General features: G+C 42.1%; 6 protein-coding genes and 1 non-coding gene across 8 annotated transcripts in view; 1 reads left to right on the top strand and 6 right to left on the bottom strand.

Annotated features, from left to right (window-relative positions):
• Positions 1-2,077, bottom strand: part of chrna11 (cholinergic receptor, nicotinic, alpha 11) — a 20,398-nt gene extending 18,321 nt beyond the window's left edge. The window contains exon 1 of the mRNA XM_085446118.1: positions 1,829-2,077. Within this exon, the coding sequence (XP_085302244.1) occupies positions 1,829-1,880 (52 nt within the window). The 5' untranslated portion in view covers positions 1,881-2,077. The remainder of the gene's footprint in view (positions 1-1,828) is intronic.
• Positions 2,078-11,603: 9,526 nt separating this feature from the next.
• Positions 11,604-20,931, top strand: LOC146682939 (small conductance calcium-activated potassium channel protein 2-like). 2 transcript variants are annotated; one of them, XM_085445618.1, is made up of 10 exons: positions 11,604-12,461; positions 12,676-12,771; positions 13,031-13,318; positions 13,545-13,580; positions 13,937-14,058; positions 15,719-15,860; positions 15,958-16,068; positions 16,587-16,708; positions 20,509-20,578; positions 20,701-20,931. In XM_085445618.1, the coding sequence occupies exons 1-10, from the start codon at positions 11,604-11,606 to the stop codon at positions 20,929-20,931; spliced, it is 2,076 nt and encodes a 691-aa protein (XP_085301744.1). The 2 variants fall into 2 exon arrangements, with proteins under 2 accessions (XP_085301744.1, XP_085301745.1); XM_085445619.1 differs by lacking the exon at positions 13,545-13,580.
• A 519-nt stretch (positions 20,932-21,450) lies between these two features.
• rps27.1 (ribosomal protein S27, isoform 1) lies at positions 21,451-23,675 on the bottom strand. Its single transcript, XM_085446483.1, has 4 exons — positions 23,591-23,675; positions 22,859-22,967; positions 22,635-22,745; positions 21,451-21,705 (listed from the first exon to the last, which is right to left on the bottom strand). Exons 1-4 carry the CDS (start codon positions 23,594-23,596, stop codon positions 21,677-21,679), a joined length of 255 nt encoding a protein of 84 aa, XP_085302609.1. The 5' UTR covers positions 23,597-23,675; the 3' UTR covers positions 21,451-21,676.
• Positions 21,911-22,040, bottom strand: LOC146682938 (small nucleolar RNA SNORA35). Its single transcript, XR_014917792.1, has one exon. It is a non-coding gene; the product is annotated as a small nucleolar RNA SNORA35 (small nucleolar RNA).
• Positions 23,676-24,668: 993 nt separating the features above from the next.
• lrrc71 (leucine rich repeat containing 71) lies at positions 24,669-33,161 on the bottom strand. Its single transcript, XM_085446482.1, has 17 exons — positions 32,843-33,161; positions 31,030-31,068; positions 30,826-30,948; positions 30,013-30,111; positions 29,701-29,776; positions 29,516-29,590; positions 29,288-29,356; positions 27,224-27,383; positions 27,048-27,131; positions 26,834-26,908; positions 26,617-26,712; positions 26,473-26,536; positions 26,313-26,383; positions 26,188-26,214; positions 26,000-26,108; positions 25,661-25,752; positions 24,669-24,909 (listed from the first exon to the last, which is right to left on the bottom strand). Exons 1-17 carry the CDS (start codon positions 32,904-32,906, stop codon positions 24,799-24,801), a joined length of 1,434 nt encoding a protein of 477 aa, XP_085302608.1. The 5' UTR covers positions 32,907-33,161; the 3' UTR covers positions 24,669-24,798.
• Positions 33,162-35,294: 2,133 nt separating this feature from the next.
• Positions 35,295-66,926, bottom strand: ash1l (ash1 (absent, small, or homeotic)-like (Drosophila)). Its single transcript, XM_085446481.1, has 27 exons — positions 66,434-66,926; positions 65,495-65,609; positions 61,466-62,281; positions 56,188-60,628; positions 52,563-53,232; positions 52,230-52,403; positions 51,999-52,093; positions 51,387-51,460; positions 51,260-51,305; positions 50,932-51,040; positions 50,015-50,221; positions 49,769-49,915; positions 46,768-46,876; positions 46,519-46,668; positions 45,902-45,969; positions 44,987-45,153; positions 44,669-44,821; positions 44,431-44,485; positions 43,889-44,021; positions 42,136-42,408; positions 41,634-41,720; positions 41,420-41,510; positions 40,785-40,923; positions 40,522-40,694; positions 40,162-40,328; positions 39,058-39,505; positions 35,295-36,354 (listed from the first exon to the last, which is right to left on the bottom strand). The coding sequence occupies exons 3-27, from the start codon at positions 62,069-62,071 to the stop codon at positions 36,263-36,265; spliced, it is 8,874 nt and encodes a 2,957-aa protein (XP_085302607.1). The 5' UTR covers positions 62,072-62,281; positions 65,495-65,609; positions 66,434-66,926; the 3' UTR covers positions 35,295-36,262.
• A 2,119-nt stretch (positions 66,927-69,045) lies between these two features.
• Positions 69,046-69,776, bottom strand: part of rnf115b (ring finger protein 115b) — an 8,427-nt gene continuing 7,696 nt past the window's right edge. Inside the window, exons 8-9 of the mRNA XM_085446341.1 lie at positions 69,749-69,776; positions 69,046-69,609 (exon numbers count right to left, since the gene is read on the bottom strand). The exon at positions 69,749-69,776 is cut by the window's right edge and continues 88 nt beyond it. Coding sequence (XP_085302467.1) covers positions 69,487-69,609; positions 69,749-69,776 — 151 coding nt within the window. The 3' untranslated portion in view covers positions 69,046-69,486. The remainder of the gene's footprint in view (positions 69,610-69,748) is intronic.

Below are 69,776 nucleotides of genomic sequence, written 5' to 3'. Positions count from 1 at the left end.
AGATAATTAACCTAACAAGCATGTTTGAAGCCCACGCTGGCACAGGAAGAACATGCAAACTCTACCAAGTAGATTTGAACCAGGCTTCTAGCTGTGAGGTGACAGTGAAATATACATACAGGAAATAATTATTACATTTTTATCAAAAGTGTCAGATTTTCAGTGTGGGAATTTCTTTTTTAAACTACAGCTCTGAAACCCGTAGATGAAATGTTAAAGCTAAAAAGAGAAATGTGTACACTCGACTTTATTGGGTACAGCTGTTAAAGCAAATCAGCCAATCGCTGGCAGAATGGATAAGCATTGTGATTTAGGTGTCTGAGTCTGAGTATCGGAGGAGCTGCTGATCTGCTGGAATTTACCCCACACGACCATCTCTAGAGGTTACAGAGACTGGTCCGAAAAAGAGAAAATATCCAGTGAGCAGCAGTTCCCCGGATCATGTTGATGTCAGAGAGGGCTTCAAGCTGATAGGAAGACAACAGTAACTCAATACAACCAAACACTACAGCATATATACACAGACAACATGCTGGACCTGGAAAGCGATGGGCCATTCACCACATCTCAGTCCAACAGAGCATCTTTGGGATGTGGTGGAATGAGAGATTCACATCATACACGTGAAGCCGACAAATCTGCAGCATCAGTGGGATGCTATCATGTCAATATGATCAAAATACTAAAAGCATGAAAAGATTTGAGAACCTGCAGAAAAATATGTGGAAGATTTGGATCTTGCAGAAAGTCTGTGCACTTCATACTGATAAAGTTTTATATTTCCGAGGTAAATTGGTAAATTTATTTGCCGGGATGCGGTATGCTGTGCGTGAAATGGAAGGAACTGTTTGTTTAGTGAAAATGTCACTCGGTGTGCTGATACCCAAATAAACTGCTGCGAAAAGCAGATGCAGCCTGTACTCTGAGCAGTATGGAGGAATTCTTTTTTATATATTACACTCTTATATAAGTTCGCTGCTGGGAATATGACAGGATTAAACCCTAGAGGTGCAGAGTACAAATTTGCATGCACTTGTGGTGGCGTTTCCTTTCAAAGCTTGCCAAGTAATGAAAATTCCCTGAATGTTTTTTTCTTTAAAAATCTGCGTGCCCAAATACTGTCAGAAACTTTCGCTTCCTCTGTCTTCTTGTCGTTCATGTTTCCCAGCTTTTAGTCTTTGAAACCAAACAAACTGAACACTCTTTCACTGCTGGTACTTCTCCCTGTTGGTAAAGTTTGCCTGCTCTCCTCTCAGGTCTCTCAATCAATTGTCAGCATTTATGTTCAGCTTTTACTTGTGCTGCTCGGAGCGCCGTCGGCTCGGCTGCAGCAACATGTCCACAACACGGAGAGGCAAGATGGAGATGGAAGAGCCAATCTATACGTCAATTCATTTGATCTCTGACAGGTTTTCCATGTGAGAGCCCCTCGTGTGCACACAGATTTGTGCAGAAAGAGCCAAGGCAAAAACTGCTTCCATTTTTCTATCTGACATCTGCCTCGCTGTGCTGACTAGATGTCAATCTGCCCATTACAACATCTCACGCAGAGGCATCCAACCCCGTCTCTCAGCTAAACTAACATCCAGAAAATATGAGCACAGTTAAGACGTAAACAAACAAAGCAAACAGGTGAGCAAGAGTCTCACTTTTCTTCTCCCGGAGTCTCTTTCCTACTTCCTGCTATTCTTATTCCACTGCATACTTTGTAAATCAAGCATCAGCAACGTGGACCCCAGCGCCCGAATTCCTCTAAAATGCTGCTGCAATCCGATTCCCTGAAAACAGAGTGAAAGACAGACAGAGAGAGACATGAAGGCAGGCTCACCGTGGATCATAGCAGAGAATCCAGAGAGGAGCAGAGCCACTGAGTGCCACATCCTGGTGGTGTGGAAGGGGTAAAAGAGAGGAGGCAGAAGAAGAGAAGCTTCAGATGTTGGAAAAAAGAGGAGGAGGAGGGAAAGGGAAAGGGGGGGATACAGAGAGGAAGGGAGGAAAGGAGCAGAGACTCAGGAAGCTGCTGGAAATCCTCCGGTCTGCATCCAGTCAGCATCAGAGGGAAGAAGTGCAAGCGTGTGCTGGAAGAAGGGGAGTCGAGAGAGGGCGAGTAAAAGGAGGAGGAGGAGATGCTGGTTGTGCTCTAGCTCCTCTCGCTCCTCTCTCTCTCTCTCTGTCTCTCTGGGAGGTGGGACTAAAATGGAGAGAAGAAGAGAGAAAATGTCAGTGATGGGGTGAAAGGTTTGACGATAAAACAGTGAAGTGTGGGGACGGATTGGAGGAAGGAGAGAGTTTAATTGCCCTATCACTGTGGGCTGACCTTTTTAAAGACAATAGAAACTGATGAGGCACACGATTTTAAGTGCTCTTAACACTAACGGAGAAGGAGTTTAAGTGTGGAAAAAGGGGCTGATCGATGCAGCAGGGTGAAAAATGTTTGACATAGGCTCAACGCGTGCATAAATTCATGTGGCAAGCACCAAAAGTAACACATAACTGCTTATACTTCTCTCAGTAAACTGATAAAATGCACATTATAGTGATTTTTTTCCACTCTGTGTCAGTTTTTTCTGCACAAATTGCTCATACAGCCCCACATATCACTAGATTGAGCTTCTCCCTCACACTATAAAAGCTGAATCCTTCATAAATCCCTGGAGTGTCATACGTCCTTCCCTTGACAGTGTCCCCACTGTGACTATGTTTGCTTTGTTCCTGCTATTCGTGTGCACCTGTCTAAACTATATTGCAGTTTGCTGCATATATGATAACACGGGCTGGTTATGGCTGTGATCACGCACTGCTGGACTGGAAACTGTCTGCTGTGTGTGAGCTTCCCACACTCGTCACTCGGTGAGCTTTGAATCCTGCGGGGCAGACAGACTGGTTTAATTGAGAAAGTGCTGGGCTCTGCAGGAGGGCAGTGGGAATGTGCATAGTTAAACCCTACTTCTCATTTGTCCTCATGAAATGCTGATGCAAGGGCAGAGGCAGCGAGAAACTGAAAGACTGAGAAAGAGGAGGGCGGGGTGGGGGCAAGAAAAGAGGAAGAAAAGAGTTGGACTGTATAATAGATTACCCTATTACTTCTACTGCCCTTCGGAATTACCCCTTTCCCAGGCAGCCTGACACACACATCCAGAGCACCTCCCGAGCTGCAGATTCATGCTCGGCTGCACACAGAGGAAGGAGAGTGGCCCTCGGAGGGGAGAAGAAGGATGGCCAAGTCACCGGCTAAAGCACGGCAAACTGCACCAAGCGTGGAGCGAGGCCACATGGTGTGCCCCAGCAATGTATCACCAGAGGAGGAGGAGGAGGAGAAGCATCCTGTTGCTCTTTCTGCATCCCTGCAAATATTACTGCTTAAATATGTGCATAATGTATTTTGCGTTAACCTGGTGAAGAAAACACACACAAACGCACACTCACCAGCACCGAGTGTGACACGGTGCCAAGAACAAAATCCATTAGCCTTCATAAAAATACAGATTGGAGGCATTGAAGCGTGGGTGACATCTGGCGGTGTGTTTTCCTACTGCACGCTGGCTTGCAGCTCGGCAGCTCTGGCTCTGAGTGTGTGCTGGGTGGAGAGAGAGGTGGTGGTAATTAACAAGGAAGAAACTGGGCTAAATGGCACGAGAAGATGATGAGAGTCGGGGCCATAAAGAGAAGGCTAATTAGGAAACAATGCCAGCGAGTGAATAGAAACACAGAGCAGGATGTGAATTAAAGCCATATTAATGATTATGGCGGCTGGAATGAAGAGAACCAGGGTTATGGCCATCATGGGGTGCTCTTGGTCTCTCTCACTCTCTGAATATTTGCCTTTTAACTGTGCGGCTCCTGATTGTAAATCTAATGACACAGCAGCAGTGGTGAGATGGCCATTTCTCCGACCTGGCATGACTACTGTTTATCCCCCCCTCTGTGCTACATGCTGAATGGTGCCTCTGACAATGCAGCCATCAGCCGTAGTGGCTGCTGTGCTGTGGTGTTTTTAATTACTCTGCTGATTGGATTAGGCCCTTTCTTGCGCTGACACGTCCCCTTCACTTAATAGTGTGTTATCGACAAGAGCAGCACATACATCCATTTTCCTGTGAGGTCTGATTTGTCAGAGTGGCTTTTTTCTGGAGTGGATGAAGTTCTCTTCTAATGGACAATTTGATCCTGTCCCGGTAAGCCCTGCAGCTGCTCGACTCTAATCCTATAAAATGTTATGAAGTGATATCTAAGAGTACTTCTTTCGGCTTAGTATTTCTATTACCTTTTATTTCTCACAATGAACCAGTTTTAAAGTATCACAGCTGATGCAGCAAAATCAAAAATGTGATTGTAGCTTCATTTATGACATCTAGACTGGTTTAGTGGTTAGTATATTTGCTTTACACAATACAAAGGAAAAGCAAGCTCAGTTAAGGATAAGGAAAAACTGGGGAACAAGGACTCGGAATATTGTGGAGGTAAGATTAAAAAAAACTAAAGAATAAATGCAAGCAGTACACACCAGTAACAAGAGACAAATACAAAGGAAGGAGGAAAAACTAAACAAACTAAGAATCAAACATATTTAATGATAAACAGAAGTTAGGATTCTAAAAAATACAAAAGACTGGGTCCAACACTAAAGATCCATGACAGGAGGAGACACAAACACAGCCTCAGGCGGTCACGAGCTCATCCAGTGCCAATCCCAAGGCTGGCACTAGACTAGCTTGGAATAGCATTCAGTGTAAAATCTGTTCCACATCTCTCTTTGGGAGTCAGGGAGCAGCCTTGATTGAATATTAAGATGGAAGTTGCCCGGGTAAAAAAAAGCGAAGTCACCGAGTGGCTTAAACCTGCATTCTTTCTACTGAGCAGCAGGGGGCGACTCGTCTGCTTTAAAAAGAAATCAGATGCACAGAAGTCTGCGAGAAAAGGAGCCAGCTGATCACTTGATTTATAGTCTCAGTGGGCACTTTCCTTATGAGTTTAGGATCTCAGTGTCTAGTTTTAATCCTTATTTAATATAGCCTGATGTTCATTTAGTAAATTACTGTCCCATTTATTGTAAAATAGACGTCTGAGACGCGTATGATTTATCGTTTAAATTAACATTTTTCCTATATATAATGTTAGTTTTTTATATTCTGCGTATAAGTATTTACTTACTTTAGGACCATTTGAAAGCACACTGGACCTATCCTTTAGCTTTACTCTTAACTTAAGTACAGTGGGGCAAAAAAGTATTTAGTCAGCCACCGATTGTGCAAGTTCCCCCACTTAAAATGATGACAGAGGTCAGTAATTTGCACCAGAGGTACACTTCAACTGTGAGAGACAGAATGTGAAAAAAAAAAATCCATGAATCCACATGGTAGGATTTGTAAAGAATTTATTCGTAAATTAGGGTGGAAAATAAGTATTTGGTCACCTCAAACAAGGAAAATCTCTGGCTCTCACAGACCTGTAACGTCTTCTGTAAGAAGCTTTTCTGTCCCCCACTCGTTACCTGTATGAATGGCACCTGTTTGAACTCATCATCTGTATAAAAGACACCTGTCCACAGCCTCAAACAGTCAGACTCCAAACTCTGCCATGGCCAAGACCAAAGAGCTTTCGAAGGACACCAGGAAAAGTATTGTAGACCTGCACCAGACTGGGAAGAGTGAATCTACAATAGGCAAGCAGCTTGGTGTGAAAAAATCAACTGTGGGAGCAATCATCAGAAAATGGAAGACATACAAGACCACTGATAATCTCCCTCGATCTGGGGCTCCACGCAAGATCTCATCCCGTGGGGTCAAAATGATCATGAGAACGGTGAGCAAAGATCCCAGAACCACACGGGGGGACCTGGTGAATGACCTGCAGAGAGCTGGGACCAAAGTAACAAAGGTCACCATCAGTAACACACTACAACGGCAGGGAATCAAATCCCGCAGTGCCAGACGTGTTCCGCTGCTGAAGCCAGTGCATGTCCAGGCCCGTCTGAAGTTTGCCAGAGAGCACATGGATGATACAGCAGAGGATTGGGAGAATGTCATGTGGTCAGATGAAACCAAAGTAGAACTTTTTGGTATAAACTCAACTCGTCGTGTTTGGAGGAAGAAGAATACTGAGTTGCATCCCAAGAACACCATACCTACTGTGAAGCATGGGGGTGGAAACATCATGCTATGGGGCTGTTTTTCTGCCAAGGGGACAGGACGACTGATCCGTGTTAAGGACAGAATGAATGGGGCCATGTATCGTGAGATTTTGAGCCAAAACCTCCTTCCATCAGTGAGAACTTTGAAGATGAAACGAGGCTGGGTCTTCCAACATGACAATGATCCAAAACACACCGCCCGGGCAACAAAGGAGTGGCTCCGTAAGAAGCATTTGAAAGTCCTGGAGTGGCCTAGCCAGTCTCCAGACCTCAACCCCATAGAAAATCTGTGGCGGGAGTTGAAAGTCCGTGTTGCTCGGCGACAGCCCCAAAACATCACTGCTCTCGAGAAGATCTGCATGGAGGAATGGGCCAAAATACCAGCTACTGTGTGTGCAAACCTGGTAAAGACCTATAGTAAACGTTTGACCTCTGTTATTGCCAACAAAGGTTATGTTACAAAGTATTGAGTTGTATTTTTGTTATTGACCAAATACTTATTTTCCACCCTGATTTACGAATAAATTCTTTACAAATCCTACCATGTGGATTCATGGATTTTTTTTTCACATTCTGTCTCTCACAGTTGAAGTGTACCTCTGGTGCAAATTACTGACCTCTGTCATCATTTTAGGTGGGGGAACTTGCACAATCGGTGGCTGACTAAATACTTTTTTGCCCCACTGTATTGCTTATTTCATAAAATAAAAATTGCCATCATCAAACATGCCATGCTAAAAATATATTTTTGTTCCAAAGAACTATGTTAGCTTTTTAAATTTGAACTAACTACCTCATTATCTTTTACACAGTATTTGGAGTTTAATCTAATATCAATGACCAATGAATAATTTTAGCCTCCCCCCTAAAAATCATAAAACATATTTCAGATGGAAAATTGTGAGGCATGCATACAAGCATGTGGGTCATACAAACTACTGAGTTTTGTAAGTAGAGTGCATTCTGAAAAACATATTTCAGATGGAATAATTGCATTTATTATATTATGACATAGCCCAGTTAGCTCAGGTGGTAGAGCATGAGACTCTTAATCTCAGAGTTGTGGGTTTAAGCCAGACGTTGGGTGATCTCTGATTACAAGGGCAGGCTTTGTACTTTCTCACTCGACAAAATGTAAAACCCCAATTGGACAATGAAGGTGTTTTAATAATGAAATGGTTATTCAAACATGTGCAGTGCTTTTCAATTAGAGATCATTTCTCTGAATTTCAGGAGCCGGACCAAACCTCATGCAGGCAGTTGCCGATTGAAATTCACAGACCTCTACAGTCCTCATGGAAAAACAATAAACTAGCATACCATACCATAAAATGCCAAAATGCACATTTCCACCACTGGCAACCTGTGTCAACAAACTTTAGTACAATTATTGATCAATCAATGATGTTTGACTTTTCCAGGGTTACCCTTTGTCACCAGCTCAGTTCTTAACTCTGGACAAAGTAGCAGAGGGCTTCCATTTCTTTGGCTAGTGTCACTACTAAAAAAAAAACCTGTTTTGTAGCAAAACCATAGCACAGTAATAGCAACTAAAGTAGTACCGGTATATGAATGAGTGAGTTGATTGGCACTTTTCAGTAAAACTAGAGGAAATATAAAAAAAATGATAACTGTGTAAGTTCTATTAATTTTAAATATCACAGCTCTATCACTCAGGGGTTTTTGGCTTGATATTTACATCATACAACATCTATCCTTTGTCAAAAACATCTTTTAAATATCTCCTTATTTTCTGGGTCATTTTTTCTGTAGATTGTGCTTCTTTTTAATACATTTTACCTTTTGCTGATCTTAGTGGGGTTAGTATTTTTCTACTCTTCAGTACTGTTATTCTGAAGTTTCTAAAATAAATAATTGCCATGTAATATAATACAGGTTTGCCCAATATCATATGTTGTCCATTTAAATATACACTAACTGGACACTTTATTAGGTGCAGCTCTGTAGTACTGGATTGGGCGTCCTTTTGCCCTTAAAACTTCTTTAATTCGTAGCACAGTTGCTGCAGATTTGTTTGCTGCACATCCAACATTTTAATCTTTTGTTCCACCACATCCTGAAGGTGCTCTATTGGACTAAGATCTTGTGACTGTGGAGGACATTTGAATACAGTGAACTCACCGACCCGTCTGGCACCAAAAACCTTTCCACAGGTGTACCTAATAGAGTAATAAAGGATAAACATATTGTGTTTTTGTTTTTACTTACTGTTAAATGAAATGATTCTTGGGCTGTGTATGGACTCGCTTAAGACCGCACTACTGGAAAGATTGTCCACCTATAAAGACATAAAGACACAGCAATGCTCATCTCAGACTGACTAACTTGCTAAAGGAAAACGATTAGATCACTTGAGAGGCTTTAAATGTCTTCATGTTTAGATTAGTCAAAAGATTATTCAGGATATATTAACCACATCTATAAGCGTTTCCTTCCTGAGCCGCCCAGCATGCTGCTGTTTCAGGTATGTTTCATTCATACCTTTTATTCATCTCTCAGGCCATTAACTGGAGGACTAAAACCTGTAATTTCTTTGTGTGTGGGTGACATTTATGCAAATTCAGTCCAAACTGCGCCGCTGATTGTAAGTGGTAAGTTCAGAGCAAAACAGTTTGGCACAGAATGACTGAGTTAAGGGGCTGAAGCTGATCTGACAGCAATTGTTTGTCTTTATATGCTGCAGTGGTTACAAAGTAAAGGAGGGCTGTTCACAACAGGGAACAAATGTGCAAACATATTCCAGTGTTTGCCGGCAGGAAACATTTCAACAGCTAAGAATACTCGGCTGAATAGTGAGTGTGATGTAATGCAACTTTTTGGATTATGGCTATTTGAGTTTCTGTTGCCTTCCTAATAGGTCGAAGCAGTCTGCCCATTCTCCTCTGACCTGATCTGCTGCTCACCAGATAGTTTCTCTTTTTTGATAATTTTCTGTAAACCCTAGAGATGATTGTGAGGGAAAATCCCAGCATATCAGCAGTTTCTAAAATACTCAGACCTTCCCGTCTGGTGCTAAAAAAACATATCACATGTACTGGAATCACCTTTCTTCCCATTCTCATACACAGATTTAACTTCTGCAGATCATTTTGATGATGTCTAGTTGCCTAAATGCATTGACTTGCTGCCATTTGATTAGCTGATATTTATTTTAAGCAGCAGTTTAACAAGTGAACCTAATAAAGTGGCTAGTATTAAAGTAAATGTCAGACTCTATAACCATAAACAAGATGTTTAACCTTGAGAATAAAACTGTATGCCCGATGTGTGCATCTTAGGTTAACTAATGTTTCCCAACAGATGAGACTTAAGTAATTAATATCCTGTCCAGAGGATGAACTCCCACTCACTAAAAGATTCAGGCCACGATGCAGATTTGCCATTTACCATCCAGAGGAATTAATGCACTCCAAATTCCCCAGCTTGGTTTCACTTTCTTAACAACCAAAGGATGATTTGCAGGAGAAGCGACTAATTGAAGATGTGCTGGCTACTGGCCACACAGGCAAGAAGAATTGACATACTTAGCTACCAGCTAGAGCGGACAGGATTTATAAGCACTTGGCAGCAAGCTTGAATTAATTTGAAGCCTTGCAGATGTGCATATATCCTTTCAGCAGCCTGTTATTAAAACGACAACATAATTTGAGAACTTTTGTATTGTCTCCCGAACCAGTTTTGCTCTGTTTAATCCAACCAAACAGTCATATTTAGGATGTTTTGGAGTCGTTTCCCCTCCGAGTGCGTCAGGTGCAGGCTGTATTCACCACAAACCATCTGCAAAGGCAGTTTAGTGCTGACAGTCATGCACCGGGGCTCAGGCAACCGGGAACTCACTGCCTGCAGAAAATCAAAACAAAGAAATCCAGACAGCAGCATCTGTCTAAGTCTCTGGCTAAGAGTTAATCAGAGTAGTTTTAGCAGCATTAATCTATTTTACATCTAGGCAGATGTATAATAAAGAAGTACATTTTCAGAATGGATGATCAGACCAGGGCTATATTGTCACTCCCCCTCCGCACCAAGAGCAACACCGTTCTTGTGTTTCAGGCCGTCTTCAAATACATGTTGTCTTCAGATTAGATAATGCCGTTCTTTATCCTGCCACTATCCGGATGCGCTCCGCCCACACTTTGCTCCTTGGGTCTTTCCATTTGGAGGGAGGTCTATTATCTGCAGACCCATCTGTCACAAGGATTTAGATGACGCCGAATGTCATTGTTATGACTTTAATACTTAATACTTCACTGTGCTCTGTGCATATTGTTCGATTCAGAAGTGACATATTTGATATTTCATAAGCTCATAAGCAGCAGATCTGTGTCTCGCTTGATTAATCTTCAAATCTAATCTTCTGTCTGATTTCAAATTGACTGTTATTCCATTTTGAAGATTAGATTTATTCTGAAAAAAAGATTGCATAACACACTCCTCCCTTCACTATAATGATACCAATTAATGAAGTCTCATTTCTTATGACTTTTAAATAATTTCAGGCTTATTTCTGACACTAGGCCACCTATATTTAAGCAGCCTTTCTCGCTCCCTCTTACACACACACACACAGACACACACACACAAATATAGGGAGGATGAAGTCTGTCAATCCCAGCTAAAAAAAAAAAAAAAAGCTCTGATGACAGATGACTCTCTCTTTGCCTTTGCTCCACACAACATCTGCAACTTAGAGACTTTGCGGTCATTAAGCCCCTCCAGCTTTGAGGAAGATGCCCTGACAGCGGACATTAACGCAGTGGGAAACGCGGTCGAACACGGGAATAAAAGCCTGAAAATGTAATGGATATCTGTGGGTATATGTCGTCATATGCAGGAGTTCATAAACTTCACTTAAATTTATGGGAGGAGCTCCGTGATGCTGAGGCTGCTGATGGATTTCTGGGAAGTTCGTAGACTGCGTGAAGAGTGCGGACGTTTGGAATATTCTGATCCGAACAAACCACGGCTCACTGGTGTTCCAGCCTGAAATTTTTAATGATCTGAATATTGGATATTCACTTTAGGATCTCTGTGATTTAAGCACATGTGACCTTCAGGACCTTGAGATGCAACTCTGAAATACCAGGAGGGAAATAAACAGATTAAACTCAGACTTAAGGCCTTTTTTCATCCTTGCAGTGGATTGGCTACAGACTGGGAACACTGACCCGAAAGGTAAGAACAAAATATGTGAAAGGAAAACATTTGGAGCTTACACAACTAGTGCATTTTGATTACTTTATGTTTTAAAAAAATTATAGTTTTGTTGCTTTTTTAGTTATTCTCTATGATGATCATGTGAATACAACAAATGTAAAAACCATAATAAAATCTCTTCACTAAGCTTCCCGTGACTGAAGCTTCTTTTCAAACCGCATTCAGTGGTTTCCCATGTTGTCTAACATCGTCATCTGTCTCTCTAACCCTCTTTCAAAGACTGTTTAGCCTTCTCATCATGGAGCATCCCCCTTCCATGACCTCCTCAATGGTAGATGGAGATGAGGTGGATGTCCAGCGCCCCATCCTGCCACCGAGGATGGTTCCTCAGCCCCAGGCGTGTGCCCCTCTATGTGGGATTCACCACACGGTCCAAACAGCAGCCGAGCACCCCGTGTGGCTGGACAGAACCCAGGCCATGGCCACCACACCTTTATACAACGGCCACCTTTATGTCACGCCATCTCCTCGCTGCAACAAAAGGGGAGACAAATCCAAAGGGAAAGAGAAGAAGGGTGAGAAAAGGTCAGGGGGGAGTAGGCCAGGTCAAAAAGACCGAAACCACCAGTGCAAAGGCAAACTCTCAGGATGCCACAGACTGCAGGAAAAAGTCACATCTTTCACTGATGTGCCGATTGCGCGCTGTGGGTCACCCTTTGAGGGCCCCTGCAGGTCACCCCGAGAAATCAGGGATGTCGACGGTCAAGGTCAACGCAAGTCTGGTAACGTTTCTGTGGAGATGCAAGACCGCCAGAGTCTTCCAGAGATAATAATAACCAGCAAGGACGACAACCCCCAGCAACACAACAAGGAGACCGAACATCGTCAGGATCCGTGTGAGGCAAAAGGCCTGCTGCCAGGAGCTGAGTGCCCCAGCACGAGCCCCACTTGCAGCCCTAAGACCAGCCCAAAGCACAAAACCGATGACGACGACGACCGGTACCGGAGGTCCCACAACATCGGCTGGCGGCTGGTTCGCAGGAGGGCACTGTTTCTGAGGAGGCAACGCCTGAACGACTGCGCCCTGGCGGTGGGGATATTCGGTGTTGTGATGATGGTGATGGAGACGGAGCTCTCCTGGAGCATCTACAGCAAGGTCAGAGAGGAAGGGAGTGTGGGGGTGGGCGGGAACTCTAGCCTGTAAAAGATTTGTAAAAGTGTTATAGAAAACATGCACAGGAAGATCAAGCATGTGGTTATGCACATACATGGATATAAGATTATGACTGTTGATATCTTTTCATAGCCTGAACTTCATAATGAAGGTCATCAGCTGACAGAGATGTCATATTTGTGTGTGTCACCCACAGAGCTCCATCTACTCCCTGGCACTCAAGTCAGTCATCAGTTTTACTACACTCATCCTGATTGGCCTCATCATAGCATATCACTGGTGTGAGGTGCAGGTAACTTGTTCTTTACATTTGGAAATTTGTCTTTGCAACCAATCAGCAGCCTTTATAGTTCGTGATGCCTAAAATAATAAAACCAAATGGTGATTTTGAGTCTCAGATTATTCATCTTAAGTATTTTTAGAAGTCTGACTCAGAGAAAAGACAGTAAATATAATTTTATAGTTCGTTCTGTGCTGTGATCCACAAACTGTGCACAGTTCTTCACAGAAATCGCTTGCACACTAATGCACTCTTCTGATCCCCCTGGCAGCTCTACGTTCATGATATTGGTGCAGAGGATTGGCGGATTGCCATGACAACGGACCGTTTGGCTCTGATAGTCCTGGAGCTGGCAGTGGTGGCCATTCATCCTTATCCAGTGGGTCTGCAGGCCTACTTCCTGCAGGTCAAGACCCGCATGACACTGTCAGAGACAGAGCTGGAGATCGTCCTGGCTCTGCCCATGTTCCTGAGGCTCTACCTGCTCGGTCGGGCAATGATGCTGCACAGCCGCCTCTTCACAGACACGGCCTCTCGCAGTATCGGGGCGCTGAACAAGGTGGGAAGTCACCTTTGGGCTCCCCCTGCAGAATCTGGCTTTGGGCTTATCTGGCTTGGATAGTACTGTGATGAGATCATAACGCATATAAATTGAAGGAAGGAGAGAAATTCTAGGCTTTGGAGCAGGATTCGTGGAATTTTAAGTCTATATTTTGGATAATGATTTGGGTCTGGGCTTCCTTTTATAAACATTTCATGCACATCTCTTTATGTCTTATGTCTAGGTGGGCCGAGAGGTCTGTAGAGGTGTGACACTTGAGGTGTGATTATCACAGTTTTGCCCCAATGAACCCCTGTGGTTTCACATGTTGGCTATGTCCCTCTCTAGCTCTCCTTTACTTGTCTGCTTTTCTTTTCCACAGTTGATAATACCCACCTGCCTAATCCCTTCCCTTACTAATGCTATTTAAGAGTGATGAAAACAACCTCTGTCCCCTGCTTCTGCAATACCAAACCTACTATCCATGTGTCAAGCCAGATTGAGAACAAGTTTTCTTATTCCTCATGTCCTCTGTATTATATAATCATAATCTGACAGGTGCTATCCTAAATAGTTTGGTTAAGTAGGCCCCTAATGTCAAATTATGATGTAACGTATCCCGTTTGTGATCTTCAGATACACTTCAACACCCGGTTTGTGGGGAAAACACTGATGACCACCTACCCCGGGACCGTGCTGATGATTTTCAGTGTTTCTCTGTGGATTGTGGCGGCATGGGGCTTACATGTCTGCGAGAGGTATGTCAGGATATTTGTAGACTGGCTCCGGCTCTCTGGGATATCTAACGTTTCATTTTCGCCCAACTTCTGGCAGATAAAGAGTAGTAGTAAAATCTTCCCACTGGCAGCAGCAAATCCAATTTTCTTCCACTGTTCCTTATCTGTGCAGGCTGCATGATATTGACAAGATTAAATATCAGCTAATCTATGATGCTGCTAATTTTGAATATGATAGTGATCTTGAAGATGTGAGGACATTTCGCCTCGCGTACAAGAGGTGTCTGCAGTTCTGAGGTGCAAACCTCTGTAAGACACGCCACCATCATGTGAGCTATTGAGGTCAACTGAGGCAAGATGTGAGTGCGGAGGCAGAAAAGCCTGGGGGAGGGGTCTCAAGACTGCATTGTAGGTGGCTGATAGCTGGTGTCGTTCACAGTGGGCCTCCTTTACTCTTCCCTCAAACCATCTGTCCAAAACGATCAGATCTGCACCCCATTAGACCTCTGCCTCTTTCTACAGACAAAAACATGAAAGTGCTATTCCCAGTGTCACCATTACCTTTACATGGAGGAAGATTCGGGCTCTTTCAGAGGGACAACCACAAGCTACTCACTGGTTCCGATATGTGGTTGGCAGCTGGATCAAAATTGAAACTGAAGAAGAAGAGTGAACAGAAACATTAACTTCACCTGGGAGGATACCAAGGATGATAAGTTACCATTCCTAGACTCTGCTGTGCTCATGAAGGTGGATGGAAACCTCAACACAGACCATGACCTGCTCTTTGACTGCAACCACCTACATGGGGTGAGCCTGCAACCCCTCTGAGGCAGCGTGGACAAAAAAGGGATGTACACACATAATGAAAGCTCTTAAACATGTGGTTATCCTAACCAGGCCTTCGTTAAATTGATGGAGATGGCAAGGAAAAAACCTCAGAAACCAACGCAGGAGAAACAGGATGACAGATGGAACAACATCACTGCCCCAGTGTACTTCAGACCAGGTAATACGCCGGTGTGCATCTCAGCACTCAAACACAAACTGAACAGCGCAGTGTTTGCTGTACAGTGCACTGACGATTCCTGGGACCTCTACCTCTAAAGGAGGCCATCTACTGTGAATAACTATCGCTGATCAAAGGTGGTGGCTGACACCAGGTATCAGCCACCTAAAATACAGTCTTGACATCCCTTCTTGGGCAGTTCAAGCACTACTCACACCTTCCCACATGTGACCGTTAACCTGATACTGCGACGTTTTACACCTTAACCCTGGCCTTTTTTCACACCTTAGCTCATGTGACAACACCCATGATTGGCTCAACCACCATCAGGACAACCACCAACAGGACACCTCCTAGTAGGATTTAAATATCTGGGATTCTCTGTCAGTTATTTAGTGGTGAAATACCCTCCAACATGAGAGTCTAAATGTCTTCATGAACCAAGAAGTCCAGTTGCCTTCTTTTCAAGCACTTAAGAATACCATAACATACGGGATTGTGAACCCACGCAGACATAAGCCTTATGAAAAGTAGTATTTTTTGGTAAAATGCAACATAAATTCAGAGGTTCAAAAAATATATATACCAGTATATATTTATATGTAAATCTAGGATAAAAAACAGGGGATTGTGCACAGATATCAGTGTGAGTAGATTATTTTATTTCTGCAGACACCACAACTACAGGGACCTGAGTAGCAACTACATGGAGGCCCTGTGGATGGTCTCCGTCACCTTCTTGTCTATCGGGTATGGAGATGTGGTCCCCCACACTTACTGTGGACGCAGCATTTGCCTTCTCACAGGGATAATGGTGAGGCAGAGGGTGGATAGTTGTCTCTGTAACGAGCGAGCGCTGACTCTGAATGCAAATCTCAATCTGAACGTTTAAACGTTTGTGACTCCTGCAGGGAGCCGGCTGCACAGTGTTGGTGGTGGCAGTGGTTGCCAGGAAGCTGGAGCTGACCAGGGCGGAGAAACATGTTCACAATTTCATGATGGACTCACACATCTCCAAGAGGGTGAACACTAGTATCTCCTTTTTTAAAAATTGTTATTGATGATTAAACATGTCCAAAAGTAAGAGATATTATTCAAAGGCTTCACTTCTTTCCTGTTTGTACACCGTACCATGCAGGATTTGATATCAGATACCACATATTGACTTATTTTACTCAAAATCCAGGACTTTTTGAATGCCAGAAAACAAATCTGACTTAAAATCTTCAAAACGAGTGGCATCATCTTCCAATAAAATCAGTTTGCTATGATTGGCATTATTTTTTTCCTGTTCTGTATGGATACTAAATGAATAAAGTTTTTTTTTTCAAAAAGCATTTTGGAAAATGGAGGAATTGGCTCACTCGATTTTTTCCTCATTTTCGATTTTAAAAATTTCCTCATGGTGCACTGGGATTCGTTCCAGCTTTTGTCAGCGTTTTTCAGCGTTTTTCAGCATGTGCTGTAAATAACAGCACTCTTAAGATTTTGTGCATAAACATACAATAACTCTCCTCGTGATTTTTGTTCTTTTCACCAGATAAAAATTGCTGCAGCGAATGTGCTGAGAGAGACTTGGCTTATCTACAAGCACACTAAGCTGTTAAAAGACCACACCAAAGTCCGCATGCACCAGCGGAAGCTGCTCCTGGCCATCCACCAGTAAGGCACTTAACCCACACATAATAATAATAACCTCTTTATCAATCACTGCCTGAAATGATTGAATGCCGCTCATTTTAAATTCATTTTAAATTATGTGCCATTAAAAAATGAATAGATCTACTTTCCTCCTCCAGCCTTCCTCATTCTCTCTAATATAGTATTAGGTCCATAATTCCATAAATGGTTGGACACAGTTTCAAATCATAGATGTGATTGAAGACTTTAAGCTTTCATACAAGAGGTTTTACAAAAGTATTAAAATCTGTTTAGGAATCACAGTTGTTTTTATGCACCGTTCACCATTTTCAGAGGCTCAAAAAGTAACTGGACAGTTGACTGATAAGAAGCTTTATGGCCAGGTGAAGCCTGTTCCCTCGTCATTCAGCGAAAAATAAAGCAAACATAATATCTGAAGTTGATTCAAAGTGCTGAACTTGTAATTTTAAACATGAAGCCCAAAGAGATGTCAGTGCAAGTGAGGGAGGTCATTATTAGGCAAAAGAAAAATAAATGTAAGCAAAGAGATTGCAAAGACTTTAGGAGTGGCCAAATCAACAACGTGGTGCATTGTGAAAAAGGAGGAAAGTGCTGGTCAGCTCAGCAGCACCAAAGGGCCTAACAGACCACAGCACTTGGGTGCATGATCACAAATTAATTTCCTTCGTTTAAAACAACTCCAACACAACACCTAACCGAGTTAAGAACACTCTGGAGAAGGCAGTTGCATCAGTCTCAAAGTCTACAATCAAGAGACTATTTTACAAATGTAAATACAGAGGGTTTAGAACAAGGCGCTAACCACAGTTTTCAATAGGAAAACCAGATTAGACTCAGAAAACATCTAAAAGCAGCTGCACAGCTCTGAAACAATTCTTAGGACAGATGAAGCCAAGACGAATCCGAAGCATATAGCGTGATCTGTCTGACAGGCTGGAGGAAGAGTTACAGCATGGGCATGTATGGCTGCCAGTGTAACCGGGTCACTGGTTACACTGATAATGTACAGATGAAGTGTGCAGAGATGTACTCTCTGCTCAGACTCAGCTAAATGCTGCAAAGCTGATCAGACAGTGCCTTGCAGTGCAAATCGATAATGAGCCAGAGGAAGCTCCAAAAGCAATTTTGCAGTTTCTCAAAGCAACGAAATGGGATATTCTTCAATGACCAAGCCAGTCACCTGATCTCTACCCAACAGAGCATGCTTTTCAGTTATTGCACGCAAAATCGAAGGCCGAGAGACTCACAAGCGACTTCCACAAGTATTAAAAACAATGTCTTGATGCATGCTCAAACATCCAGGTAAGTAAATCCCACAAGGTTGATTCTGTTCATCTGGACGTAGCGTCGATCAATGGTCATGACAATTTGCATTTTAATGATCAAGGAACCGGCCTCACAGCCCATTGTTCATTCAGTGGGCTGGTTTTGATCATTGTGCAAATGTACTGTTTATAAGATGAGACTGAAGAAGTCACTTGGATGAGTGACGAAAGGCTTTTCCCACTGAAAACGCTACGTCCAGATGAACAGAATCAACAATGTTTGATAAGTATGAAAGGTATTAAAAACAATGTTTTTATTTAAAACTTATAGTTGACCAATAATTCTTGGACTGAAAACGGGTGACTGTGTACAAAATAGTTTGATTTTAAGCTAAAAATCTGCACTTCAGTCACACTTTATTTGGTTTTAAATCCACTGTGGTGATGTACAGAGGCAAAACTATACAAACTGTGTCATTATCAAAAAATCTCGGCCCTAACTGTAAAACAGATTTAGGATTTCTAATGAACCGCCCAGTTTGAATCGAGTCCTTTAAAGTCACGTCTTCTCCTACATAGTCATCTGAAGCAAATGACAAATTTAAGGTATGAATTCAATGAAAGGTCATTTAAATTAGATGCCCAGCCCGTGTAAAAAATGGAAACAACCAAAATGAAGTGAAAACCAAGGAGTGGTGCCATTTGTGTCCATATACATTGTCTCTGAAAGGCAAAAGTTCAGCTTTGTCACTTGGGGATTTTCCGCCACACCTTATAAGAAGATATTTCTTCTAAATAAAACCCACTTGATTACTACTATATCACTCTTGTCTACTGCTGCAATTACAGTCCTAGTTTTACTGGATCTCAGTGCAGCATTTGATACAGTTGACCACAACATATTACTCAAACGACTGGAGAACTGGACAGGTCTTTCAGGAACTGTACTAAACTGGTTCAAAACATACGTAGAAAACAGGAAATACTTTGTATCAATAGGTAACTTCACATCTGAGCAGACAAGTATCACATGTGGAGTTCCCCAAGGTTCCATCTTGGGACCCCTTCTGTTTAACATCTACATGCTCCCACTGGCACAGATTATAAACAACAACAAAATAAACTATCACAGCTATGCAGATGACACACAAATATATATCACAATGTCACCAGGAGACCGAGGCCCTGTACAGGCTCTTGGTAAATGCATTGAGGAAATCAATGACTGGTTGTGCCACAATTTTCTCCAGCTAAACAAAAACAAAACTGAGGTAATAGTCTTTGGCGCCAAAGAAAAACGATTACAGGTCACCAGAGAACTTCAATCTATACATCTAAAAACCACAAACCAGGCGAGAAATTTGGGTGTAGTGATGGATGCAGACCTAAACTTAGAAAAACACATTAAGACAATAACAAAATCAGCTTACTATCACCTCAAGAATATATCAAGGATAAAAGATCTGATGTCTCAACAGGACCTGGAAAAACTAGTCCATGCATTCATCTTTAGTAGGCGTGATTACTGTAACAGCATCTTTACAGGTCTACCTAAAAAATCAGTCAGACAACTACAGCTCATTCAGAACTCTGCTGCTCGAGTCCTCACTAAGACCAAAAAAGTGGACCACATCAGTCCAGCTCTGAGGTCCTTACACTGGCTGCCTGTCCGTCAGAGGATAGACTTTAAAGTTCTGATGCTGGCCTATAAAGCTCTGAATGGTTTAGGACCAAAATACATCAATGACCTCCTGACCCAGTATGAACCTTCCAGATCCCTCAGGTCATCTGGATCCGGTCTTTTATCAGTTCCCAGAGTCAGAACCAGACACGGAGAAGCTGCATTCAGCTTTTATGCTCCTTATATCTGGAACAAACTCCCAGAAAGCCTCAGATCAGCTGAAACACTCAGTTTATTTAAATCCAGGTTGAAGACTCACCTATTCTCAGCTGCATTTGAATAAAGCACCAAATCCACACTTTTAAGCTTAAATTTCAAAACTTACATTTAACTACTGATTTTATCTACTGTTCTGATTTTATCTGTTTTGATTTTATATACTGTTGTTTGTTTGTTTGTTAATTAGTTAGTTAGTTTATTTGTTTGTTTTATTCAATTTTAAATCATGCTTTTTATTTGTTCTTGTTTCTAATGTCTCTGTAAAGCACTTTGAATCACCTTGTTGTTGAATTGTGCTATACAAATAAACTTGCCTTGCCTTGCCTTGCCTTGCCTTACAGTACATTTTAGCCTGCAATTGTTCCTTCAAGCCACAAGTTATGCTGACTTTTATATCAACCATTCCTTGCTAAATTTGGAAGATTTTCATTTGGTGCCGTTGCATAATCCAGAGAGATGCCTTTAAATTGTTTTATGGGAGCTACTCTCTACCAAAGTCCTCATAAAATCTGTTGACGTCGTGTCGCGTTTATGGCTTGTTTCTCCGGTCATGTGTCTGACTGACCCTTTAAATTACTGCTCGTCTTAAAATGAAAAAGTAGCAATGTCATAAAACCAAGCAATTTTATCTCCAGGCTGCGGCAAGTGAAGATGGAGAAGAGAATTCTTGCTGACCAGGGGAACACACTTGTGGACCTTAACAAGGTATGAGAGGAAGTGCAGGCAACACATGTGTCCTTCTAACACCCCAAAAAAGAAATAAAAGAATCTAATTGCTGATACAATTTTCTTTTCTTTCCCCTAACTGCGCACCGATTTATACGAAGATGCAGAACCTGATGTATGATGTGCTGTCGGAGGTGCAGGGCTGCAGGGGGGATCTGGACACACACATCCACACTCTGGAGAAGAGTGTGGAGGAGCTGAGGGAGGGCTTCAGGAGCCTGATGCCGCTCCTCTCCAGCACACTGTCCACACAGAATTCCTCCATCCGCCACCTGCTCAGGGAGAGGGAGGGGAAGACGGAGATTGCAAGCGTGAGCAGAGAAGACAGGTAGAGGGATGGCAGACGAAGGCTTCTAAGGACGCTTGAGAAGAAGTTATCTGCCTTTACTGCAGCTTAAACAGACTTGAAGAGAAAGGGAAAAGAGATGTATAATTGTATTAAAATATATTTTCTGTAGCAGAAATAACTTTAAAATGTAGAAGTTAGTACTGTGGCAGCAATAAAAAAAAAAGAAAATTAAACCGTCTTTGCCCAATAAGCTTAATTTGAATTTATTGCAGGAAGATTTTACTTATCAGATGTGGACTTCTGAAATATTTCACCTTCTTAGGTTGTCCATGATCAAAATAACCAGGAGATACTTTTAGCTCCACTAAATGCATAAACTAAGCCAGCTTTTATTCTGTAAATGCTGCATCTTTCTGATTGTGTAATAAAATGTGTATAAAGTCCAGCAGTTTGCTATTGTAATAAAAATCCAACCGTAACCTGAACTACTTTATCATAAAGGTGACAACACAACCTTTATTTTCCAGCTTAAAATAACAAAACAACAACGACACACAAACCATTCCTTTAGCCAAAACAACATTTTATTTAGAGAGACAGGGTTGGAGGGTGGAGTTACAGCAACAAACCATCTGTCAACATTAACAGAGGAAATCCATCTGCTGTCCCGTTAAGCCTCCAGATCTCGTTTCCGATCGGGCCGCAGGGTCCGCCGCCGCTGCCGTCTCGAAGGCGCTGATATCAACCGGTCCATCCCCTCCTCTCCCCTTCAGCTCCGGGGGGGACAGCTAGTGCTGCTTCCTCCTGAATGAGCACCCTGCCAAAAGAGACAATGACAGTCAGGCTACAGGATTAATGCAGAGCATAGCATGCTGCCATTGTGCTGCACAGCACCAATACAAGAGTCATTGCTTTCAGTCATGTGACTGATTAGGTCAGCTTTAATTTTCCCCATTCCCTGTACACTAATTCAACAAGCCACCCTGAAATCTGCACTCTCACTAGCTTTAGGGCGGTAAATAATCTGTTCTCAGCCTTCGAAAGGGGGGAGCCAGTAGTCTAGCTCAACCCTTCTGCAAACTGAGGTTGATCTGGCACCGGAATGAGACTGCAAGACCACGACAGAGGAAGTCCAGTCACTTAGCAGTGCGGCCAAAACGTCATAATGATTTAGAAACAACACACAAAATTGTATCGGCATTTCCAGATTAATGACACCCACCTCTGTCAGTAAGAAACAAGACAACAGCATTATTTTTCATAAAGAGCAAAATCAGCTCCTGGATGTTGATGTCCTGCACTTTCTGAATGCTATTTGATGACATCTATAGTTCTGTAGCCTATCTGCTATTCCAGGCTTTAAATGTCTGAAATTATTCCAGTCGTAACTATATTCCAGTTTGGAATAACACATAGCAGCATCACTTTGATAACGAATTTGGTATTACCAGTAAAACAGAGTCTGGATGTGTGACTAACCTCAGTCACTAAAAGCGTATTAAAGTTCTGGCACAGGGGAAAAATGGGTGACAGGACGAACACCCCAGCCTGAGGCTCACCTTTCCTGTAATTCGTCTAGTGGCATGCCCATTAAAAGTGCAAAAATCATCCCCATTCTAGATATTTCTGCCTCTACCACAAACCCCCCAAAATAGATTTTTAAAAAATGCATGATACAGTCTGTGTTTATATCAGCAGGCCACTGAATGCCATCGGAGGACACCCCTGCTGTAGATGAATACTGACCCTCTGTGAGACGTGCTTTGCCTCCGGTGGGCTGACACAGGACTGTAGAGCAGCCCACACACAGCACGACTGTCTGAGCATGGCTGAACACCGTCGTGATCTTGTAGCATCCTGCAAAACAATCACAATGGTCGATAATCCAAAACTCAAACCCCCGCAAACGCTCACAGGTAAAACTCAAACCCCAGGTGACCTGTGTGTGTGTGTGTGTACAGAAAGCGTACCTGGACATTTTACATCCATGAAGTAAGAGTTGGGACTCTGAACAAGACGCTTCTTCTTGTGCCTCCTCTTCTCCTCCTCAGGGGACGGGTGCAACAAGTCTTTTGCGAGCTACAAGATTTAAGAAAATGAGGAAATAAAAGAGGGTAAGCGTTATTCAACTCATAGAGAGCAATTAGAGAAAATTAAATAAAAATACCAAGCTATCAAATTCAAAAGAAAGGGCGCTTTATCAGGGACATTTAGCTTTATTATTTAGCTTAAAAACGCTTCAGTTGCCATGTTTTGCTCGTGCTACGTGCACGTTCAGGCTCCACGATCGGCCTACATTTCTTGGATTAGGTAACCCAACGTGCGCATTTACATCGATCACGAATTGTTCCCCAAATAGTCAAACATCCTCGGTAAAATACGTCGATGGCCACTCTAAAAGACACCAAGCAAAGCGAAAATATAGCTCTGAATATTGGGTTTTCGAGGCTGTATCATCGGTCGTTGAACTGGCTCCATGTTTGCGGTGTGTGCGCAGCCATCTTGTATCACAATGCGCTCGCAAATGCGCCCAAATGGGAACATTTAGTCCCGCCAAACTCAGTCCAAAACCCGGCTATATGTCTCAAACCGGCACCGATCGAATCGCCGGTCTCTCATGTACACGTTGAGCCGTGCGGTGACTCCCTGAAGGCCCGTTAACTTATAAAAATGTCATTTCGATACTGCCTGTCTATACTCACTGGCATGTTGGCGAGGAAATAGCCGCTGCCGAAAAGGAGGCATTACCGGAAGCAAGAGGTTCATATTGGTAGCTCCTTTGAGCATTAGCCGGACGTGACGAATTTATCAGGATATGGCAGCCATTTTGGAGAGGTCGAAAACCCGCCTTGTTTAGTCTTTTCAGGCCTTTATTTATTTAAGATAAATTTTCTTTAACTTTTTAAGGCAAACGCATATAATATGTAATAATAAATATAATAATAGCAATAATAATAATAAACACTATTGATCATATGTAAAAAAAATATTTAGCTTTTAACATAGTGTACAATTTTGTTATGGATATTCCCAAATCAAATCAAATATAGTATAGATTTCCCAGGTATTAGACTGATTGAGTGTAAATTACGATAATTAAACCTTTGTCAGTTTATGTTTTAATTTTCCTCGACAGCCCCCTGGTGGCACCTCGGGGAATGACACCACTGATGTGCCTTCAGCATCAGAAGAGGCATAAATGTGAAGAACCATCCAAGGCAACGGTTGTCAAACTGTGGGATGCAGACACCAGAAAAATGAAAGCAAACTAATATGACTATAAATTTAAGATGATGGGGAAAATAAAGAATATAGGAACACCTGGAGCAGATGTGGAAGGTAAAGTACAAAAAAGCATTAAGAGCTGTAACTCCAAAATTGGAACTTTTACATTTATTTATTTATTTATTTTTAGGGAAAATAATGAATAGTTTGATGATGGGACCGGAATGGAATATTAATTAAGTAAAAGCCCAGCACTACAGGATAGTGGATTACACAGTTTGATTCCAGGAGATACAAATCATATAAATCCCTCTAACCATATTCTGAAGCCATAATGGTTCAGATCCTGGAGAAAAAAACATCAAAATCCAGGAGACAAACAGTCTGTAGCAGAACATCTGTATTACTCAAAGACACTAGCATTTCCCAATGTCCATCTATCCATAACCAATTTAGAACCACCAATAAACCTAATGTGCATGTCACCTGAGTGATGGCTGGTAACTGTAAGGTGACTTAACTAAAACAATTAATCTACGCAGTTCTGATTGGCTGCCCTGTTCACTCATATTATTCTCTTTAATTAATTCTGACAAATAATTAAACAGCTGAAATTATTATTATACAATTATACACATATTTGTGTTGCTATAAGACAAAGTGAAGGCCCATTCTGTCAGCCTCTCTACTCTCCCAGTCCCTCCTCTTCAGAGTTATTTTTTTTCATTGGATCTGAGGCAGCCATCATTTCCTTTATCTTCACGTAAAGCTCATTTTCTGGTGGGAAAATGTTTCTCTGTGAGAGAGAGAGAGAGAGAGAGAGAGAGAGAGAGAGAGAGAGAGAGAGAGATATCAGAAATTATAGCAAATAATGTTCACATTAATCAGCACTTATATTTAGGTAAAATGGAATGAAATGGGAACAACTAATGAAAGACTCAGTCTTTCATTAGTTGATAAAAAAAATAATTAAAAGCTAGGATGCAATAAAGCAAAACAGACTTTAATAAATGCTGAAGCATAATATAATATAAATAATGTGATGACAGCGGCTGTGAACGATTTTAAAGTCATTTTTTTTGTCTAAATGCAGTTCAGGGGAATTGTGCACAGACGCCCACACACAGAGGCGGAGGATCTTGGAGCCATATCAATAAAATTGAAATGTGAAAGCCTTTTTGCTTTGCTTTGTTTTTTAGTTTAACATTTAGTAATAATGTCAAAAAATAAGTCCAATTTTTTGTGGCGATCAGAAAGGAGGTGCTATTTTTGGCATTCTGAGCATGAAGCGAGCGAGTCAGAGGTGACATTCACCTTCAAATGCCAACTTTATTCCTGACATTTAAAGTTTATTCACAAAACACAAAGAAAAACGTCATCTTCTGATTTATTTGCAAAATTCAACTTTTATGTTAAAATGTCACGTTTAGTCTCAAAAATTCCAAAAAGCAAAAGAAAAGAAAAAAAAAATTCTTTTTTTAAAACTTCATGTGGCTCTAATACGTTTCGTACAGTGTCAACTTGAGTGCCCTGTGAGTGCTACGTACCTGCAGACAGAGACGCAGCAGACCTCCACCCTTGCCCTGCGCTTGAAGTGACGCCAAAAAGTGAGGCAGCGACTTCTCTGTGATTCTGTTTCCTACACAAACACACACCAAAAGACTTTATTTCAGTCCTGATAATGCATGTCCACACTTGCAAGAAGTCAAAGACAAGTCCTGCCATCAAATCTAACAGTAGTTGTTTTTATCTCTTTTGATTATTTTAAATGTACAGCACTTTGGTCAACAGTTGTGGTTTTAAATGTGCTATATAAATAAATTTGACTTTGATTTTGTGCTTTGACTTTCCTGAGAAGCACAGATAAATGCACCACAGCTGCTGACCTGCCAGGTTGAGGGAAACAAGAGTCGTGTTTCCGGACATGAAGACCTGTCCGTCCCTGGGATCCACCGACGGGTGCAGCAGGGGATTTGCTGGATCCACCAACTCTGCCTGCTCACGGAGAACCGTCAGATCAGCGCCATCATTGAGAATTATATTTTTGCTTCACAAAATGTTGCATCAAACAAACCTTATTCAGGCAAGTATTTGATGTATCCTGCAGGGGGAAAAAAAACAAAAAAAACAAAGTGAAACCAGTGAAATTTTATACTGTGTTGTGCATCCACATGATGCTCAGCAAACAGAAAACGTTACCTCTTCTGCATGTTGCTTCTCTTTGCCCTCTGCCTTTCCACCTCTAGCCTGAGACGCTCTTGTATCAGTGGCTAGAAAAGATGTCAGGGATAAACGATAAACACAGCTGTCATCTCTCAGAGAACAGAACAAGTGTTTCAGGTGCGACAGGAGCGATTACTTTTCTTGTTTGGCTTTTGGTTGTCTTTGTTGGCGTCCGGTTTCTCGTCTTTTCTGGTTGCTTCCTGTAATAAGAATCAATAGCACAAGATTTGCAGCACACACTAGTTTAAGAATTTGCTAAAAGTCAGTTTTCACATGAAACCTTTTTTTTAGGAGTGCCTGTGGTCTCTCCTTTGTTGCCACCCAGTGAGGTGGTGCTGCCAGCTAATGTTTGGAGAGGCTCATCCTTCACTAAAGCCTGAAAAAAACAGATCAAAATTAAACCTGAAAGCGGTTTAACTACATGTGCTGTGAAAGCAGTGCTATTCAGAGCACTTAGTTATTAAAGTCAGTTCAGTGAATGACACTGCCACTCTTACAGCTTGCACTCTTTTCAGAAGCAGCTTCCTCCTCTCCACTATTTCATCATGAGTTAAGGCAAACTCACGAAGTACCTGAAAAGGGGAGTAGCAAGCACTGGAGGCTTATTAAATTACATTACATAATGCAATAAGATGAATATGATTTAAGACATTTTAACTGCTAATTTAAATGCATTATCTGTCAGTTAAACTCTGTGATGTAAATTGATACCGCAGCCAGCTGAGCAGCTCCTGCATCTCCAACCTGATTGTTGCACAGCGAGAGAAAGAGCAAAGTACGATTCAGCCGCAGGCCCTGAGGCAAAACAGGACGGCGACAGAGACATCAGCTCAGCGGTCACACAGGGGACATACACCAGGGAATATGCCATCAGTTCTGGGTTATACCTGAGCGATAAGTGCAGCACCTGCATCACATATACGGTTGAACGCCAGGTTGAGTGACAGGAGGTTTTTGTTGGCAGACCTGGCTGTCGAAAGCGCTGAACCAATCAGGCGAGCGCCTTCAACTCCTATCCGGTTATTTCTCAGAGACAAGTGAGTGAGGCTGGATCAAAGAAACGCATGACATTAACTGCTCTTGTGTGCAGAATGGTGTGTAAATACAGGAAGAGGGTTTTCCAACATTGCGGTCGCTATTTATTAATTTGTTGTTTAAGAATTATAATATGTTGAAAGTTTCATTTTTGCAGATGTTTTTTGTTAGCTACTTTGCTTTATTTTGGCTTATTTTCTTACTCACTTGTCAAAATTGCTTTAAAAAGATTTTTCTTTATTTTATTTTTTGGGGGGGACTTTGTTGTCAGGTACAGTGAAAAAATGAGGACTCTATGCAGTTCTGTGAAAAAATAACGACACGCCACAATTCACTAGCTTATAGAAACACCATAAACGGCAACTCCAGAATATTTTGGTACACAGAGGACTTCATGGTCTACTCAATGACTGCAAGATGCCCATGTCCTGTGGCTGCAAAATAAGCCCAAATCATCACCTCTCCACCACCATGCCTGGTTTCTGCCGAAACCGCTGTGCATTACGCTCATGACTTTAAACTAGAGAGTGACACCAGTGCTTATGGTGCAGGTACAGTAAATTAGAGTGAGGTTGACAGAAGTGTTCATCATCCAGTATGCTGTTTTTCAAAGAAATTCAAGAAACCCCAAATGATTTAGAGCACAACTGAGAAAGAAACCTTAGCGTTACTTTTGGGTATGCAACATTCTGAGGTGTACTTTGGTTCCAGCACCACCTCCGCTGATGATCACAATGACCACAATCCCCTGCTTATATCTCAAATGCTCAGTAACAATGATGCAGGTCCTTATTGCTGCAAGATTTCAACACTGAGTACACCATCTGAAGGAGACTGATAACACTATGGCAGATGTCTTATCTCATATAAATCAGGCATTTCTTGTGGAGGAGAGTGATATAAGGTGGAGTCAATATGACCCAGCTCATAATTTTATATGACTTGTATTGTTTTCTCTCCTCTCTGCTGTTCAGTTTTTTTCTCTCTGTGTTTTCAATTATTGGAAGGTTAGAAGCGCCGACTTTAAATTATGACCTGACAAAGGGATTTCTAATTCTCGTGATGGATAAAGCGAGGTTTTGTGAAACATTTGAAGCAGTTTTTGTCAGAACTGTCAAAAACAATGTGACACCCATCTCCACAGTGACACCTACTGGCGGCTTTTGCTATTGTCACATCTTAATGCTATTCTGTTGCACTATTGTAAACAAAGCTCTATACTTTGGGTCAGTGTTTCAAAACATTTCCACTTCATAAGCTTGAAACAATCTCAAAACTTTTGTATTGAGCATCCCAACCATTCTAAGCTGTGTGATTTTGTGGAGAGTAGTGCTGTATGAACAAGTGTTTTCCACTCTGTAATAGATAAATCTGTTTGGACTGTGGTAATGTGGCTAGGATTGTTGCATAGCAAGAAAGTCCTGGGTTAGAATCCACCATCTGGCCAGGCCTTTCTGTGTGGATTTTGCATGTTCTCCCTATGAGTAGGTTCTCTCTGGGTACTCCAACTTCGTCCCAGGGTTAGGTTAGCAGTGTGAATGTTTGTCTGTCTCTCTGTGTTACCCTGCGACAGACTACCCTTATTTGGGAGCAGGGGAGTCACATTTGTGTTTCACACTTTGGTGTTCTGTCCAAAAGACTTTGTTCCAGAAGTCTCATGGCTTGTTCAGACATAACTTTGCAAACCTAAGCTGTGCTGCCATGTTGTTGCTGTCATGAACATTAACATTTAACATGCTAACTGAGGCCTGTAGAGGTTGAGATGTAGCTTTTGCGCTTCTGCATTTTCTCCATGCACTGCACGACCTGAACTTGGGATGAATCACGGTGCATCAGTGGCATTTTGATTATGAACCTGATTTTTAACAAATGGCTACTACAAACATGTTTACATGTGTGACTGTTACGCTACTTACACACTGTCCTCAGAAAGAAGAAGGTGGTAGCCCTGCTGTGGAAGAACATTGCCTTCCAGTGCCACAACCCTAAGTGAACACAAATCAGAGGGGCTGTTTCAGTAACTCTCAGTGCTAAAGCGAAATTTGTCTGCTATTCTACATAATTTCCTGGCATGAAGTCAAAACACATTTGGACCTGTTGTGATGTGGTGCAAAATGCTTGGGGGACAGTGTGTATCTGCTCACCTGAGGCTGGAGCACAGCGGTATTGTGTTCATGAGGGCGACTACCATGCGATCTGTCAGTCCCGCCTGCCAAAACCTGCACAACCGTGGACAAGATTACACCAACAAACAAGAACAAAACAGTGACAGCTGTAACCTCGTTCGCTGTAACAGGAGTGTGCTTCCCTGCAGCACCTCATTACTCACCCAAGGCTCTGTAGCTGGTTCATGGAGGGGAGCATCTTTTCTAGCACTCGGAAAATCTGCTCATTCACCCTCCATCCTGTTCATTCATGACATATCCAGTCATTTTCTCACCACATGCTTCAAACAATAATATGAGCTCACTTCTCAATTAACAAGATCCAATGATGTCTTTCAAACTCTGACATTACACACAACATAGAATGATATGACTGCAGGTAACCAGTGATAACTACAGACTCAGAAACTCAAATTCTTTAAATGTTGAATTAATGCCAAGTACAGTTATAAACCCTCGCCTTCTTTTCCTCTCACCAGAAACCTTCATGCTCCTGGCTCTGTCTTTACTCTCCAGCTCCAGTGTTAGGCAGGGCTTTGAGCAGAAAAAAGCATCACTCGTCTGTAACTGGTAATCTTTAGGAGGAAAATTATTATTAGTAAGAGAGTCTGAGATCATATAAATTATATTTACTGTTTATACTGTAGGAATGAGCATCAAGGAGTAATTCGAAATAATGCTGACCACAATAATACTGCAACGGTTGGTAAAATAATTTACAATATCTGTGTGACTGAAATCTAAGAAATACAGACGACCTGGTGACTCTGTAACAACAAATTCCAGTGAAGCATTCATGGTCATGCTTACTTCCATGTCTCTTTGTGTTTGTAGATGTGTAATGTTTAACCTCCTGAGACCCTACACCTTTTGTCCTGCTCAACCTGCTCCATCTCATGCATGCCAAACAAGATCTTGGGTCTCAAGAGGTTTTATTATTTTGTGCAGAAACATTCCAAATGTTTAGATTACTGATGCCAATACATTCTCATTAATTGACACATTTTTATCATCAATATGGGCTTTAAGTCTCTGCCTCTCCAGTAGTATATTTTTCTACGCTAGGTCTGTTAGCCATAATTCACCTGAAAACGCTAAATGTTGGTAATGTGTGGAAAACACATTCAAATCAAAGCATATAGTATTCAAAAACATGAACACATTCCCATGATCCTTCTTGCTCTAATGTCACAATTATCACAGATTTTTTTTGTTGTTGTTTTATTTTCTGTTTCTCTGTCAGTGTGATACTACTCAAAGCAGAACCATCTCTTGTTTACTGGTGACACCTTCAGTTTGACTGGCGGAGGAGGCTGGGAACTTGGCAATAACAGCTGGGATATCCTTCACGTTCAGTAGAGCACACAGCGCAGGGAAGTCAGTCTCTGCATTTCCTGTGCACTGATATTCATCTGTAGGGCAATGGGGATAAGTGCAAATCTCAGCTATCACCACAACCACACTAAGTAGAAGAGCTTCATATTTATGCTTACCGAAGGTCTGAACAGGAAGAGTTTCATTTGGAGTCGGTCCTGTAAACAGAAAGGCCTAGAGTCTTGACATAGCAACTCACAAAGCAAACATCAAAAACTTTCACTTTGATTGCATGAAAAGTTTTCACTGTCAATCATATCTCTATATAATGTGTGGTGTTAGATTACCACAAACAGCTATACTGCAATCAGTGCTACTTGAGAGACTGCAGACAGGAAAACTTATTTTACTAAAACCTCATGATGAACAAACATGTTATTGTGTACTTGTTATGATTGCTTTGATTATGTGCTGCAGCTGTTTCAAAATAAACCTAAAATGAGATCACATAACTTGAAGTCTTACTTTATTTATTTTAAGAACTTTTATTTAATCATGTGCTCCATTTTTCAGGGGAAAAAATAATCCTGTATTTACTAATTTGCTTTTTTCAAAAAAGGTTTGCCATAATGAAAATAAGCTGACATGAGAAAGTAGTATATAAAGTACAGTTTTGGTCAGACGTTCACATACGCTAATCATGGGCATGAATGTCATGTTAACTTTGGACCTTTTAATAATTTCTTTGAACTTTTCTTTTTCCAGGGTGAAATCATTGTACACCACACATCTTTAATAGCTTTTCAAAAACAAGCACCGGCTCCACAAGTTTGAATTCATTTTGGATTTTCTCTAATCAACACAGGGTCAAAATATATACATACACTCCCTTAAATCTTTTCATAAGTGGTGCTGAAGGGTCTACAATGTCTTTTAAATTTGAATACAACCAAGGCGTATTAACTTCTCATTAGTGATCATGAATAATTACAACTGATCGTTTCTCTTTGCCAGCATAAAAAGGACTCGTTTGACAGCACTCATTAGATTGACTAATGCTCAGAACAATGCGAATAGGTCTATGGAACTCAGTGAAGATCTAAGAAAGAGAACTGATGATTTTCACAAGGTGGGAAGATCTCTTGGGGCCATTTCTATACAGCTGCAGATTCCAACACAGTTTTATTTAAGTAAAAATGTGATGTGTCACCACTTTGCCAAGAATGTTCAGGAATAACCCACAAACCACCTAGGTTCAAGTCTGCCGTGAACTGGAAAATGCTGGAACACCAGTGTCACTGTACACATGGAAGCCAGTTTCACATTGCAATCCATTGAGAGGATGCCAACGAAGAAACAAGCCCCTACTCTAAAAGCTGGGTCTGTGGCAGTAAATCAACCAAATTAAATGAACTGTACCACATATCCCAAGAAAAGTGGTTAAATATCCAGCCAGAATTATTCCAGAAGCTTGTAGATGGCTTAAAAAACAGTATCTGGAGTATAAACTTGCTAAGAGACATTTAACCACATATTAGGTGGAGGTGCATTTTAGTGAACCGGTTCACTAAAATGCACCTACAAGAATTTACCTACTCTATGTGGACAAGAGAAAATCCTAAATAAGTTCTATCTTGTGCAACTTGTTTTGTTAAAGTCATTAAAGATGTATGTTGTACAATCATTCCACCCTGGAAAAATAATAGTTCAAATAAATAATTATTCGAAGCCCTAACTTGCCATGAGATTCAAGCGCATGATATACAAACCTCTGACCCCAACCGTAATTTGAATGAGTATATAAAACAGGTATTTTCAAATAACGTTACATTCGAAATAAAAGTTAAATTTTAAGTTGTACAAATGCTTAAAGTAACAACATATTTTTTCAGATAATGTGGCAAAAAATTAAATTACAGCTACGGTTAAGTAGCAGTCCAAGTAAAAAGGCGCTGCCATTCTTCGATTAAAAAAAAAAAAAAACAGGCTAACCTGCGCTTTTCCAGGCCTCGTCTTCAGCGCTGGTTTTATCTTTCGGGTCTTTCTTTCTAGACATGGTTGCGCCTGAAACCACAATTACAGTCACACAGCTAAAAGCGTTAAAGACGATATCGTTTCAGAGAGTTTAATAACGCCGTTGTGAACCAGTTAGGGCGTTTTGGGCGTTACTATGGATACTCAAGTTGTATCGCGAGATTTAAGTTCTTGGTTCTTCAACCTTTAGCTCTCAGTGTACTGGAAAAGTATAATTCATAAATATTTGAGTGAAAATATTATAGTATGTATGGCCCTAAAGTCGATAAGAGCGATAACGAAAACGTTGTTTAACTCGCCTATTGTCAACTACTGTACTATCGCGAGAGCTGAGAGAAGGACTCGTTTACTTCTTGACAAGTCTGTCGTACTTGATATATGAATTTGTGAGTTTTTGAGGTCCAGAAAACATACTTAAATTACATAAATAACCTCTCTCACATCTGTAATTTTTTTCTCTTTAAAGTGGATCAGGAGTGCTGAGAGAGCCTTATATTAACCCACCACAAGGAATACTTTTTCTTAAATACCGGTATATAGGTAAATCTTCACCATGTCCTAGCACTATAGTTTTACATATTTGGTTAAATTTCCATAAATTTTCAAGCGCCTTACAGGATTATATCTACATTTTTACTCACTGACCTCACCGTATTCACTATTTTCTATTTAATTTAGCTACTTTTGGATAATTTCGAGCTTATTAGGCCTTTTGGTTTTATTCAAGCCATTTTGGTAGGGTTTGTATTTAATGTTTTGGCTGAACAATAGTATCTATATTGGGTATTTATAATTCTTTTTGTAAACGTGTGTTTGTGAAGTATATGAGGGGTTTTCAAAGGAGACCACCATGAAGTATATTCACAATAATGTAGTGCTTTTATTAAAAAAACAAACAAAAAAAACAAAAACAAATATAAAACAAAAAGTAAAAACCAACAGCATTTTTCATGACTTAAGAATCATAATTACAAACTTTAAACGAGTGGAAGAAGTTTTTTTTCTTTTTTTTTTGACAAACTGTACACATCACAAAATGTCCGCCAGTCTGCCATTTACAATGCTTGCATCTTATTTTGTGATTGTCTAAAAATAACTAAACAAATCGCACAAAAAACACACAAATACAAGTACAAGCATCATACAATGACTGCTATCACAAAACGGAACCATTTTCCTATTTGAAAGAAAAAAACAAAGCAAAAAAACCCAAAATAACATAATATTGGGCCGACAGCTTTTTTTAAATTTATTTTTTAAAACTTTTTCTTTCTGTCACCGTTTAAAAATATCTTAACATTTTTATGTTGGTTTGTTTTTTTAGTGTTCAACACTTTGCAGCAAAAAACAAGGAGCGCAGTTCTCCTTCAAAAGTAATATTAACAATGTTCAGCGGCAAAGAGGTCGCTGGCAAGTCACTGTCATGTCCCAATGCCTTCTGTGTCCGTTTGACATTCTTCTCGCTCATGCAGTACATAGGTGAATTTCATTTATAGGCAACGAAACTTCAGCTTACTTTTTTTAATGTCGTCAGGACAGTTGGTGGTGAGATTTCTTGGACATTAAAAAGAAAAAACAATACAAAAACAAAAATCTTTTTCCTCCGAGCTTAAGTGTCTTCAGTATAGTCATACAAACGGAAGAAATTATAATATTATTATTATAATAATCATAATACATTTAGGGCTGAGTCCTGTACAGTACAATAATAAACAAAATCCATTTTCAAGATATTGCTTTTGGAGACACTCCTCAATGTAAAGTGTGTATATTTACATAACTTGGCACTGTACAACTTCCTGATCCCTCTCCTCTCTCTGTCAGTGTCTCATTCTCGTCACATCTCTGTCAGTTTAACGCACCGGGACATTGCAGACTGTCCCTTTTAAACAGAGGCATTTGGGGGAAGAAAACAAAAAAGGAATCTCATCAAATATCACAATTTCTTTCGAAAACATTCTCCATGGCAACCAGGAAACATAGTTTAAAGACAAAAAAAAAAAAACCCTCCCCAGTTCCCAATATACAGTATACACCTCCCCCCAGTCTCACAGAATATAAGAAAATATGACCATCACGATACATTTCATGTTAAGTATTGTTTTTTCCATAGTTTTCTTAAAACTGTTAATTGCCATCGAGCCCTTGATTTTTTTTTTGATTTTTTTTAAAAAGGTATATTTTCATGAAATTCTGGCAGAGTGCACACACAAAATAAAACGTGTATCCACGCGCACACACTCGCACACGCAAGGCAGTCGGAGAGCACGGCTGTGTAAGGCGTTACAGTTGGAGCCAGTGTTCCCCCCTCTTCCCACCCCACCCCTGACCCACCCTCCCCGCCTGATTTAGTTAAGCTGGTGAATTATGTTTTACTTCACAAAAAAAAAAAAAAAAAAAAAGAGGGGCAAAGCGGACTGCCTAACGAGACGATTAAAAAAAAAAGAAAAAAAAAAAAAAAAGAACAAGACACTTTTACTGACAAAGGCGCGCACGCTCCATCTTCCCAAACCCCCTCCCTTTACTCTAATAAAACAAACACGCCACAGGCCTCTTCTGTTCCTAAATGAGTTACTACAGTATAACAGGAAAAAGATAATAGACTTGCTTCTTTTTTTTTCTTCCAGACTGCATCATCCAATACTGTGAGAGTGTTAGTGTGTTTTCATTATAGATACATTACAGAGAGCTTCACAATATCCATGGTACCAAAAGTGCAGTTCACCACCCTTGTTCTCTCTTTCTCATGAGCAGCATCTGAGCACACCGCTCAACTTTACATTTCTCCTATGCCATTCCTACCCCACCCCACAGCCCCTGGGCAGTTCTTCTCTCATCCCTTACATTTGTTTCATTGCAGCTAGGTTCCACTAGGGGGAACAATTCTCCAGCACTCATATCCCCCCCACAGACTGAATCATTAATCCATCCCTCCCCCTCTATCCATCCTTATTCAGTACCACTTATTTCATTACAGATGCTAGCTAGTGGAATTCATCTACCCATGTTTTCAATGTTCAATGCATTTAAATGCATGGGTTACAACTCCTATGTTCGTTTTCTTTTTCTTTTCTTTTTCTTTTTTTAAAAAGAAAGTTTTTGCATCATACTACTTAAATAAGCAAGAAGCCTGGGTCAGCTCTCTCTTTGTGCTCCTTGAGAGCTCCTGAAGTCAGTGCTTCCAAACACCCTCCACCCCTCTCAGAGCTGAGACGACAGTCTTGGAAGAGGTAAACTGGAAGAGGCCCCCAGGGATGCATTGTGGTCCTTAATGGCTGGAAAACCAACAATGCTCATTTCCCTTCTTGCTGTCTCTCCATTTTCTGCCCCTTGCTCATGACAGTGAAAGGCAGTGTGCTTGACAGGCACGTAGAAACATTATTTTCTGCCTACAAAATCGCTGAATCCGAGCGCCCGCCGCCGCAGGCGCCGCCCTGCGCCTTCCTCAAGGAGATAAGTGACATCAATGGCTGGAGAAAGTTGGAATGAGAGAGAAAATTAGCAGCTTGGACACAAATAGATGACACAGGGCGATCACATTAAAGATAAAAAAATAATTTAAAAAAATCAGCCGCATGGAGGCAAGTTACTTTAAAGCAAAAATGCTTCAAGTATAATCTGTTAAACAGTTAATAAGCAATAAAAATTAAGTCTGATGTTGTTGTACACATAAAATAATAATTCCCAGGGTCGCTTAAGGCAGCTCATTCATTTAACACTGGTAATGGATTACTAGTCTGTATCCACCAAATATGGCTTTGGTACCTTGGCTTAGACATCGATGGGATAGATACTGGCTTTAACATGTTAATCATTTGTTTGTAGTAAGGTAATGTTCTTAACTCAGGTAAGACCTCATACCACAGTATCAGTATTTATTGTATTTAGAGTTCTATTTATTGTGGTGCTTAGTTAATCTGTTTCTATTTCAGCTCCTTCTTTTGTGGAGTTTTTAAACATACTGAGGTTTTTCTTTGGTCATATTTCATTTATTCCCATTGAGCTTTTCTTACATTTCTTTTTTGGGGGGGGGGGCAGTAAAAAATGGCCTTGGGGTGGATCAAACGCTGGCCTCTGCATTAGCCTTGCAGCATATGGATCACTTGCTAAAACCCAGTAGGCTAAACTAGCAACCACTACAGGGTGTGTTTAATGTTTTGGCTGGAATTTCCCTTTTTTTTGGATAAATAATGTTTGTCTTATCTTATCGGAAACAAATTGCATCTACAAGCCAAATAGTTGGGTTTCACAAGCAATACATAAATTCTTGAGAAAAACTAAAAAAATGTGCCTTTTCATAGTTCATGTACAGCCCACCTGCCTGAGCTTAGTCCAAGTGGGAGAGAGGACAAACACGGCAGAGCAGAATGTACATTACTTCAAATTTACTGTAAAACAACAAGAAACTGCGAGAGCACAGACATTTGTGCTGATATGGCGGCATATCATTATATTGTTAACTGCAATTAGATTACAATGTTTCTTTGGTAATGATACAAAGTATCAAGTAGCGTAATTAGTGACTTTATAAAAGATGGACGTAGTCACTGTGACGTCATCAATCAGTTTGTTAAGTGATGTTATGAGGCCTCAAGCTGACTATTTTCACCATATATCCATGTTGGTGTTTTAAAGTATGATGTAACGAGCCTGGGGTGGATCTGAATGTAAAACTGGATGCTCACTGGCTAACAACTTGTGACTGACAAATCATTAGGAAATGAGCATATCCTGGGCAATTCCCCATTGTGACTTAAATAAAAGCTTCTTTCAGCTTCTACTTTATTTGCAAGAGGTTGTCATAGCAGACAGATCTGATATATGATGTGTAAGGTTTTTTACGCCGCAACAACCCTCTGATGGTCTTTAAGTGGGGATCTTTCACGTTAGGCTAAGATTAGTAAGTGAGATGAAGTGTTAAAAGGGAACTCCGGTATATTGTAACTTATTTTAACCCATTAATGTGGCCTCAAGTGTCGTGCCAACTTTGCAACTTGTCCTCTCTTGTAAAGACTGGAGGAAATGTGAACAGCATTTATCTGGGCAACTAGAATCACTAGTTTTGTCTTTGAGTCCGACCAACAGTAAACACAAAACTTGGCTGTATTTCTATATCACGGGTTATCAAATGTATTGTAGTGGGTAACGTGTAATAATCCAGCGCATGAAATGACGTTTTACTTACTTGCCAAATGGGAAGCTGAGAGTTCAGTCCGGCCAGTCTTGGTCTTTTGTTGATGAAACACCATCTCGGGGATGGCAATGTTTTCAAAGCTTTCAATTCATGAATTGTAATTCCACACATTGAGACATTCAAAGGTCCCCTTCTTTGCAGCAGTCGGCATTAGCAGAGCAGTGAGGACAGGAACACCACCGGTTTCCCGAGGTAGGTTGCCTCTGCCACCATCTTCAGAGTACTGTCTTTCCTTCTTTATGTTTAAGCTCCTCATCCATCTGCTTACTCTGGGTAAAATCAATACTGACAAGCGAGCTGATACAGCCTCTCGCCCTCAAAATGGTCCATGGGGTAAATCCGCCATTGCATTTAACTGCCAACTCTCCTCAGAAGACAGTATAAACACAGTGTAAGTCAGCTACACACGTGTGATGATGAGTATGCCAGTGATTTGGTCAGTTGGCAAGTATCCCAGAATGAAGATTCCTAATGCGGTTAGTACAATGCCCGTTCCAGGCAACATTCGGTCAGACTGAAAAATGATTAAAATTAATTGATGTAAAAAAAAAAAAAAATTATCTTTTGTGGTAAACTGTAGGCAGTTCATGCTTGTCGCACAAATAAATGCTGTTCAGATTAAAAACTTTAAAAAAAAAGGTGATGATCGCAAAGTGAGCATGACCCTTCAAGCCACTACAGCCATATTAATGGTAAATTTGCCAGGTTGAGGTAAATGGGAATTTTCCTTGAAGCGTTGGTCTAAATTTTGATATTTTTAGGTGACATAAAATAGAACATAAATATGATCTCCTCTTCATCCTATGCTTCTTATGGACAGATTCTTGCCCCAACTTCAAGCTTATTCTTTCAGAAATAGTAGTAGTTTTAAAAAAAATGATCCAACACGTTCAAATGACGTGTCACAGCAAAGTGACCTTAAACTTTAACCCTCATTTATCTGTTGACCTACCCCCCTCCTTTGTTCCCAGTCCCTCACCGTTCTTGCTGGGTGTTCTGTGCAGCAGATCCAGCAGGATCTTGTTCAGTCGTTCCCGCTGGGCCTCCCTCCTGCCCAGAGCCGGGTGGTGTAGTGGCGATGAAGTCGAGGATGATGGAACTTCAAGCAACTCTCCAATCCTCTCGGCTGAACGTTCCTCCAGCCCCTTGCGCTCATCGGCTTCCTGTCCATCCTCCTCGTCCTCCTCTTCTCCTGTCTCCCTTTCCCGTTCTGGTCTTCTGGGCTTGGCTGAAAGAAGTGCGGAATCTTCTGAAGCCATGTCCATGTCGTCTTCCACTCCTCTTCCATCTTCTCCCTCAGGTGGGAAATCTTCACCCCGGTCGCAGGAAGAGGCATCGTCCTCACAGCCTCCAGCTTCTTTGGGTCGTTCGCTTTTCCAGGCTGATCGGCCGCCGTTCCTCTTATAGTTGTCAGGAACATAATGAGGCTGCAAGAAAGCCAAAAATGAAATTTAACATAAAGCACGTACGTTTCAAGTAGATAGGGTTTTAAAATGTAGAGATAAAAAAAAAAAAATACAAAAAAAAAAAAAAAAAAAAACACTCAGGGAAAGTCCACCCTGACTAACATCCAAGTTACCCTCCACGAGTACAAAATAAGAAGTAATTAAAACCTTGAGGCCAAAAGGTAAGTGCTGACAAGGATATCCCTTTTTGTATTGTTTTTTTTTTTAAAGAAAGAAAAAAAAAAGAAAAGAAAAGTTCTGGATTCTGTTAACTTGGTCTCATTTTTCAACACAAGCAGACTTGGCTGGATGAGGCTTTCGGTGCATCTGTTTCATGAGACTGTACTGTATCAAGTTCTAAAATCATACAAATCTGACAGCTGTCATCATAACAAAAGCTAACACTACAACAAATATAAACTATTAGTCTGGTGCATACAACACTACATTAACTCTGTGTGAATGTGTTTTTTTTTTAATAATTTCTTGTGTGACCCAATTTTATAAGCTTTGGTTGCTAAAACACAGAGAAAGAAAAAAAAAAGACCCCAGCTAAAACATGACTTCCATTCTCAACACATTTTCTAGTGTTTGTAATTCAGTAACAGATCCCGGCTCAACAGTCCTGTCGCTCTCACCGAGAAGTCTCTTTTGGGCGTGAGCCGCTTGGGGAAGTGATTGAAGGCATATGGCTTGGTGCAGACCGGAAAACGGTTGCGATGGATCTTGTAGAACAGATGGGCCGACTTGTCCAAGCGGTAATCACAGATGTACACATCCTGCTCTTTCACACCCTTTGGCCGTCCTTTAAGAAGAATGCACACTGAATTAGCAGGGACGTGATGTATTTGAGCAGGAAAAAAAACATTCAAGTGAGCACATGCCTATGCATTTTCCTGTAGCGTATGTTTATCAAAACTTAATGGGAATATTAACCAAATTCCAACATGGTTCTAGCAGTTCAGCTAACATATTTGGGTTCATTTGTGCATTTTTACCTTTGCAGTAAGTATAAAGGTCGAGAACACAGCAGGTTCCCACCACTGCCTCCAGGGGGATGATCTCATAGAGCGGCATGCGGAATAACTCGTTCTGGTAGAATCGCCGCGATGGAGAATGGTGTGTCTCGTGAGGACGGAAGTAGTGGTGGCCAAAGGCAAATCGCTCACCCCTTTAGAGTGTGAGTGGACAGTTTCATTAGAACAATAATGAAACACACACACACAGTTATTCTCCCTGCCTGTTTAGGTAATAAACTTACTTTTCGTTCTTCCACAGCTTCTCAATTCGGAAGATGTCGAGTTTGTCTCGGTTGATGTGAGACAAGAGACGGTAAGACTGTCTGACAGGCTGACCCTCAGGTGAGCGTCTGCTGTCTCTCATCAGATACACACAGTCACCTGCACACAAACAAACACAGAGATCAGTTACTTATCTACAATAATATGTCTCACAAGAATCTGACCACTTAAGTCACCTAGAATATCAGACTCTCTCCGCTGCAGATCTCTTGTATGTCTAAAGTTTGCAGAGAAGTTAGAGAAACTTTTTTAAGCAATCGTCTATTGATAAGTTGCAATAATACATTATGGCATTTGCAATAAAATAATCGACAAAAACAAACCTTAAAGAACAACTCAGCCTTAAGCTGAAATGAATGTTTCTGATTCAAAGTTTCAAGCTGTTTCACTTCTGACCACTCCTAACCGTTGAGGCAGATGTGGTTGGGTGTGGTCAAAAGTGCACACTTTTGCATGTATAACCACATCAATCACGTCAGGTTGCCCTCGAGTAACACAGCATGCAAATCATTGCATCAAAATGATACATTTCTCTGTGAGTACAGGGAGTTTTCCAGGCATGCGTGAGCTTACGATTGCTTTATGATTTAGATACCTTGGTGTAGCAGCAGGTCATCTCTAAGGAGACAGATGTAGTAGACAGAGCCAGCCTGGGCGTAGCTGGGCTGGGGTATCATGGGGACTTCCTGTAGTGAGGATAAGACACATCTGAGACACTTCTAGCCAAAAAACAACAACACCAACAAACAAACAAAAAACAGACTTTAAGGAGTTCATCATCCACTGTGATTTCGAAACAACAGACGCACCCTATCTACAGGCCGGGGATCGCACTGTTCACACAGATAGTGCTCCACCTCAGTCTCCAGTCGCATACAGTCAAAGTGCTGCCACACCTATGATGGGAAAAAATTATTAAATCACATAAATGCATAAGACAAAAAAGAAAAAAGAAGACTTTTCAAACCATTTACTGTAAGTAACATTGAGTTACAGCTCGAATGAAATGCTCAAAAAAAAACCAAAAAAAAAAAACCTCTGCGTTAGTGATTCACCACCTTGACTGTTTCTGAACCTCTGAACTTAAGCTCCTTCAGTATTTGTTATCCTCCTCATTTTCTGTATCTAAAAATAACAGACAACACACACAAAAGACTGCCTGCATCCTCTGCATGGAAAATCTCCTTGACAAAGTACTTCTCAGATAGGTGAAGTCTTTAGAGAGACGCTAAAATAGTTCTACACCATCAGCAAGTGAGATAAAAGAAGAGAGGTCGAAGTAAAGACTGTTTCTGATATTTTTTTACTTACCATACACTTTTCACATTGAATCATCAGACCTTCATCCTTGTACATTCCACAGATGCAACGGATGACATCGTCATCCTTGTCGTGAGACCCGGGCCCTCCTGTGTGGTGGTGATGACCGTGGTCACGGTCCAGCGAGTCTGAGCTGTCTGCCTCGCTGGCGGTCTCGCCCACTATCTCATCAATCTGGACTGCAGCTTCATTACGAGCACTGTAGTAGGCTTTCCGCAGCCGACAGACATCTCTGCCTATTGATGACTTCTTCCCATAATATTTCTGGTGGGAAAACGAGACAGTTGCTGAAAATCTTTTAAATCAATCCGTTACTGGCAGAGCAAAAGGACAACAGGACCTCACAGACACCATAAAGTGATCGATATTTAAAGCTGAGGAATGCTCATTTGACCCCAGAATTACACGCTCATCATTCACTCGCACGGTTAAGGCTTTGAGTTGTTCATCCTTGAAAGTCTACGGGCAATTTCCTGCAGGACAAAGGTCACCGACACAGAAAGATTCATTCAAAACTGTCTTTGCAGCTGCCAAAATTTCACCGGCAAGGCTACACCCACATCCAACAGTAATTCACATTCCTCTCACACTTTTTCAGTCCGCCAGAAAGGGCCTTGGGGCGAGAGGGTGATTCTAATTTATACGTCCACTTCAAACTTCTCTGACTGGAAGAGTAAGCTGCCCTGAGAGCTTTTCAAGTGGCACTTGTTTAAACTGCTTAGCTATACAGATGTAAATCAAACAGCCTTGCAACATGTGCACACAGGATCAGCAGTCGCGAAGTTATGTTCCATTTGGGAGGTTTTTGTGTGCGAGACAGGAGAAAGAAAAGCAATGACTGAGTGGGAGGAAGAAAGTGTTGAAGCTGCACAATAACAGCGTTAAGTATCAATTTGACGAGGCCCTTTGATAATTGAGCTCTAAGAGTCTGAGATTACACACAAGAGTCCACGGCATGGCCGCGTCACTCAAAGATTAAGACTGGATGCTCCAACAGCTGAATGCCTTCGTGCCACCAGCATGTTTGAGTTTCTAATGACTGCTAACAAACGGTCTAACAGATCTATGACACTGATTAAGCAAGTAGTTTGTCACCAAACCAAAAATTTCAGAAAACTATCATTTTCATGGATGAGTGTATCCCTCAGGACATGTTATTAGACTACTAGCAGCATAAACTTGTGAATTTTCACCAGTTGAAATAGGAACACAATTTATTTCCAGCTGCTTCATAGACTCTTACTCTCTACATCTTCAGTGATTTTCAAGCTGATGTGCAGCTGTTCCATTCACACAATGAAGTATATATATCAATAATATTAATAATGGATGAATCAGGAATCTTATTATCTAGCAATATAAAAATTAAAGTTAAAAGATCAACAAAGGAAGTACTCATTGAGAGAGCTAGCAAGTAATTAAGAGAGAGCAGAGATGATAGAACAAACTAATATGCTGGTATTTACATTTCACTGAGTTTCTAAATAAAAATATTCAGGTCATCTAGGCATGGTTACATTGAGTGGCTAGTGAGTGCACCTCAATTTCTACCCGCATTTTTTAAAATTCTCATTGGATTAATCTACCTCTTTTTTTATGGCTCTAAAAATGCAAACTAAGGAATGTATCACAGAGATCTGAGTTCCTCAGTTTAGCTGCTTTACTTGAACAGCTTCTGACCATTACTAATAAATAAAATCCTAATTTCTTCTACTACAAACATGTGAACTGGTCCTTTGCCTACCTCAGCATTGCGAAATACTTTGAGCATGTCTGTGTCAAATGCTTCAACCGTCTTATAATGGCCCGTGAGGATTTGCTTCTCAATGGTGCTCAGGTCCAGCGGGTCAGACACCTTCTCATAGTACTGGCTGTTCCTGATGGTGCACAAAGATAAAAGAATTAGGCTCCAAATTTGGTTTGTCAGTAGCAGAGGTGGGTGGGAGGACAAAAAAAGGAAGGAGAACATTCAGTTCAAAACTTATTAAATCAGATTCAACCAAAACTCAAATTTCTATGAGCATACAGGGCAACAAATCCCAGATTATAACAGCTTTTTTTTTACCATGTAGCTGAAGAAAAATAATAAGCTGCTATTGTTTTGACACCAGCTGATTACTATCAATACTGGACAAGCATCAACACACAGGCTGTCACGATTGTGTGTGGCGAGAGATAAAACTGTTACACTACGTGGGTGCTGTACACAGATAGACCAGATAACATAAGTAGGCGCTGTTTGGTAAACATGAAACAGCTTGTCGATATGCAGGTTTACACTCTTACCTCTTTCGAGATGGGAGGTTCACCAGCGGGGCAGCAAGTGTCTGACCAGCGGAGTCTGAGATTAAAAGAAAATAATAACATTCCTGTCATCATTTTTCAATCACAGATTCTTATCATTCAGTAAACAGTGGACAGCTACACCGAGGCACTGAAAGATTCCTTCAAGAAGCCTGATCAGACCCCAGATCAGGCTAGAGGTCATACTAATGAGAATATCAGCGTGACCGGGGTCACTTACCCTTGTAGCTGGTTATCATGTCACAAATCTCCTTGAAGATGTGAGCAAGGCGAGCGGTGCGTGTTACTTCTGTGTTTTCCTCGGCTGCAGCTAGCCTTCGTGTGCGTACCGACCGTGACGTCTGCAGGGCTGAGAACTGCGTCAGGAACACGTCTGGACACAAGATATGACCATTCAGCATTAACGTCTAAAACATCTGCATATTTACAGTCTCTGAATTTTGTCTACATTTCAAAAATAAATGTCTGTGTCCCCTTTATCGTACACTATTCTTTACATAGCTTAAATTACTTGCAACTGAATTTCTTAAGCTTGTACCTGACTTGATGTTGCCATCATCACGGATGACTCCTCCCCAGCGCGTATACATGGACAGGCTGCTGGCATCCCTCTCTCTCTCGCCCTCTCTTTTCAGCAGCTCCTGTTTCTCCCTCATCTTCTCCCAGTTCCTCAAGAGAAAAACTCTATGCTTCAACACAAAGTTTCTGGAAATCAAAGGAGACCGTTTAAATGTGTTACCATCAACTCACACCTCATGAGTTGAGAAGTTTTTACTTTTAAATGACATATATATGTCTTGTGTATTAATAAACCACTCTATTAGAATGGAGAAGCAAGCATTATGTGCAATGGAAAAAGAAATTTAATAAAAATGTGTCACTGGCTTCCCAGGTGCATATGAATGAGGGGTTCAAGCAGATTCCTGTGTACAAGTCTTAAAGGAATTGTGATTATGTCTATCACTGGTGATGGCTTTTACAAAAAAAAAAAAGTTTCTGCTATTTTATCCCTGCTTGATTCATGTGACTGAAACAGGAAATCACTTTGGAAACTGTGTGGGTGGTTGACTTGACGCATGCTCAATTATCAGGTAAGGAAATCCCAGAAAGTTAATTCTGCTCATCTGGATGTTGCATTTTCAGTGGGAGAAACATTTTGTCTCCTGACTGATCATCAACAAGCAGTGGAAAAAGTGGGCTCAACTGCTTAAATTCTCATTGTTACCATTTTTTTCAGCAAAAATGCAGAAATTTAAAAGGTCATTGCACTCACAGATAAAGAAACATATTTCATTGATACTAGTATTACCACCTTAAAATATAAAACCTCTCACAAGCCTACAGGTCAGATTTATACTTTTAAGGATGCGTGGGAACCCAAACACAATTTATCAGTTGGCCCACTAGAGTTATGCTTCCTCTTCTTATCTTGTGTGTCTGTTTATGTTTTTACCTCTCTCTGTTGGACATGGGCTTCATCAGATGAGGGTAAAACTTGCTGCTGTCACTTGACTCTTCCTCCTGAAGATAACAAAAGTCCCATTAAACAATCCCTGTCTTCTCATCTTAAACAGTTTCTCATTCACACACATCGGTGACAACACCATTCAAGGTGCTCTTCAGTCTTTAGGAGCCACAGAGGGATTAAATGAGGGTTGGGGATTGAACTGCCATTATGATTAATGAGGAACCCACTATAACTTGCAGGTTACTCCTGATTTCATGCAAGTTCAGAAAACATTTTAGGTCACTAATGCAAAACTATACCCTTTAAGGTACTCCGAGTTACTTTTTTTAGAAATCCCGTGGCCCACTAAGAGCACCTCTGAGACAAAGAAAGATTTGTGCCCTACATAGATACTGCACCTGAAATCTACCAGGATAGTTAGATTTCTATTCAATTAAAATGTTAGTTTTCCCTCATTAAAATTTTTTAACACAAGATATTAAGCTGCAAGGGAATCCATTTCTGTGTAATAGGAGAAAAAAAAAGCCATTATCCAGTCTTAATTACAAGTGACCTGATCCCACCGCAAACTCTCACCACTTCCATCTATATGCATCACTCACTCGTTTCTTGAGCTGGTGTTTGGACTTCCTCTTCTCCTTGAGTCGACCGAGCCGCCGAGTCCCTCCTGATTTCCCAGGCAACCCATTAATACGCTGGCTCTTCCCTCCGATGATGCCCCTGCAGCCCTCTGAGCCACATTTGCAAACTTGCTGCAGAGAAAAGTGCAGTACAGTATGTGAGAAATATGCACAGGTGCAACAGAACGTCTGAAAATAAGCGTTCTTCCAAAACTGTTCCTAGTGCTTCACCTGCTCTTCTGTATTGAAGGAACGGAAGTTGTAGTCGTAGGTGAGCTCAGTCCCGCTGCTGATGTCTCTGAGAGCAAAGAGACCTATTCTGTACACCCCGTTCACTGACCTGCAAGAAATGAGAATATTACAATGAGTGAAGCTTTTATGAGATTTTTAATACTTAAGGAGATATTCTAAGGAGATGAAAGGAAGCAAGAAGCATGGTAAGTTTTAACCTGCCCACAGGCTCTGGAACAGCTTTTATAAAATAGCAGTTCGGTGATTCCATTTCAAAATCTGAGCTTACTGTAGTAACAACTGTCCCAAAAGGGCCTGTACAACAACTAGAAGGATACTACATGAACTTCTATTTGCAGTGTTTTTGTGGTTTCACTGACCAGCAGCCTGCAGCCTCAGGACAGTTCCTCTCGTGGACTCTTGAGGCTGAATCCAAAAGCAAACCAATCTTCATAGACTCCCATGCTATATTGCTAAATTTACAGCATGGTGCAGTTTTTGCTGCTGGCACTTTATTGCAATGTATTCACACTTCAAATTAAGAAATGTCATCAGGGACAGTAGCTCTTTGGCTAAAATCATTTTACAATTTTACAAATCTCATGAGTCAAGCTTGCTAGTTTCAGCTTAAGGTTTAGCACGCCACCATCACCAGTTCTAGTCTGCTCTGGCTCAAAAGAAACAGAATGGAGGTATTCAAAACAGTCCACCTTTTATATACAGTTAATGATATTCATAGGTCACTCCATTCTTTGCAACATAAGTGCTTTAACACATACAACTGAGGGAAAATCACAAAGTCCAAGTGCAAACCACACTTAGATGCTTCCATCAACCAAGAGATCCAAATCCAGAACATTTGTTGCTGTGAGGAAACGGTACTAAGTACTGAATCACACTTTCCAAAAGGTTAGGTAACAGGTATATGATTTCAGTTCATTATATAATTATACCCAAATGTCTATTTTTCAGGTTAATAGTGAACATTTTGACTTGATCACATGAAAAGATTCACTTTTTCAAGGGGTATAGTTCTAGGCTAGGGATAAAAAAAATAATCACTAACTACATCCAAAACATATTACGGTATATCCCTTTTACACAAGGATGTACAAACACAAATTTCTCCCTGAAGCAAAGCTTTCATTTTAAAGTTAAAATGTAAAATTAGTCAATTACATCAAACCCAGTTTTAAAATTGGGACAAAAAGGGAATAGTCAGTGTGACAAATGTTCAACAAGTAATGCCTTTCTTCCTCTCTCCAAATGAAGCAGCGCTCCAGCTTTTCACTATTCTTGTAAGAATAAAACACACCATTCTGCTTGCCAGCCGCTTGATAATTTATTCCTTATATAGGGGTAAAAAGCTGATTCAGCGCATTGTCTTCAGCCACTACAGCTGTATCTAAGGCCCGGCTGCATGTAATCTCTCTTCTGTGACAAGACGGATGACTCGTCAGGCTTTGTGCTGAAAATCCTCCATCCTTGTAGAGTCTTTTATTTCAGGAGTGCACGCAGGCACCTGCAGACCTGTGTCCTAGATTGTGAACTGGTCTACGTTGGAGGGCAGAGGGTACAACGTGATAGTAAACTCTATGTCGTCATTAGCTTTCAACAATCAAATCCTCTAACGGAGTTGGCACATTCACTAAAAGAACTAAAGATAAACTAAGCAGGTTTCACTTAGAAAAGCGAGGCAAAGGGAGGCCTGCTCAGCCAGGTCTCCATGAGCTGTGGATTTAAACATGCTGTGAGAACAAGCCCTCAGGAAAAAAAGAGAATTGTTTTGGCAGGTGTAAGGGCTTTAAGCCATTAAGGTCTCTGAACACTGGAAGAAAAGGAGTGAGGTGATCTCATCAGATTACCACAACCACATTAATAAGGTTGGGGTTTCAAGGTAGAGCCTTCTCATTTACAGAGCGGTGCACCTGCAACACGTGTGTCTTTTAGAGCTATTATGTACGATACCAAAAGAGAGGCAACAAATACTGCCTAGCATTCACAGTGACTACTTATCAAGGTCTGTTCAACTGGTTTAACTGTACAGCTGCATGAATATAATAGGCTTTTCCCCAATTTCTGCGTTATTTATTACATACTGTTACTATGGTGCCTGCACATATTCCACATGGCACATTTTCAAATAATCAGTTCTGTGTTTGCGGAGGTAATAACAGGCTTCAGACAGCATTAAATGCTTAGTTACTGGTATTTTTGTGAGGATGGATGTCCTGTTCTCCAAACCTGCTGCTCCAACCTTTTTTGTTTTCCAGTAGCAGCAATCAAATGGTCTTAAAGGTAGAGTGGCTTTAATGAGAAAAGAGTTAAATAGCTCATTTCAGACAGAGGGGCTGCACCAAGCAAGGCACACAATAAATAAACATTATTTTGAGCTGCAACATCATTATACTGCACTGTTACCTACTATAACCCCTGGTCGTGGCTGGACTTTATGTAGCTGGCCTTGTCTCCAGTTGTCTAAATTCCACGGTACCATCTTTTGGGCCATTCCTAGTGTGTTATAGCTATAGTCGGTTGCAGAGAAGACCATTTTAATAACACACAGACAGCCTATTTAGGTAATAGGCTGGTCTATTTTAACATGCCCCGACTTTCAAGAAAGCCACCGAAATACTGAAGTATCAAGCTAGAAGACTTTGCAATGAGCTCCTGTGACACTGCTGTCACATCGAACAGCATCACTTGTTTAACACTGTGCCCTAATATCCCCTGTGACTAAATCGACCTGACAATATCTGCCTCACATGGTAACCTATACCGATTTGGACTATTATAGACACATAGTGAGTATAAAAGCAGTACCCTATATCTGTAAACCAAATGTGGTTCACACCAGGCCTCTATCCCATCCCTAACAACTTGTGGCAACTGCTCGTGCTCAGAGCCAAAAAGGCTTAGCCAAATCTGTTCTTTGGTAAGCACCTAAAAGCACCACAAGGGCATTAGCAGGGAAACAGTTCAAGGCTGCTGTGACACTCACCACTTCTGCATCTGACAGTTGGGTTCACAGCTGTGGTTTATGAAACGCGCTTCATTGCCCATTCTGTAGCTATCAATCACCATGCCACTATCCAGGTTCAGGCAGTAGTGGCCACTGTGGGAGAAGTACTGTTCCATCATGCGACTCCTAAAACATGGAAGGTAGGAATGTGTTGAAGATAAGAGAAAGAAATATACATCATCTAACACTAGTTTCATTGTATAGCAATGAAGATGTCCATCTCACCTGAACTCCTGTTCGCTAACAACTTCACCCAAATACTCAATGATGAACTGTCCTGAGCGGAGAGACTCCTTGGTGCGGATGCCCCACCCTTTGCCCTCAGTGCGGAAACGCTCCAGACACTGGACCCACTCGTGTCTCTGGATATGCTGGTTGTCACAATGATCTCCACATGGACACGTGCTGGGAGAACACTCAGCAAAGCTCATCCTGTGAAAAATAATTTTTTAAAAAAATTATAAAATAAGGCTGCCATTATTGGAGCTTGGAAAGAAAAGCAACTGGACTTATGTAAGTTTCTTGAAGATGTTATTACCTGTCATCCGAGAAGCTTCTTGATTACCATGACAACCCCCCCATCCCCAAAACTCCAGACCTCTGAATCAGTCCACTCATTCTCAACTGTAAAATGCCCTATCCAATCAGAACCATGGAAGAAACTAACACCTTTGCCAAGCTGTTACAAAACGCTGTCAACTGCTGCAGTGCCACAGGGATATTTTCAACAGCCAGTGCTTGCTTGTTTTCAGCACCCCTGAGGCATGGTTTCTGTACAACATCTGAAGCACATTACTGTTTTTACTTTGCTCTGCTGCATGCTAAAAACTCAATAGGTTTGCAACACTTAAGATGTCAGATTGAAGAGGATATACTGGTTACAAACAATAAAAAAAAAAAAAAATCCCCTTCCTATGGAGATAAGTTTGACTGGAGAGAAAGACAGCCTGAAGATGGAGATGGAGTGCAATGGCTGGCATTCCTGTCTTGACACCATGTTTTGCCCTCTATTCAAAATCACTTAATTCCTAAAACAAAGCGATGTAAAATAACATTTCTAAACAAGCACATGGCTTCATCTGAATACTGAAAAGTAACATGAGACTTGTTGAAAACAACCAATTATGATGGTGTATCTTTACCTATTCAAGCATTCATCCATGCAGCCTTTTTCAGTTGAGTCTTCGGGAAGTCTACAGTTGCATGTAGTTGTTTCATAACCAGAGAGAGGCTTCACATCCACATAAACATCTATAAAACATAAAACAGAGTATTACCATATCATTCTTACAGTGTTTGACACACAAAGTTGAACTGTAGACACACATCTTTAATTCCTGTTTTTGTAACTAGTGAAGCAAATATCCTTATCTTATATATTTATAGGGAAACACCTGAGTTTAACAAAGCTACAAATTATATATAAAAAAAAAAAATTTGAAATTTAAAAAAAAAAATCCTTTCACTCACTTGATCTTATTTTTTTATAAAGGGGGACATCAGGCCTCTTGTGTAGCTGAAAGGAAGAAATAGAGCGGTAAATGCAAAAGTGGTCGAAACAAAAATACATACTAAGAACCTCAGAAAGATTGATCACCTGATCATGTTTCCACAACCATAGGATGTCGTAAGGCAACTGGAAGTCAATGCGTTTCTGTCTCAGGTACTTTCCTGGGTGGGTGGGGGGTGGGGGGGATTTGGGAAGAGAGAAAAATCAGTCCGTTGTATTTATGCTTCATCTTATCATAGCTGAAAACACAGGCCTGTGATAAACAGAGGAGAGTCCTGTTCCAAGAAACAGGTTTATCTGGATAATTTACTAGAGCCGTTTGAATCTTGGACACAGACTGAAGCAAAATGAGGTTTTCTAGGTTTTACTTTCCCTCCCTTGGCAAGTCATACAGCTAACTGAGAAATTCAAATTTGTGAAACCTGCCAACGACTGAATTCTGCATAAAGAAATTTAAGAAATGTGCTCAAAACTTCAACTAAATAAATAATTAAATCTACTTTCAGCTGTTCCCATATTCCCCAATTTGTCTCTTTTCTATCGTTTACTTGTTAGGTAAATGATTAAATGACTACACTATGAATAAATAACTTGGTTTTTAGTGTTTAAAAACTCCTTGCTTCTTAAATTCTTTTTTTTTTTGATGATCATAAAATAAATCAATAGCAAAAATCTCAACTAATTAATTTTAAAACTCACCAACATGTATTGGAGCAGGAAACAATCCATACTCATGTTCCCCAGGTATATACTCTAGCTTCTCTTTCTTCAGCTGCAGAAACTGACTACGGGGGCTGTAGAAGAGGAAAAGAAAAATGTGAAGGCATTTCACTGGCTGTGCAGAAAAACTGTATGACACTATGAAGTGTTGCTGTCTGAATTAAGGATTAGTAGGGAGAGGATTTGGATCTCCACGCCCCTAAGACTCACTCTTCAGTTTTGTACACATCAGAATATAACCCCGCTTTCTGGAACTTCTTCTTCGGAGGTCGTGCTGGTCTTTTCTCTCGCTGGGTGGCTATGGGCATAGGTGGAGCTTGTTCCCTGGAGACAGGGCCTGGGCCCTCTGATGAGCAGTGGCCATCTGGCTTGGTTTCCACTGAGCTAAAGATAGAAACATGACTTGGTTTCTAGTGACAACTGGACTTAATAAATGTTATACATACCACCACTGAATCCTAATATTAGTTTTCACTGTCATAGAGAAGAGTCTCTCAAGTCCAGTCTTGTTGAATATGCAATAGTGTATTATAATTTGCTTACTCATGAAGGCTCTGTAGCTCATCTTGGGTAAGCCAGCTCCTTCCTGTCCCAGGTCTGGACCTTGCCACAAGGCTCCCTAGGTTTTCCTCTCTTTCAGGCAAGTGTCCCTCCATGTCTTCAGCCTCCCTGTCCTCTTCCACATCCTCCTCCTCTTCCTCATCCCCTTCTCTCTCCCAGTGCTTTCGCTTCTGACCTTTTCTGCGTTGCCCCTGGACTACCGACTCAATAGCATCAGTCACAGTATCACCCTCCCACCCTCTTCCCTCTGCTAACCGTTCCACCCCTTTCTCCCGGTGCCGGACTTGATTCAACTCTACCACAGGTGGAGGGGACGGTGGTGGGGAGGGTAACGGGTGTTTCCTAGGACGTCCAGGCCCCCTCTTCTTTACCATGTTGTTTCCTGTACGGGCCTGTCTCTGCAGCTTCTTGGCACGCAGGATTTTGTTGACATGGAGCAGACTGTATTTGGAAGGCTGTACGTGATGGGAGTTGTGAGACAGTGAGACATCCAGGCAACACTCCTGAGAGGGAGAGAGGCAGGATGAGGAGGTTGAGCTGTGGGAGTGAAACAGAGAAGACTGATGATGGTGCTGTTGGCGGTGGTGCAGGGATCCTTCAGGTTCTTCCGAGGTTGGGAGTGTAACACCCCTTGTCTGGATACCTGATGACCCTGAGGAGAGAAACAGAAAATGAATGGTCTAAATGAATCTTAAAAATGCTAAGTAGCAACAGGACAGTTAACACGTCAGCACTCAGGAAACAGTGATACTATGCTTATGCATGTCTTCTCTTGTTCCTTTAGGTCCTTTTCTATTCTCATACATGCTTCTAATCACACTTCATTCCTTTTTGATTTTTGTTAATCCAAGAGTAGCAGAAAAACTCTGCTAAAATGCAGAAAAACTGCTGAAATCAGTACAACTTGTTCTTTGGTCATATTTCTTCTATAAGAAAACAAAAACAAGTACATAAAAAAAAACCCCGCAGCACCTCTAAAGTGTGTAAATCATCCCCTAGATGTATTCCAACACTTCCAACAATATTCTTTACACAAATGAAGAAAAAAAATGTTTAAAGGACACTGTACACTAACAACAAAACTTCAACCAGCCTTGAAGCATGGGGGAGGAGGTATCATAGTCTGGGACTGCTTTGCAATCCTTTAAAGGACAATGAATTAAAAATGAGTGAATTTTACGAGACAATGTCAGGGAAGCAGTCCATGCCCTGAACCTTAGAAGACACTCTGGGTGATGAAACAAGACAAATGACCCAAATCCCATAATTAAGTAATAGCAGAATGGCTAAAAAATAAGAAAATACGGGTTTTGGAATGGTATGGAAATAGAAAGTGAGAGGCTAAAGAAACTGTGCTGCTATTTTTCCCCTCATTAATATTGATCTCCTGCATCTTCTTAGAATACTTCCTTCCCTGGTCTGACCTTAGGAAACCATATTTCTAAGTTGTTTTTATTTTTTTCATTTCAGACAGACCCTAATGTTTTAAGAATGTCTACACCATCAAACTTTACACAGTTTCATTTAACGCATTTAATATGTCTTTTTACTTGACAAAAAGAAGCATTACTCTTACTCCTAACTCAAAATCCTTTCATTTTTTGGTCACCCATACAAATGGTTTATTTTGGCTGAAATATGACTTTCAAAAGAAATGCCAAAATAATAATATAACAATTCATACACTTAAGTGGATAGAAGTTACTGGCAACTGTACAAGTCTGAATGAATCATTAGACACATTGTGTATGCATTTAGATTAAACCCTCTTTACTTCATGGTAGGGTTTTTTTTAAATAAGGACATTTAGCATAAAATGTGTGCCAAATCAAACATGCAGATCGATCTGCTGTGGTGACCACAATAAGGAAATAAGGAAGCACCTGAAAGTACAACCTCCTCCTCCTTTACTAGACAGTACTGAACTGACACACAGCAGACCGCAAATCACCCTGTAATATAAGGTCAGAGTGCGATGATCAGTTAATTAGCCAATCACTGAACCATATTTTTAACAGTCCAAGGTGCTGTGACACTCTTTGAATCTGCCCATCTCAACGGAAACCTCTTTCACATCTATTCACACGTCCTTTTCCAAAACATCCCTTGCACTCTTTTTGCTACACGTCACTATCTCTACACCCACTACCCTGTCATTGTATATTTGTCAACTTCTGTCATTCCCCACTTGCGTTGTGTGGCAACCCAGTCCCCACCCTTGGCCTCCCCTACCTTCACAGTTCTGTCTGTGACCGCTGGGTGACCCCATCTCCTAAACTCTAATCCAGGATTACCCTGGCTTGGTTTGAACTGCATCATGCTGCCTCAACAAGGACCTTTCGGCTTCCCATATTACTCATAGACACACGCATAAACATTAGGTGATACTCACATACAGTCAGCCTACCAGTGCTCATACACACGTTACAGCTCGTTAAGAGCCTCACAGATGAAGCGAGATCTCTACCACGGCACTGTGTCTTACATCAGCAACATTAAACCAACCCAGGTGCTGGGTGTACCGATGGATAGGACTAGGCCCCACATTCTGAGCTTTTGAGGGAAAAGACTACTAAGTATAGCACGTTAACAAAATACTCCACCCTTCTAGCAAGATGAGCCCTGGCAGAAATGCTATATCTATAACTGTGGCTAACCACACACACAAAGGAGCTAGTTTAAGCAATTATGTATGCTTTTTTTGCCATGCTGGTAACCACTACTAAGAGCTACCAAATGTTAGAGCGTATGCAAACAAGATGTCATTGTGTCTTTAAAGTGGGCTTGTTCACTAAAATAAATGACCCATCCAGCTTAGTATTTTTTTTTCTTCCTAACACTGGAGAATTGTTAATTTTCCAGTTTTGTTGTGAGGTATGGATTTGAGACCCCAGTTGCTGTGCCATATGGCAACAGCTGCCCACATAAAGGAGTTAGTGCCGGATCTAAATGATTGGACACTGTGCCAGTTTTGCCAGAGCTGTCCAAAACTATAAAGCTCATCAAACAGCAGCCAATCACATTTAGACACAGAATTCACAATACAACTGCATCAGAACTATTTTAGGAAGCATGATTTTGGTGGAAAATTAACTCCTGCAACCTTTAACAATGTCACATTTAATTTGGGTCAAATGATTTTCTGTACAGAAAAGTTATCAAAGACACAAGCTTGAAAAGCTACACAGATCATAAAGGATTTAATGGATGAAATATCCAAGAGGAGGTGAAGGCAAACTGCTCCCTGCTGCTTTGAAATATTACGTTTTTAATAACCTATGCTACAAACATGCCAAGATTATTCAAGCAAGGTATTAAGCAATTATGTTTTCCTGCCACTTTGCATTTACTTTTTTTTTTTGAAGCTCTGCCATAAAATTAATTTTACTATGGGGTACACTAGGAGCACATTTAATTGGAATGCCGTCCAAATACACTATCACTACCTATGATCTACATAAAGAAAAAAAAGAAAAATAAACCACCACCAGAAATTCTCCTTTACTATAAATGTCAACTAAAGCTGAAAATGTTTTTTTGTTTCGTTTTTTTTTTTTTTTTTTAATTATTCCTAACCCAAACAACAGAGATTCCAAAAGTGCCTTACCCATCTCTCTCCTCTCTGCTGATGTTGAGTGTTCCTTCCTCATTGGCCGGTCCATGTGAGAGAAGCTGGAGCTCTCTGTAACTACATCAGTCTTTCTGCTCCTGCCTCCTTTCAGTGAAGTGCGGGTGATTGCTGAAGCAAACAGATTTGTACGCTTTGGAGAATCGTGGGTTTCTACATCCTCTGTGGGAGTGAGAGGCTCCTCATCCTCACTGTCCGAGCAGCCCGCTGGGTCTTCTGCCCGTCCGTCTGAGAAGGAACCCTGGCCAGGAGCCAATTGACTCCGTGACAGCTTTGAGTAGTCTGCTTCAGAGTTGCCTATTCTGAACCAGGACTCAGCTGAGTGGCCCTTTGAGCTGTTGCCCAATGCAAGCCTTGAAGGTCCGAGACAGGACATGGAGCTCTCTTTGCGCTTGTACCTTTCAGCAGATGAGGATGAGGAAGAAGAGGGGGAGTTAGCAGAGGTAGTGGCAGCTTGCTTGCTGGCACTGGTGCTGGAAGTGTCTCGTCCAAAGCGGCATCGCTGTAAAGCCTCTGCCATTCCCAAACCACTAACTCGCTCTCCTTTCCCAGATGTTCCACTGTCAGAAATCCCTGCACTAGCTCGGCTCCCTGATCCACCTCTTGCTGCTTCCTCCCTGTCATCCTCAGCACAGCGTTCTCTGTGTTTGTGCCTGTGTTTATGTTTGTGGTGCCAGTTGAAGGAGAGCTCAGAGGACATGGGTGGGTATAGGACAGGAGGCCGTCCTGCTCCCAGGTACTCCTGCCTTAGCAGCTTGTGTTTTTTCTTGTGAAACTTTGAGTGGTTCAGCAGGAGATGTGATGGGTGGTGATGATGTAAGAAAGATGTGGGGGGAGGTGGGAAAGACGGTGAGTGGTGAGTGTGATGTGATGGGGCCGTATGGGGTGACTGGTGGTGTGGGTGGGGATACAGCGCACTTGCTGGAGGATAACCTCTGTAATAGCCCAACCCCAGAGGTCCTGATGAGTAAGGAACATAGGAGGGGTGGTAGAAGCCTCCACTTGAAAGGGGGAATCCAAGTCCAGGTACAAATGGAACCTCAGACATAGACTCCCTCAGTTTGGGAGGCCGTCCACGTTTCTTCTTCATATCCGGTTTACGAACATAGTGCAACGGGTCACAGGAGTATGGTGGATGAGAGTAGAAGCTGCCAAAGTTAACCCTGAAGATTGTAGGCAGGAGGTCTCTGTGAACATAATGATGCGGTGGAGGGCCACCTGTGCCTCCTATGGCGCCAGCAGCCCTGCCACCCACCCCTGGCACTCTACTTGATCCCGCTGCTATGCCTATTCCGCTTCCGAGCCGGTGCCCTGTGGTGCGGTGAGTTATGCGTATTTCACTTAGTCGCACAACAATCTCGTCCAGCTCAGCGAGGAAGTCTGGGTCGAGCCGTCGGGAGCGTAGCTGTAAGTACTTCTTCTTGCGTTTCCTCTTCTGCCTCTTTAGCTTGTCATAGCCGGGGCAGCCATGGCTTCGGCGTTTGCATTTGTGCTTATGTTTCTCCTTGTGTCCCACTAAGGTTGTGGCGGGAGCTGCTGGGTGAGATCTTCGGGGATCAGGCGATGACCTTGTCCCATGGGGTGATGGAGACGGTGAAGGATGTTCCATAAGTACATTGCTGTGTCGACGCCTGCCCCTTGAGTTAATGCCCATCCCTGGACCCATAGCTGAACCCATGACCCCTGGCATTAATAATCCACCACCCATCCCAGGTGGGATGCCAATTGCACCCAAGCCACCTGCTCCTCCAGCTTTCTCACCACGGTCAGAGGTGCTGTTATTGTCTGTCCCTATACCACTGTCACTGGGCACAGTCTCCTCGCTGTGTGACTCACTCACTGGTGATGGCGTGGCTTCTTTTAGCTCACTCAGAGGGGCAGGGGAGGTGGGATGGAGTGGCCTGGGAGGGGAAAGCTTATGATAATGGTAGTGCTGCCTATAATGGTGATGGTGGTGATGATATCCACGGCAAGATGACTTTTTCTGGGAGGCTACTGGGACACCAGACGATGACATCGAGCCCATGACTGGGTTACGAGGATTAGGAGCTGAAAAGGTTGGAGGAGGAAGCGAAAACGTGTTATGACTATGATGGGAGTTGGAATAGTGAGAGTGACCTGCGAAGTGCACTGAGCCTGGCTCCACAAAGCTACCATCGCTGATGGGACTGTGGCCTCCACTCAACTGTGAGAGGGAGGGTGAGGAAAAAACCTCTGAGGAGAGCTGGTGCTGCTGATGGGACTGTGACTGATGGGGATGAAGAGGGGAAGTGGTGTTTGGAGATATAAAGGTTTCTGAAGGTGACATTGTAGCTGAGACATTAGTTGCCACTTTTGGTTTACGGCCTCTCCTTTTACCCATGTATATTGTGCCCTTTTTACTGACATTAATTTGAGGCCCTAGTTTTCCTCCAAAAGAAGCAGCTAGGGATGACAACGACTGCGTTGCAGCTTCTGCTGTTGCAGCCATGCTACTAGTGGTGCCTTTAGGGGTGTCTTCTGACCTTGGGCCTAAAAGGATTTGACTGAGAATACGCTTCCGCTTAACGCTTTTCATCTTATTGATTTTGCCAATAATAGTTTTCATGATAAGCTGCCCGTTTCCTTTGTTGCGGAATCTTTCCCCTGCTTCTGGAGCCAACGTGGGAGGCTGACCCTCCTGGGGTAAAGTAGGAGGAAGGCGCTTGGGGCGCCCACGTTTCCTAGGCATAGGTTTAGGAGGGTTTAAGTCTACCTCGGGGTGAAGAACAGGTGGGTCCTGTTCTTCTTTGGACTTCAACAAAGATGAAAAGACCTTAGAGGGTTGTAGCTTGTTAGGGGGATTCCCACGGGCCGGTGCATCAAGCCTTGGCATTTTAGACTTTGGCCTTCCTCTTTTTTTAGGCTGGGGTGGGAAGAGCTGTGACACTGAATTTTGTGACACAGGATTTGGTTTGACCTTATTTGGATTTGGGGGCCTGCCTACAGGTCTTTTAACTGGTGGCGTTGGAATTTCCAGGCTTGAAGATAAAGGCATGGTGGTTTTGTTCTCAGTGAAGAGACTGTCCGGGCTTCTCTGACTTTGGGCCTTTAGCATAACACGTGTCCAGCGGGGTTTTCTTCCCCTGCGCTTTTTAAGGGGTTTGCTGTCCTGCTCTGCTGGAGAGTCTAGGGATGAATCAGGAGAGTCATCTCTGAGAGGCGTCTGTGGGCTTTCTTCTTCATCATCTTCATCATCATCATCATCATCATCATCATCATCATCTGGCTCCAGTGGGGAAGGTGTCCTTTGTCTAATAGACTCAGTGGGACTGCTAGTCCAACCGCTTCGGTTACTATCCTGGTTGGGACTACGTTTACTTGGACTAGAACTTTTTCCCCTCTCAACTCGTACTGACTGGTTGCTTCCCCCTTTCTCTTTCCCTTCTGGCCTTCCAGTTGCTGCTGAAGGGGGGCACTTGGATAAGTCTCTGGGGATGTCCCTGTCTTGCTCTCGCTCACCTGCACTGCTTTCTTCTGCGAGGGCAGGAGACTCTCGTGCATGGTGTCCTTGTGAGGGAACAGGGGAGCCCAGGTGACTCACTGCACTCACCGTCCTCTGCTCCACCGATGATGATGAAGATGATGAAATTGGACACAATGAAGGTGACGTGGTATGGGGTAAGGAGTGAGCAGGGTGTAACGGTTGCTTAGAAATGCTACTGTTGCTGCTGTCACTGTTGCTTTCATTTGACAGGACTGTCAGGCGGTTATTGCCATAGGTGAATGCTGGGCTGTTGCTGCGACTACTGCTGTTGGTGCTGCTCATGCTGATACTGTTGTTTCCGTTGCTGCTAGCAGCTTTCCCAGTCCCATCCAAGTCCTCGTTCCTCAGCGGCGTCAGGGTGGTTGAATTTTCTAAAATACTGTCTTTGCTTCTAGACCCATATGGCCGACCAGGTGGTCTTGACACAGGAGGTGGAGGAGAAAGGTGAACCATTCTTGAATATGTGTTCCTATTGGCCAAAGCTCTGTCTCGTTGCTTGGCTGTAGGGGCCATAAAGCCTGAGCTCGGAAGAGGAGGGCTGGGATCAATCTTTGCAGGTTTGGCTGGCTTAGGGGTCTTGGATGGTGGACAAGTTGCTATTAGTTGAGCTAATTTTTCAGTGACGGTTGGCGCTCCCCAACTCTGAAGACCTTTGTCCTTATCTCTTTGACTGTCTGTGCTGTAGGTGCATTGAGGAGGCTTAACACCTTCAAGGCTGGGTTCTTTCGTTAAAGATAATGGCGGAGATGGTGAAGATGTCCGGGGGTTGGGTTGCGGAGCTGGCGCTTTCTTCCCAGAGGAATGCGTTTTGCTGTCTGGTGGAGGGCGGTGAAGGTTAAGTGGTCTCTCAGATGTGGTGGTAGCTGCTTTTGTGTCTGACTTTGAATCAGACTTGCAATCCATCTTTGGTGGACCCTGGAAGGGTGTTAGGGAGAAAAGGCAAGGGATTAATGAGAATAATAGAGATGAATAATTATTATGGTAAAGAAATAACAAACACACCACCCAAATTTCTAAATTATATATATATATAATTTTGAATGTGGTAAACAAGCAGCAGAGGCGCAAACTAGGACTGCTTGATTTGCAATTTGAAGAAGGTAATGTACAATATTAAAGTTAAATATTATCTTTTAGATATATACAGCACCAGGTACATCATAATTAAGATGTAAGCAATCTTGCACAACATTAAGCAATATTTTAAAATAAAGCGTAAAACAGAAACTGACACACATCATGACAACACACATGGGAAGTATCAGCAGCAAGTGAATGTTACACATTCATTAGTAAGATCTTTACTCCAACGGTGCTTCACAGGCATGGCCAGAGGGGGAAGTTACCCTCAGCTCAATAACACTTATTAGGGTCAGACTGAGGACAGAGAGGGAGAGTGAGAGAAAGGGGTCATGCGGGGATGGGGGTGGAGAGTACACAGCCAGGCAGAGGACAGACGACACAGACGGAGGGTGACTGAAGGGGCCAGTGAGCGATGAATAGAGGCAAGCCAACTGAGAACACAATGAAAACTAAAGTAAAATTTATGCTCTGCTCTTTACTAGCGTAATAACACTGTGATTACTAGAGTAGCTTTGCTGTAGACCCGTGGCTGACCAATAACATTTTAAGGAAGTAAGGTGAATGAAAATAATTATACTAGTTGTCATCACTGAATGTTTAATTTTGTTCAAAGTGGAAAATCACTGCTGAACCAAAATAAATAAAATCCACAGCATCTAGCCTCCATACCTTTTTTGCCGGAGCGTTCCCATTCATTTGGGAGGGTGTCAGGGTGGTAGTGCTGGCAGGAGGAGGAGCTAGAGGAGGTGGTGTGGGAGCTTTAGCAGTTGGGGCTGTTGAAGATGATGAGATGGGTGGTCTGTTTACACTGGGACTCTTTTCCCTCTCTTTTTCTCTGCCCTGTGAAGGACTCTGGCTCTGACTGCCCGCCCCGTCACCTGTGGCGCCTGCACGGTTTCCACGGGCATTACCTCCTCCACGACCCGTATGCCTCACAGTGGCTCTGAAAGCCGGTCGGCACACATAGTTCTCCAGGATCTTAGGAGGCTTCTTCATGCGTTTCGCCTGGAGGCCAATCTTCAGTTTGACATTGCCCTCAGACAGGCTGCTCTCTTTGATGGAGAAATGGGACTGGTCACCACCGGCACCTCCTGGCCCGCCTGTGCCTCCTGCACCAGCAGATGCGGTGGGGGTTCCCTCCTTCTCTCTGTCCCTCTTCTTTTCCTCCTCTTCTTCTTTCTTCCCACCCGCTCCCTCCTTCTCTCGCTCCCCTGTGGGAGCACCGGACAGGAGAGGGGGTGGAGTTGCAGTCCTCCCTTGAATCTTCTGATCCATTAGATTGTTTGGGGTGGGGGGTGGGGGGGTACAAGTTTATGGAGTTTAAGGAGTGGTTAATGTGGATACCAGGTAGAGTTTTTGTCTGGGGATGGGATAAGGGTGAAGGGGGGAAAGGGGGAGGGGGATAACGGTGAGGGTGAAGCTCTCCTTGCTTTGAGGGCTTCTCTCCCTTCCTCGGCTGTCCAGCCCTATTTCTCCGTCCTTCAACTGCAGGACCAGGGACAGGTAGAGGGGAGAGAAAGAAGAAAAGGGAGGGTAGAGAAGATAAAAATAAATCCCACATTAGTCACTGAAATAGAAAAACAGAAACACTGACAGTTTTAAACAGTCTTAAAATGAACGCTGGTGAAAGGCAGACAGAGAGCAACAATTTTATTATCTGTTTGGTTAGAGTGTCCTTCATCTCATCTCTGACACTTTTTATGGTGCGCTCATCCTCATAGATTATAACAATCTGTGACCTATTTACACAGCAAAGTCCCTTCTACCTCACCTCAGAAATGTAACCTTAGGAACAAGGACTTTGAATTGTCCACCTGCGATTTCCAAAGCAGATTTACTTTAGAGCAGTGGCTTCCAAACTAAGTGCCTAGAGACAGGTCCAGGTGTGGTTAGGGATTTTTTTTTTTGAAAAGAAAAAAAATTATTATTGCAGGATCATAGAAAGTGGTGAATGACAATTTTCAGTTTACTATGCCAGCGCACATCAAAAGGCCTTGACTGATGCTAAAGACAACAGCATTTGTCAGAAACGCCTGTGAAAGCCACCAGTCATATGGCTTTAACTAGACCAGGGATAGCAACAAGTCAACATAATGCCAAGCAAGCTCTAACCCAGAAATGGCAAGAACGCATCTATGACTGCATGCAAGTGTCTGTCACGGGCATGGATATAAATTAGAAGCCAGTGGAGTTTAGTCCAAAAGTAATAACATTGTAAAAATCAGGCCCAATAGTTCATTTGTCTGACAATACAATGAAAATAGCCACTCGTGCCATTCCAGATGGCATTAGAGGCTATTTTCCCCCTTGAAATTTTGTTTGGCTTGCTCTTTGGTGTTCCTTGGAGTCAGTAGTTGATCCCACAGCACTGCCACATCCTTCCAAGTGTTACGGAGTAAGATGCAGAATGAGCAATCCCTTAAGTGTTCTCATTAGCTGCAGTGAAAACGGTTGCCTGTGATAGTGGCAGCTCACAGCTCACACGCTAGCAGCAGAGAGCAGCATGCTTCTTAATTGTCCTCTTTGGGAGGACAGCCCAATTCAATGAAGTTGTCTACAGCTCCCCGCGGCCTCTGAGTGATTTAATGCGGATTTGCCCCCAAGCAGGTGCTTTCTCTGGGTGAAGTCATTTGGAGGCAATTCAGAACTGTGACCTCAGCACACTAGGTCTCTGGGACTAGACGAGAGGATCCAGCCGCCTTTTCCAGCCTGAGTGATCAAGCGTCAACATGCCGGCGGTTTTTCTGCATCCTACATTAGTGGAGAGCACTAAAGGAGGTACTTAATGGAGCCTCAGGAAAGTCATACAAGTCATCACATCAGTAAAGCATCACGGTAAGATGAGGGGGGAAAAGGAAAAGGAAATCTTCCTTGCTATAGTCTTACACCATGTTTGTTTTGGATTATGACAGTGGAAAACAGTAGTAGAGATTTTTTTAAACCACACAATAAACACTGCAGAATTTTTGGATTCTTGCCTGCGGTTCCCCACATGGTCCTTTCAGTGTTTATTTCAATTACTCACTCCATTTTGCCTCAAAACTGCACACTCCCCCTCGCTACACATACCACACTGAAAATCACACCTCCCACTTTTCTTTAACACTCCATCAATCTCGGTGTTCTTTCCCCCGGTTTTCTTTAAGCTTTTCCATCCTCTTCCTCCTCGATTTCGCAAACTTGGAAAGCACTGAGAACAGCACACAAACTAAAGTCACTGTGTTCCCACTTTAATCAAAAACACATTTCACCCATCACCCACCCCACCAACTCCCTTTCCCTGTGTCCTTTTTACACACAGTGACAAATGTTCTCCTCTTTCTTTTATGCTCACGGTGATGGGAGCTGCTTCCGTCACATAACAGCAGCAATGCCAAAAATAAGCCACTTTAGTACCCAACTCTGTGGACAGCTAGTGACACAAGTCGGCAGAAAAGCCTCCCAGAGAGTCAAAACATTCCCCTCACCTCTAACAAGCTAAGTCAGGTCATTTACTGGCATTCGCTCCCCTGCTGATAATCTGACACCAGGCCACATCGCTTTCTAATTTCTCATTGATCAGCCTTAACACTCAAGTGTATCATTTTCATGTCTAACGCTGAGGTACTTTTTGTATATGTGAAGCAGTTAAACTGCACTACAGTCATTTCATTGCCATAGTCATACTGCAAAACAACTGAATAGCAACACTTGTGGTTTTGAAGGCTGATATTAGTCACGCCTGTCTGTCCTTTGCTTTTGTTTTCTGAGAAGACCAGTATGCAATGCTATGAACGCAAACAAATGCCAAAAGAAAAACGACAAGATTCAACAATCAATTTCACTCCAACAACCTAAGAAATAGCAGAGCAGGGAGGAACGTAGTAAACAACTCCTGCTCCCCCTCTCTCATTTCTTCCCCCCTTTACTCCCTCCCTCCTTTCACTCCCTCCTCACTTTTGCACACGTTGTTCATAACTGCTTATTTCCCTTTGGCCATAGCAATAGTATCCCACCCACCCACCAACCAACCCACCCCCTGCATCATTCACATGAGGGCTGGCGTCTGCCCTGAGAGCTCCCTGTCATTTCCAGAGCTCCACTGGTATTACTACAGGGCCGTGCTCAGAGGAGGGGGTGGAAGCAGGCAAATTCCTCTACTACTACAACCACCAGCACCACCACTGCCGCCGCTGCTTTGTATCACCCAGCAGCGGAAGTGCTATAGAATTGTAACAGACCGTTGCTTTAAAAAAGAAAGAAGCGGGGACAATGATTAAACTCCGTTAACTCGCTGCGACAAAGCGGAACAGAGAGGCAGGTGTCATTCACACCTGCACCGTGCAAACATCTCCCCCAGCAGCTCAGGGAAGTTCAACCAGAGGACTTCCAGTACAGCGCAAAAACATGCGTGCACTTTAATTTAGAACAAGAAGAAACATGGCTAACCAGAGCATGAGTGAGCAAACCAAATAATGTTATCTGCTTTCGGTTTCCTGTGCAGTCAACACAGCCCCTCAAGGGACCAACTCATGAGTCTGCGAACCGATCAGCCCTAATTTCCCCCGCAACTGCCCTTATCTAGTCATACTCGTAATTACTGTCTTGATACAAAAGAAACCGAGTATCTACATGCGGTTCTGCAAGCATGCTTTTGGGGTGGGAAGACGTCTACTCCTGCGTAAACAACACCTATCAATGTGCATCATTTCCACTCACCTCTGAAATAGTCCAGAAACGGTGTTCACATTATTTGGCTGTGTCCTGTCTTCTTGTGTATCAACGTGGTGGCCACATTTCCCCCCACCCTTTTATTAAAATTATCTTCCAACAGCTGAAAAGCCAAAATGAAAATAAAAAAAAACATGATCAGAACAATTTAAAAAGGGCTACAGTTTAAATATATCTCAACGCTGTTGTAGGAGTATTACAAACAACCTCAAACGGAAACCACTGCACACAGCTCCTGACCACTCACTAAAATTGATCGTTAACCTTGCCAAGCTCCAAGACACAAAGTTGCTGAGTGCCAACATGCAAAGCACCCCCACTCGCTCCCCCTTAACAATTTTATTTCCACAACACTTAGCACTAACAGCCGGAGCGGTAAAGTAATAGATCGCCACTTGGAGCTTAATATAACCCCATGCATCACGAAAGTGTTGTTTATTTTGTAAAGAGTCAGCCCGTACAATCAGTCCAATAATAGACACGGGGCTACAGTCTGTATCAATGGCATTGGCAGCAGCTAACTAGCCATCTACAGCAGCCTGTTTGAGAGCTATTTAAGCAAATTTCACTTAACTTAGACGCCGTGTAGGCAGCAAATGAATAACAAACGCCTACAGCTTTCATACAATTTGTGTAAACCGAGTGAAAGTGACACAACCCGGGACAAGTGATGTACATAATCTTGCATCTCCGTCACATTCTCGCAGGCACTCGTGTTACTACATCTCAGCTACGACGGCTAGCGATGCACTAGCAAGTGAGCTAAACCAGAAAAAAATCTCCCAACATTACCTCAAAGACAAACGCGCAATTAAATCTGCTTAAAAACGCGAGTAAAACAAAAACAGGGACTTATATTCCGGCGGTATAAAATAAAAGGATGCAGGGCTGTGTGGGTTATTTAAAAAAAAAAAAAAAAACACTAACTGTCAACAAAATGGCGGCTGCGTTGAATCAACAGAGACCCGAAATGGATCTCCCTCTTATTTCTTCGTCCTCGGTGCCTAAATCCTTTTTTCCTCACGGCGACTGGTATCCGTAATATCTCCCGAGATGCTCCGAAATCCACTCCGACACACCATTAGCTGGGCCTGGATGTGTCAGCGCGGGCCTCTCTCGTCAATCGGGCCTCCATGTCTGCTCAGCCCGTATCGCTACTGTGTCAGTACAACACGGGCATTCTCGGTCCCTGAGAGGAGGGAGGGAGGGAAGGAGGACGGACCGAGGAGGGCGGAGGGGAGAGGAGAGGAGGTGAGGAGAGGAGAGCAAATGTCGGTTGTACGCGGTTCCTGCGGTCCCCAGTCATTGACAAAAATGACTGTGTTTCATTATTTCGCTATTTTCGGTTGCACTAGGGCGAGGGTGTGTTTGGCGGTGCGCAACAGTCAACTGTCAAATCCCGGTTTCGTGCCTCCTTTCAAGGGGTCAAGCCTATAAATAAACCACCCTGCCCTCTGTTGTCATGTTCGACTCTGATGGATTGGGCGACTAATCGATCACCCTCTGGCGTTGTTTTTTTTATCCTTTCCTTTTTTATTGCTTGTTTGGTTTTTGGCTATTACATTTTTGTATTTGTTTTTTCTGGATAATAATAAAAAGCTGATTAAATGATTTAAAACTGTCAAGAAAAATTATTCTTTTATTTGATTCTGTCTCACCTGATCTCTAGCATCTGCTTCTGTCACACTTCTCTGAGGTTTTCCTCTTTTCTTCCTGCCTCACAGCTCCGCATCCCTCCTCTACACACGTCCAAACTATAACTAATATCCTCATTTATAATTTTGTCCATCCTGGCAGCTCCCAATAAAAATCTTATAGCATATTCAGCTCTGCCACTTTCTGGCTTTTTATCAGTGCAACTGTCTCCAAAGCGTACACCGTACTAGGTCTTGTAAACCTTCCCCTTCACTCTTGCCCCAAATCATCCCTGACGCGTCTCCACCCACTCATCCCTGCCTGCCCTCTCTTCTTCCCCTCTCTCCAGCGCTGTCCTTTGTTTTGAATGATTAACCTCAGTCATTTAATGGCATCTACCCTAACTACTACCCCTGCTCCTTGCAGCTTCACTGTTACACCTCCCTCCCTCTTATTCACACACACGTATTCTGTTTTACTTCTACTTTCTTTCATTCGCTCTCTCTCCAGAACATACCTCCACCTCTCCAGGCTCTCTTCCACCTGCTCCCTACGGATCACAGTGTAGATATATATGGACAGCAGCTGTACTGGTTAGGGATTAATACATTTAATGTTGCATCTCTAATGAATACACAGCTAAGCACTGTTTGTGCTGCACTTTTAAAACCACTGCAGCTGGGCTCCCACTTGTAAGGACAGTAGCCACTGTACTAAATCATACTTATTTATATGCTTACTGACCACTTTATAAGGTGCATCTGTCCACCTGCTCATTAACCAAAAAGGTCAGCCAATAACACAGCTCAATGCATAGGCATGTGGACTTGATCAAGATGGCCTGCAAGAGTTCAAACCAAGTATCAGAATGTGGGAGAAAGGTGATTTAAGTGGCTTTGATTGCGGTGTGGTTGTTAGTTCATGACAGGATAGTCTGAATGTTTCAGAAACTGCTGATCTACTGGGATTTTCACACACTAACATCTCTAGAGTTTACAGAGAATTGTCTGAAGAGGAGAAAATATCAAGTGAGCATAAATGTCTAGTTGATCTCAGAGGAAAATGGACAGACTGGTTTAAGCAGATAGAAAAAGAGATACTACAGCCTCTCTGCGTGAAATTTCATGTTCTCCTCGTGCCTACATGGGTTACCTGGGAATTCCAGCTTGCTCCCATAGTCCAAACACATGCATGTTCAGTTAACTGATCGCTGCTGTTTGAAACGATATAAAGCAGGGAAAAAGCAGCTTAGATAATATTTGGGGTCTGAAACAAGTGAATGCTCATAATTTTTGCTTAATAAATGAGTCATATTAATTCATAAAAGGTGTGACAATTCCTCTGCTGTCATACACTAATAGATTGATATCTTAGACGAGCAGTTTGACTATATAATGTGACTATTTTCTGAAGAAGAGCTATGTGGGGTTTTTTTTTGTTTGTTTTTGGTATGAATTCCTGTTAAAGCATACAGAGGTTTCAAATGGACAATGTCATCGAGCAGTTACTGACCACAAAATGCAAAAGAGACAAATAGAACTGGCAGATATGCACATAATTATATCTTAATCCAGTGGTTTTTGAGCTGTGGGGCAGGCCCCAGTGTTGCTGTGCACATAACCAGTTGAAAATGTGAACTGAAACCAAGATAAATGAATCTTCTTCTTCTTCTTTTTTAAGGGAAAATAAAGAAAGCGTATCTTGCTGATGCCATTACGCTGCCCTTAAATAAAATTGAACACGGACCTTTTTTATTGTTACGTTTTTATAAAAACTGTGGGCTCTGTAGAATGAACAGTTTTTGGCTTAGAAAGTTTGGGAAACACTATGTTTTTCTAAGTGACTGGTTAATATCTGCTTCTAAATCTCAGATATGTTAGGGAGAAAAGACAGAGGACAGTAAAGATCACTGGGTTGGGCTTTAATAATGGCTGTACACAGGTAAAAGGTCAACAATATACTGCATTAAGAAACTCTCTTACCAAGAGAATAATGCATAATTCTGTGAGTTCCTCTTTGACAGCCACAGATAGCTCAGTGGGGATTAGTTCATGACATCAAAATCAGTCATTCGGAAAACCACCTAAGAGTGCAGCGTAACAAGGAGGACACATCACCTCTGAATTTTGTCAGCAAACTCTCAGATGTAGCATAAAATGGTAACTATGCTGGAGTAGAAGTTCCTTAAACAGAGATGCGTGAACCAAGTGAGAGTTAAAGCTGCAAATTATGACTCTGACACATCTGTTTTATTTAAAAGCAGCTGATGTGGGGAGCAAAATTTCCGACGTGGGAGGCGTGACTCCTGAAAACAGTAAAATGAAGTAGAGTTGTCTTCACGTTTCTCAGATCGCCTGCCTCTCCTGTTGCTCTGTCCTGAGGGAGCGGGCTTCTGCGGGTTCCGATGTGGGCGGGAGGCTGTTGTCGACGCCATCGAGGCTTTTGCGGCACACGGGGCAAGTGTCGTGCTTTGAGAGTAGAAAAACTCTTGTTAATCAGCAGAAACTATGTGACACAACACTCTTTATAGCATGCTACAACCTGGGAAATCTTTTATTTTTATTACCAGACCTTTAAACCCCTCAAACCCACTGACCGCAGCCTTACCAGCTCCAGCCACGGCACTATACATTCA

Source organism: Copadichromis virginalis, linkage group LG22 (genome assembly GCF_057382275.1).
Source record: "Copadichromis virginalis isolate Kocher_CV1m ecotype Utaka linkage group LG22, C_Virginalis_male_GT1.1, whole genome shotgun sequence".
Lineage (NCBI taxonomy): Eukaryota > Metazoa > Chordata > Actinopteri > Cichliformes > Cichlidae > Copadichromis > Copadichromis virginalis.
This window is presented reverse-complemented; position numbering and strand designations above follow the sequence as displayed.

What these genes read in the sequence shown, in the direction of transcription:
- LOC146682939 (XM_085445618.1), top strand. Translation starts at nt 11,604, where the DNA reads ATGGAGCATCCCCCTTCCATGACCTCCTCAATGGTAGATGGAGATGAG. An exon ending in GGCTTACATGTCTGCGAGAG is followed by an intron (nt 14,059 to 15,718) that starts GTATGTCAGGAT and finishes TTATTTCTGCAG; the next exon opens with ACACCACAACTACAGGGACC. An exon ending in CTGCTCCTGGCCATCCACCA is followed by an intron (nt 16,709 to 20,508) that starts GTAAGGCACTTA and finishes TTTTATCTCCAG; the next exon opens with GCTGCGGCAAGTGAAGATGG.
- rps27.1 (XM_085446483.1), bottom strand. An exon ending in CATGGATGTAAAATGTCCAG is followed by an intron (nt 22,746 to 22,858) that starts GTACGCTTTCTG and finishes ATTGTTTTGCAG; the next exon opens with GATGCTACAAGATCACGACG. An exon ending in CAAAGCACGTCTCACAGAGG is followed by an intron (nt 21,706 to 22,634) that starts GTCAGTATTCAT and finishes CTCTTTTGGCAG; the next exon opens with GGTGCTCATTCAGGAGGAAG.
- lrrc71 (XM_085446482.1), bottom strand. Translation starts at nt 32,906, where the DNA reads ATGTCTAGAAAGAAAGACCCGAAAGATAAAACCAGCGCTGAAGACGAG. An exon ending in CGAGGCCTGGAAAAGCGCAG is followed by an intron (nt 31,069 to 32,842) that starts GTTAGCCTGTTT and finishes TTCTGTTTACAG; the next exon opens with GACCGACTCCAAATGAAACT. An exon ending in CAGGAGCATGAAGGTTTCTG is followed by an intron (nt 29,777 to 30,012) that starts GTGAGAGGAAAA and finishes ATGAATGAACAG; the next exon opens with GATGGAGGGTGAATGAGCAG.
- ash1l (XM_085446481.1), bottom strand. Translation starts at nt 62,071, where the DNA reads ATGGATCAGAAGATTCAAGGGAGGACTGCAACTCCACCCCCTCTCCTG. An exon ending in TCCTGCTCCAATACATGTTG is followed by an intron (nt 51,461 to 51,998) that starts GTGAGTTTTAAA and finishes CCACCCACCCAG; the next exon opens with GAAAGTACCTGAGACAGAAA. An exon ending in TTATAAAAAAATAAGATCAA is followed by an intron (nt 51,041 to 51,259) that starts GTGAGTGAAAGG and finishes TATGTTTTATAG; the next exon opens with ATGTTTATGTGGATGTGAAG.